General features: G+C 31.8%; 3 protein-coding genes, 1 long non-coding RNA gene and 1 pseudogene across 14 annotated transcripts; 1 reads left to right on the forward strand and 4 right to left on the reverse strand.

Annotated features, from left to right (window-relative positions):
- Positions 1-5,251: 5,251 nt before the first annotated feature.
- LOC125856578 (probable galacturonosyltransferase 4) lies at positions 5,252-11,649 on the reverse strand. 10 transcript variants are annotated; one of them, XM_049536158.1, is made up of 12 exons: positions 11,530-11,649; positions 11,208-11,264; positions 10,874-10,954; positions 10,456-10,628; positions 10,328-10,362; positions 10,179-10,220; positions 9,953-10,079; positions 9,586-9,821; positions 7,617-7,888; positions 7,092-7,449; positions 6,296-6,868; positions 5,252-5,806 (listed from the first exon to the last, which is right to left on the reverse strand). In XM_049536158.1, exons 4-12 carry the CDS (start codon positions 10,565-10,567, stop codon positions 5,519-5,521), a joined length of 2,043 nt encoding a protein of 680 aa, XP_049392115.1. In that variant the 5' UTR covers positions 10,568-10,628; positions 10,874-10,954; positions 11,208-11,264; positions 11,530-11,649; the 3' UTR covers positions 5,252-5,518. The 10 variants fall into 10 exon arrangements, with proteins under 10 accessions (XP_049392115.1, XP_049392113.1, XP_049392111.1 ...); XM_049536156.1 differs by having other exon boundaries at positions 10,874-10,957; XM_049536154.1 differs by having other exon boundaries at positions 11,208-11,267.
- A 14,437-nt stretch (positions 11,650-26,086) lies between these two features.
- On the reverse strand, positions 26,087-27,694 carry LOC125856583 (uncharacterized). The gene is made up of 3 exons (XR_007445535.1): positions 27,495-27,694; positions 26,899-26,970; positions 26,087-26,233 (listed from the first exon to the last, which is right to left on the reverse strand). It is a non-coding gene; the product is annotated as an uncharacterized LOC125856583 (long non-coding RNA).
- A 13,286-nt stretch (positions 27,695-40,980) lies between these two features.
- On the reverse strand, positions 40,981-47,296 carry LOC125856137 (putative late blight resistance protein homolog R1B-8). Its single transcript, XM_049535697.1, has 7 exons — positions 47,214-47,296; positions 46,307-46,756; positions 45,978-46,095; positions 44,349-45,797; positions 41,407-41,874; positions 41,147-41,249; positions 40,981-41,092 (listed from the first exon to the last, which is right to left on the reverse strand). Exons 2-7 carry the CDS (start codon positions 46,748-46,750, stop codon positions 40,981-40,983), a joined length of 2,694 nt encoding a protein of 897 aa, XP_049391654.1. The 5' UTR covers positions 46,751-46,756; positions 47,214-47,296.
- Positions 47,297-61,563: 14,267 nt separating this feature from the next.
- Positions 61,564-66,462, reverse strand: LOC125856573 (disease resistance protein RPP13-like). 2 transcript variants are annotated; one of them, XM_049536150.1, is made up of 3 exons: positions 65,872-66,462; positions 62,167-64,411; positions 61,564-61,993 (listed from the first exon to the last, which is right to left on the reverse strand). In XM_049536150.1, the coding sequence occupies exons 1-2, from the start codon at positions 66,352-66,354 to the stop codon at positions 62,168-62,170; spliced, it is 2,727 nt and encodes a 908-aa protein (XP_049392107.1). In that variant the 5' UTR covers positions 66,355-66,462; the 3' UTR covers positions 61,564-61,993; position 62,167. The 2 variants fall into 2 exon arrangements, with proteins under 2 accessions (XP_049392107.1, XP_049392106.1); XM_049536149.1 differs by having other exon boundaries at positions 61,564-61,998.
- Positions 66,463-68,033: 1,571 nt separating this feature from the next.
- On the forward strand, positions 68,034-68,955 carry LOC125856138 (protein FAR1-RELATED SEQUENCE 5-like; annotated as a pseudogene).
- Positions 68,956-72,089: the final 3,134 nt, after the last annotated feature.

Consider the following 72,089-nt stretch of genomic DNA (forward strand, 5'->3'; position numbering starts at 1 on the left):
TTTTCATAACTCACACTTCTTCATCTTCATAAATTATACTTTTAATTAGTACTAATAATATTCATAACTTTCAAACCTTTTATATTCATAACCTAAAAAAATCAATTTTACATTAAATTAAAATATTCAATGCCTTTCTTTCTTTGGAGAGAAATGACATTAAATTAAAATGTTTGCCTCAATATGCTTAAGATGCTAGAATTCTTAAAGTTCATTTTAACTTTATGTATTCTTTTGTTGGAATAGCTTTCTTTTTATTTTGTATGTAGTTTGTTGATGATTTTTAAGAATTTTGTTTTTTTTTTCCCTTTTTGTTAATCTTATTAGAACTTTTGTTATATAGTTGTATGTTGTTTAATATATTGATAGATTTTTAGGATTTTTTTAAATTTTTCTTTATGTTAATCTTATTTGAACTTTTATTGTATTAAGTAAAAAATATTCTAATTAATTCTACTAAAGATTCACTAATTGAATGCTAAGAGAAATTAATTAATGTGAGAAAAGTACTGAAAGAAAGACTTAATCGTACTCCATCCGTCTAATAATTATTGTCTATTATACTATTTTGGAATGTCCTACAATACTTGTACACTTTATGAAATCAATGGATAGTTTACCACTTATCATTATCTAAATTGCTAATTATTGTTGTATGATTTGTAATATCTTTTACGCAATTTTCAAATAATAAAGGTTATTTCTTCTATCTCAATTTATGTGGTACTAATAAAATTTTGAGATTCAATCAATTTTTTTTGACTTTAAAATATTTTTTTGTTAATTACTGTAAATTACTGTACTTTCTAAGCAATTTTCAAATAATATATATTTTTTCATTAGTCCAATTTATGTGTCACCGATAAAATTTGAAGAGTTAATCAAATCTTTTACATATTTTTATATCTTTTGAATATTTAAGTAAATAATTATTGTGATTTATAATATTTTATACAATTATTTAAAAAAAATTAAACAACAAACAAAACTAATTCATCATAGGAAACCAAAGCATCCTTCAATATATCAATAATGGGTTCCACTTTTTGTTTAAAAAAATATGCATATTGGGAGGATATTTTTGTCCAAAGTGGAAATAGAATAAGTATAAAGCATTAAAGTCTTTTAAAATTTTAAATTGCTAATTCTTATTGTATGATTTGTAATACTTTTACGCCATTTTCAAATAATAGAGGTCATTTCTTCTTTCTCAATTTATGTAGTACTAAAAATATTTTGAGATTCAATCAATTTTTTTTGTCTTTGAAATATTTCTAGTTGTTAATTACTGTAATTTATAGTACTTTCTAAGAAATTTTCAAATAATATATATTATTTCATTTGTCCCAATTTATGTGTCACCGGTAAAATTTGAAGAGTCAATAAGATCTTTTATATATTTTTATATCTTTTAAATATTTAAGTGATTAATTATCGTGATTCATAATATTTTATAGAATTATTTAGTATAGTAAAATAAATTTAAAAGAAACAAACAAAATGAATTCATCATAGGAAATTACCAAAGCATCCTTCAATACATCAATAATGGGTCCGACTTTTTGTTTTTAAGAAACTACACATTCGAAGGATATTTTTGTCCAAAGTGAAAATATTGTGTAAAAAATGTGTATTTATTGTGATTTTGAATGTTTTGTGGGGTAATAAGACGCACGCAAAGTTAAGGTGTTTTTTTGAAAATCTGGGACAACTTCAAGTATCACTTAATGTTTTTTCTCAAAATATAATTTACTTTCGTAAATTATGTGTCAGAGCAAAATCAGATTAACAAATTCAAAAGGAATGAGTAATAAATAGTTCATACAATGACATATTTATTATTTAAAAGAAGTACTCCTTTTGGTTGAAAGCTGATAAGATAGTTACAATGTAACTAAATACTATAAAAATCTTTGCATTGTGGCTTATTTTATATATATATATATATATATATATATATATAGGCCCAAATGAGGTAGGTAATTAATGGTGTTAAATTGTCCAATAATATAAATTTTAAAGGTACAACCATAAAAAAAGAATGTACAACACTATCTAAGTACATATCATCCAACACTTGTCATGTGCTAAGTAGTAGATATTCCCACAGTAATATATATAAAAGGAACCAGCTAGAAGGAAGGACTTTGGGTGATTTTTCAAAATCAAAAAAACAAAAGCTGGACTATTGAAAAGACCCAAAAAGATTGTTCACAATTTTGAATTTGAAGTTTTGAATTTTAAATTATTGTCTTATGAATTATTATCATGTTTCAATATGTTACCTAATCCAAGAAATTGTTTGTCCATATAAGTTCATCATCTTGAGGGTTCATTTCGTCGGTGGAATAAGAAATAACAATTCTAAAATAAAATACGAAATTTTATTACTTCACATTTGTTTACTAGTATTAGTTAGTCCGGGAACAAATTTTGAACTAAAATAATAAGATCAACTATTACGTATAGAAGGTGAGGATATTCCAACCAATAGTATATCTTTGTCTGTTCCATTCTAGTAATCAAACAATCCTAAGTATTCACATCAAATCAATATATATATATATATATATGATGTAAACTCAACATATATATAAGTACACAAAAAGAAAATGATTTGAATTTTTTTTGGGTCCATCTAATAATATTAAAGATTTTGCATGTGACAAAGATGGGGAACAAAGAGGCCCATGGTATACCACATTTTATAGTACTTTATTGGCATGTCTAGGGTGATTTCACTTTAACTTTAACTCACTTTTTTTACTAAAAAAAAATATAAATGTCCCAATTTATTAAATAATAATACAAAAAAAAAACATCTAAAAATCAGTCTTGTTATATTTCACTTTAAGCCATAAAGGAAGAAGAAGTTAAAGATAAAAGAAACAAAAAGAAATGAATAGAGTTCATTTGTCCTATTCCAACTAATTGAAAAGGTGTATTACCTTATATTATAATATATATAAAAGGAATTTGGACTATTGGGTGTTGGCATTATTTCTCATTCAAAGATGTTACTTTGTTAATAATTGAAACAAATTTCTTGAAAGAAGTGTTTGGTGTATTGACTATTGACTTTCTTGGAAGAAAATATTCACATCTAATAGTTTCATATTGGGATAAAACACTCGGTAACAAAAATAACTATATAATCAGGGATCAAAAAGACTCAATGCATCTCTTTTTAATATAAACTAAAAAAATGGAGGTGCATGATCTCACAAATTACTTTTAAATAAATTTAAAAAATTATATAAGAACTATTATATTTTATGATTGGCAAACAAATGTTAAGAGAGAATAGGACCGCTAATATGCCCAATATTCCTAAATCCTAACAGAAGTTGTGCATGCTAAAAAAAAATAATCTTAATGATTCATGGATCGAGACCGCGAAATAAACCTAGGTAAATTTCCTTTAATTTAGAGCCAAGTATATTAGGTAAGGTATATAAGGTAATTGGTTGATGATTATTTATTTGTATTTTTATAAATTATCAGTTATAACAACTTATCAAGGATAATTTCATAGATCTTTCTCTTGCCTTTGTAATTTTGAGTTATTATATTTACCAACCTTAAATTGATATTTTTGCAATGAAACTAGTTTTAAATGATAAAAAAAAAATTATAGTGATATTCCACAGTTTCACTTTTTAACTCAAGTATGATAAGTTTCGTAACATATGAGTGTGTTCAGTATAAATGAAAATATTTTTCAAAGAAAGAAGTGAATATTTTACTTTTTTTTTTATATTCAGTACATAAGCAAAATCAATTATCTTAATATTTGTATATTATCTAGACATATAATATGAGAAATGGGGTGGGGAGGTTAGAGGTGCAGGGGTGGCAAGTATGAGGTGTTCGGTATATAAGCAAAAACAATCATTCTAACAATATATGTATATTATCTAGACAAATATTATGAGAAAATGGGACAGGGAGGTAGAGGTGTACGGTATGAGAGTGAAGGTGAAAATGAAGTATATCGAAAGATAAACAGGACACAGTCAATGTAGAATGTCACTTATAAAACTTGTTTTTTTTTACTATTACTATGAAAGTCATTTTCCTCATTCTTAAGGAACTTATTTCCCAAGAAAATGTTCAAAATCTTGATCAAGCGAACATGAAAAAATTGAAAATGTTTTCCTCCATACCGAACACACCCATAAATATTGCATTTTGCAAAATAGAGAGGGTAGTTAATCCAACAAACAAGGTAAGATATACACAAAACCTTACCCCAGCAAGTAGAGAGGTTGTTTCTAATAGACCCCTCGACTGTTAATTCAACTCTTCAAATCACAAGCATATGATAATTGGGAGGGTTAAATCTAATTATTTGTTAGATTAATGAGAAATGTGACATTCCTACATTGAAAAAACAGAAGAATATAGTCCATTTCAAGCTGAAAATGACTTTCTGGTAATAAAAACAGGTAATAAAAATGAGAATGTGATATCCAATTGACAGCTTAAACGAGTTCAGAACCATAAAGATTGAACTCATCAAGTTTAAATCTTATATACGCCTTTGACTACAAGTAACAAAAATCAAATAGCAACTACAAATTTCGATCCTTTTGCCACAGTGCATACCTCGTTGCAATGGTTACGAAATAATAGAAGTATAAAACTAAACTAGACCAGTGTTTACTGCACTTCAAATGTATCCTGAATGCTGCATCTCTGGATACAACATAGATCATCTAGCAAGGTGACTTCTCATTTTTCCCTTTTCCGCGCATTTTATTAGTCTATACCTACCATAGCCCCCTCTTGGTTAGTGCATGCAGCAAGTGCAATAACCCGGTTCAGTTGGGGAAATAACTAAGGCACATGAATATATACATCTAAACTGTACTTGCTTGTTGCTACTACGTGACCAGAGACAGTCAGCACAAACTTTTCCTCACTCTCCATAATCACGAGGATCAAAGTAAAAATAAAATTAGTACAGCCACATGACTACCAACAGTTGTGAAGCATGAAATTGGAAATTAAGAAAGGGATGTGTATCATGAGAGTTGTATGAGTTTACAATAGTACCAACTACCAAGTATTAATGTTAAGTTATCTATAAAGCAAGTAATGTGAAAACAACATACTTGCAATGCTTTTTACCTGAATTCAAAAAGAACCACCATTGAAGACATTAGTGTGATAAACTGAGTAATGGAAGATCCATGGTCACCCTCGAGAGTGGCAGCCATTAGTATACAACAATCCAAAAAAGAACAGCAAAATTCAAAGGGAGAGCTATGGTTAATCATTTACAACAAATCTGGACTTATGTTGTCATCCAACAATGGATGTCAAGAATAAAGGTAATACAGAATGTTCACTCTAATACTCCACTCAACATATATGTATATATACCTGAATAACTCCCTGACTTAGAGAACAAGAACAAAATCATACACTTATTCAGGAAGAACGGACCTGTAAACTAAACAAATGCTTGCTCGCTGTATTTCAGGAATTAGGAGAAATATGTGCAGAGAACACTTCATGAACCACCCAATTTGTTGATATTACACTCTCGCAAAAATGCCTGATCATAGTCAACAAATTTTGACCAGTAGTCCCGGAACTTGGGTATGCTTATTTCAAGCCATGGTTTCAAGTTCCCATTGTAATGTATGACTGCTGCTCGTTGAATGTCCTTCTGGCTAACATTTGGATTGTAGCCAAGCCCAAGGACATGCCATGATCGGTCGAGGGCATATGTGCGCTTCCAAAAGGTTATCAAACCAGGTGGTAGGGTCCCCAACTTCCAAAGTTGTCTTTCATGATTCTGTGCAGATAAAATTTCATGACTTATTTGAACAACTTTATTATGCATGAAAGTTGATGGCGTATAGAGTATATGTTGACATTTTTAGGAACAAAACGAGATCGACATGACAAGCCATAGTCATCCAGAAAACTTAGTGAGGCTACAATATAATTATCGAGTTTAATTGGAGGAACATTGGAGCAAAAGGGCAGGACAAGACATATGGCGGTTCTTGTATACGGCCAAGTTGGTTGGTTGTCTATGGCAGGGATTTGGTTGGGGTGTAGACAAAGCTTAAATGTGAAAGTGACCTTTTACTGGAAAAAAGAGAAATTGCCCCAAGGGAGGAACTGATATGATACTTAACGAAATATTGACCATGTTGCTCCAGCCTCCAGGGTATCAATTTCATGACCAAGCAACGCATGTGAAATTATGTACACAAAATTACGGCTAAATGAACATGCTAATCCAGACATAAATAAGTGAAAAGAATTTATCTCATACCCGATTTTGCCATGAGTGGTACACCTCTGTGATGTTTTGCCGCCTCCACTCATTTAGATCAATGATGTTCATTCCAAATGCCCAACCACAAGCACGAGGATCGAAATTTTTAGAGATCAGAGGATTTGAGAAGTTGAGGTAGCGGTCAAACCGATGAAAGCTTTCTCCACAGGTTTCAACCACACCAATCACCTTACCCTTAAGATCAAGTGACCAAAGGCCGCCAAGATCCTTTTGCACAACAATATCATCATCCAAGAAGAGAACCTTATCCAGCTTTGGGAAGATCTCTGGCAAGTAAAAGCGTAAGTGATTCATGATTGAAAGGTACTTTGGATTCCTAAACTTCACATTTGGATCAGAATCAGCACGAGATCTGAAGTAATAATCTATCATGGACTGAGAATTCAATTGCTTCAGAACTGGACTGTAACTTGAATTTAGCCAGGTGAATTCCTCAACATTTTGAACATCTACTGTAGCATACTTTGGTGGATTAGCCAAAAACCACATTCTCATTGCAGCAAAATTAAGCCTGTCAGTCACTATATGGAAAACGTGCTTTGATGGATCCTGCCACCATATACAGAAAAAGTTATAAATGAAGGTTGAGATATTCCAAATTTATTGGATGTCACTAAAGAGACATAAAGGTTGAGATATTATAAACTTAAACATGCAGATGGGCATGTTTCTACGTAATCATATAGGAAAAGAGTTGGAAAGGATAAAGTGAATTTCTGAGCCAGATGCAACCTCAATATACAAGATGAGTTTCTGACAATAGCTCATTTACCTTTGCATGGGAAACAGTTGAGTTTACGACGACAGCAGCGGCTAATATGTTGTCTGAGAAGAGTGCATAGTGGTATAGCTTGGGATTTTCTAAATTCTCTTGATGTGGAAAATGCTGTTGGGAAGAATTTAACTTGAAATACTCTGTTGAAAGGCGTAAAGGAAGACAATGAAGACCCTTTGGAAGTGTCTTAGCAGTTAAGTGTGTTAAATACAATGTTTGCTTCTTGTGGACACGGAGCTGCTCTTCTGCTGAGTGAAGCATGGCACGAAGCTTCTTTACAATAGTAGCACAATCATCTTGAATTTGCTTCCCTTTGGCCAATGTTTGCTCCATTGCCTTCAACTTCTCATTGGCACTATATAAAGAAATCATATGTATTGGTAGATAAATCAATAACATGGATCAGGCTAGTAGACACTGTGCAATGAAATGGCAAAATCACTGGGGAAGGTAGGACTCAAGACCATTCCAAAGCCACTTTGACAGGAATAAGATGAACCATTGTTAAAAAATAAGACTTGCCTTCTTGACAGATCAGAATCCTTAGTGGCCTCACCAAGTGCTCGCAGTACTTCCTTTATCCGCAAGCGAAGTTCTCTAATGAAGTGGGGATTGCTTCGTGTTGCTGAGAGTGAAAGGTAGACCTTCGCCCTAATGAGCTGATCCTTGAGCTGGCGAACACGAGCATCAGGGGGGACAATTTGCGCATTCCGCTCTTCATCTTTGCCCCTTGCTGTCTCTCCAGATACAACTTTACCACTAGTTTGAACAGTGCGTTGATCATGTCTTGTTTCCTAGAAACCAATCCAAACATAAGCAAGTTCAATTCATGTAGAAGGTCAATATTTTATCTCTGGTTTCCTAGATAATTATTGCAGATCAACCAATATATGCAGTCCACCACAACCATACAATTTTTTACAAAATATAGCAAATTACCCCTTGTCACACAATCGCAAATTAAATTAGTAGGATCAGCTATATGAATCCGTGCATCTAATCTTCTCTATTTAACTCCATTGTATTCCACCACTAAATAATCTGTCTGGCAAATTACTGATTATCCAAATCTCATACTTATCCCATATGGACATATGATTCTCTAACCAGAATAAAAGCATCTCTCATTGAGCCTTCCCTTATAAAAGCTCATGCTTTAATTGTGCTTTGTACTAAAAGCCTTAGCAGATGTTCAGTGCTTTTCGCCTTTGACTACACCACGACAACCACCAAACTTAATGTAAGTATAATAACAACAACATTTAATCCATCTTAACATGTATTTTTATGCCATTCATCTTGTGCATATATTGGAAAAGATAGATATATTGGTCTTTAACAGCCCAACTTCACTCCTATACAATATTGTTGCTCTCACAACTGTTTGATACAACTTGTTTTTCACTTTCTTAAGAAGTTTTCTGGCGCATAACACTCCACGAGGATCCCCCTATTTTAGCCATCTTATTTTACTTCTTTTATACGGACTATCCAATTTTAATTCAATGTGTTGCATCTTAATCTATCAATATCTAAGCACAACATTCCCGTCTAATTTCACTGTCATTCGTCTAATGGAGTATAAACTTGCAAAATTTGAGCAACATAGATTTAGTCATAATTCTACTAATCCTAAGAGTGTTATGCTCTATCGTGCTTCTCTATAATTCCAACTTTTGGTTCCATTACTAGTTCCGGCAATTAACATAATATTATTGCAAATAACATGCACCACAGAACCACATTCTATATACTATCCTTTAACTCAATGATATCCAGGGTTAATATGCAAAGTTTCAAGATAGATCACGGGTGTAAATCCACGATGATGAGAAAATCATCTTTATATCCTCTCCCAGCATATCACATAGTACTGAAGAAGCAAAAGAAGATACGAAGAAATTCCCATGATACTGAAGCATTTATGAGCCCAAAAGTTGACATGTGAAAGACCAAGAACAAAAAAATATTCTATGACCACCCAAGAAAAGGGCCAGAGTACACCTTATAGATCGATCCTCAGATTAAGACAGTAAGAAAACGATTACAATATCACAATGTCAATATATGAATGTTTGTGTAAGGAAATGAGGATCAGGCCTAATTCAACCCCAAAAGCTATAAGGAGACAAAATTCACATCCACAACTACAACTGATGTGGAACAACTTAATACCCCCTGCACGTCCAGGCTTGTCAACTAGAGCATGGACAACATAATATGGTGCCCCATAATCAGGTAAACAAAAAGTGGGATGAGCCTGACACTCATACCGTGTAAAGAAATGGACCTTGGGCCTAACTCCAAATACTAGCTCATGAGGTGAGAAGTTACCAAAGAACATATAAAGACCAAATCCACATCCCTCAATTGAAGTAGGATAACTAAACAGTTAGAGACAAAGAACAACAAACACCACAAAACATCAAATAGCAGCAGACTGGAAATTGAAATGAGTCATGCAAAAGCAGAAAATATGCAAGGTAGTTACAGTTTTAGTGGAATCCAAGGTCTGGTTAGAATCTGTTGGACTCGTCTTTTTCTTTGAGCTGGTTTCCATTGCTATGCTTTCGTTTTTCCCCGCTGACACAAGTTTCGGTGAAGTTTTGTCTGTTTGTTGTGGTTCACGCAAGTTATCGGTAACCTGACTTATGTGACTTCCATTCATAGCCACTTCTACTCCATCATTGCTGCTTCCAGTGGCAGTTTGATGCTTCATTGATTCTGCTGAATAAAGATGACATGTTAGAGATAGACAGTTCAAAAACTATAGAAGCAACATGAAACTTGATCAAGTTGTTTTCATGCATTCCAGATCTCTAAGTTCGAAATATAGACAGACATAAATGAACAAAAACCTTCAGTTAGTTGTCTTGTTTTCCGAGCATCCTCGCTGCTTAAAGTGTCTGAGGCATTAGAAAGGGAATGGCTTGAATTTTCTGAATATACATCGCCCCGTGGTTCTTTGAGAGATGTGGATGACTCCTATCAGTATTTGTAGACATGGAAAGTTCAGCACAGTGACCAAATGTTGCTGAATCTAAGAGGAAACACAAATCCTCAGACTAGAATTACAATTGATACCTGAGGCATCACATTTAGAGGTCGGACGTCACCACCAAAAGTCTGCATCATGGAATCAGTAATTGTAAGCAAAATATTCATATTCATGCTTTAACAAACACATGAAAGACACTAAACAATGAAGTGGATAAAACACAAATCCCACTTACAAAGGTGGACAGATCTTCAATGAACTCAGTCCTTGCTGCAGAAATAATCATAGAATGCAATACATCAAACATTATCCTTGATGGGCTATTCCCATTTTAAGAAACAGAGAATAAATTAAGGAACTTACATGAAGAAGGAGAAGTAAAATAAGTCCCAAGAGTGTCAGTGTAAAGGACTAAAGGGGCAAAAACAGTCAGTAGCAACAAGAACAAAACCGGCTTCCTCAGTTTCATCTTCATCACTACACCCCCTTTAATTCCTTCCTTATCTCAGCTTATTAACAGCAAAACCTCAGATCACCTTCAGCACAAATGTCAATACCAAATCAGTACTCAACTGAACTAATGAAAAACGTAAAAAAAAATTGAAGACCCACTGGGGGAAATGAAGGAAAAACTCAATTCCACTAATAAATCCATAAATTACTATACAATGTACTGATTAAAGTACTGTACTACACCACTGAAAGTGAACCCAAATTGATGATTTTGCAGTAAAGAATAATAAAAAATAGAAGAAGTAAAGAGAAGAGGAAGTGAACATACCATGAACTCAGCCTCAAAAAGCCAGAACAGTCAGTAGCAAATTCCTTCCTTATCTCGGCTTATTAGAAGCTAAACTCAGATCTCCTTCAGCACAAATACAAATACCAAATCAATACTCAATTGAACCTAACCGTAAAAATACAAGAAACTGAACAACACCCACTTAGCAAAACGAAGAAAAACTCAATTTTCTCAACAAATCTATACATTGCTGTAGAATGTATTGCTTAAAATACTATACTAAACCACTGAAACTGAACCCAAATGGCGATTTTGCAACTAAGAATAACAAAAATAGAAACCCCAAATACAAAAATGGTCGAAGTGAACATACCAGAACAATGACTATCAAACTTCTTCTTTCTCAGCTTATTAGCAGCAAAACTCAGATCTCCTTCAACACAAATATCAATACCAAATCAAAACTCAATTGAACCTAACTGTAAAAATACAAGAAACTGAACAACACCCACTTGAGAAAACGAAGGAAAAACTCAATTTCCTTACAAAATCTATATATAAAAAAAAAACTGTAAAATGTATGGGTTGAAACACTATACTACGCCACTATAAGTGAACCCAAATGATGATTTTTCAGGTAAGAAGAAAGATACAGAAAATGGGTTCAAGCAAAGAGAAAATGAGATTGAACATACCATAAAATCAGCCTTGAAAAAAGCAAGAATTTGGCTATGGTGAATGCAAAAGAAAGAGAGAGATACAAGGAAGAGAAAGATAAGGGTGTCGGTAAGAGCACATGGGATCCGAATACAAATGAAAAATTGAAATACATTATTTTTTTATTATTAAAATTTTGAAAAAAAAATTACAAAAATATTTATTATGATATTTTTAATATAATAAAATTTACAAAATATAACTATAAAATGTTGTGACGTTGACATGGATTTATCTTGCTTTCTCCACGAGATTTTAGATTTGTTGGTGTTTGTCGTCGTTCTATTATTGTCGTTCTTGCTTTTGATATTCATCATAGCCTGTTGATTATCGCACTATATTGTTGTTTTTGTTCTTTTCTTGTCGGATTTGCAATGCTTCTTTTGATAATTGCTATGCTTTTTACATTATTTTCTTACTTTTTGTGTTTGGATTTGTTATATTTGAGTCGAAGATCATTTGAAAATAATTTTTCTATCTCAACAAGGTAGTGATAATGTTTGTATACACTCTATCCTTCTCAAACCACATTAATAAAATTTCATCGTTACATCATTGTTGTTGTTATTGTTGTAACTTCAATTATAATGAATATAATGCTAAAAATCTTAAGTATTGAACTCTATGATTTGAATATTAAATTCTTACTATTATGAGGTGAAAAAGGACAAATTAATTTAATCTATTCATCAATTATTGTGGTAAGATTAATGACAGGAAAGTCAAAATTATTTAGTTGAAGTAAGTTTATTAGTGGAACATAAGAATAATCATTTTTTTTTATAAAGATGTGACGCAAATAATTTAATCTATGTAATACTCCAAATAAATCATCAACTAAAAATATGGATGATTTAAAACAAATCTTTTTCTTTATTAAAGTTTTATATATCTAATTAAATAAATTTGTAGAAATAAATTGATAATAAAGAAAATAGTACTATTCTAAGAAACAAAAATGAAAATAAAATATTTTTTATAGGAAATAAATTAGTGATTTGTGTGGATGAATATGAGATGCCAAGTTGTCACTGACCCTACAAAATTATATTTATTACACAGTTGTCTTTGTTAATGTATTTGGTCCTTTCTTCATTTATTATTATAACAAATAGAAAATACTATGAAATCACGATCAAGCGAATAAAGTTACTCTTTTATTAATCAGAAGTTTCAGTTTTAAATTTTTGATATGATTTTTTTTTTTATAGAAAATGTTTTTCATGAATGAGAGTTACATGATATAAATTCAGATTAATCATATTCTAATACAAAGATCCAATATTCAATATGAAGTAAAAAATAAAATAAATATATGGAGTAGTTTTCAAAATAAATAAAAATAATTTTTTTATGAGATATTTTTATTAAAGTAATTTGAAATAATATAGGGGTGATTTTTATAAGATCTATTATTCAAGACTATATTAATTCATTTTCTCAAAAAATAATTCTTATTAGACGAATCTAACTTGTTTGGAATTAATGCCTAGTTATTTTCTATAAATCAGTTTAGCATTAATGCCTAGTTATTTTTCCATAAAGAAAAGTATATATAACTAGGTATACTCTTAAATTTTTTTCCATAAATTAGTTTAAAACTATAAATGCTAACATAATTTTGATTACCATATTATAACTATGTTCACCTCCACAATTTTTACTATTTAATAACTAAATTTAGAAATTTGAAACTCAAGAAACATCAATTAGAGACCGCTCAAAGGGAGGGCTAGCAAAGCTTTAACTTTAGGCGCGCGAACATTGAGGTCTTAATTATTTTAATTAATAATAAATATTATATGTGTTGTAAATCCATTAAATAGTGGATTGTCCATTTGATTTCTTAAAGAATTAATTGGATTTAAGTATGTATAATTCCAAGGTGATATGAACATTGGTGGATATTTATGTATCAACTTATTTGGCTTTTAACAAGGTGACCTTTGGGAGTGATATCTCAACACTATAAATAGAGATATCATTCACCATTTGGTAGACACACTTGAATAGAAGAAAAGTCTTCTCCTCCATCTACTTATCTTGTCTTCTTCTATTTATATTATATTATTATGAGCTTGTCTTTATAACACGTTATCAACACGAATATTCTCTAAAATTGTAGTACTTCGTAAAAGTGTTGTAGTTGCAACACTTGTGAGCAGGAACATGTTCTATTTATTTTTTCTTGTTACACATTTATATTTTTCAAAAGTTCCTCTTATACTAATAATTTATGTTAGTATATATGTGTTATATGAAGAGGTAGAACATATTGGTTTGTTTTACTTTAACAATTTTATACATTGGTTTATGATTATACTAACAATTCTTCTTTTCAGAAAAGAATTGAGGAATAAAGAAGTAAATCTTCATGTTGATTTTCTAAGTATTATTAATTATGAGGAACTAATTTGTTTCTATAATTCTTGATTTTTCTTTAAAGGCTCATGGCTGAGTTCTATTGGTTTTGACTTATATGACATTGATTGAAGGGTAAGACGATGGATTCAAGTCCCATCGCACCAAAGGAGTAAGACATCATGTTAAAGTCCGAATGCACATAATGAAAAATGTTTGAGGATAAGATGATAGATTCAAGTTTTATCGCACCAAGAGGGTAAGACATTAATTTGAGTTTTGATGCACCATGATGATAAGGTATTGGGTTCAATCTCATAGATTTATGATCTAAGACAACTTTATAAGGATAAGACGTTGGATGTAAGTTCTAATGCACCATAATGATGACTATGACAAACTAATTGTATTTTTTTTTTTATGAGAAGTCATGAATTTCACCCAATTGATTTGCTCCATTCTCTTATGTGAATGTGGTAGTTGTACATGACAGTGATTATTGTGGTTATACAAATGAATATGGGCATGAAAAAAAAGAAAAATTATAATAGTCATCATTGTGGTTAAATTAAGAACACTGTGAGTTCTCCAAATATTTCTTCAAAATGTGAAAGTAATTTTTATCATCAAGAGGTATAAAAAATCATTGGACACGAGATTGTTGTGCGACCTAATAATATGATAAATTTGTAAATCCTCCATCAAAAGAAAGGAAGATAAAAGTGGTGGTACACTTGACCTTTCAAAGTGATGTTGAGGTGTGTCGTGCAAAAAAGGATAAAATTTAAGGGCATGACAATGAGCTTACAATGCAAATTCTTGAAAGTGAATGTGGCAAGATATGAAGAAAAAATATGAATAAAAACATATTCATGTATGGTTGAAAATATGTCACAACTCACCTCTACGGGCGGTTTGAGAGAAATAAATAATTTTTTTTTGACAAGAATGGTCAATGATCGTGTACGTTTATACGTCATAAATATTATGGTATGTTTATTGTGAACTACCGAAAGAGAAAAAGAAAGAAATAATTCTTGCCTATAAAGGTTGTGGCCATAACCAAAATAATATTATCGTGTGGCAATACAAATTTGTCATTGGTTGTGTACCTATGGTACAACAAAAGTGAAGCAAGAAACATGTCTTGCTCGTAATAATTTTGACCATGACAATAATAATATAATTTTCTTCTTGAAGGAGATTCTCACCATATGGATGGTGTCATGGAATATGTGATAGTACACAAAAATTAATTACAAGCTCTAACGAGTTGTGTTATTGTCAGAGGAATAATTTGGGGTTGTAGTAAAGTCTCAAAAGAAACTTTTTAAGTTTAAGATAAATTGAAAAGAAATATTGAGACTATAATTATGAAAAGACTTAATTAATTACTACAATCGAAGCGGGTTATAAATATTTATGTAAAATGTTAACTATTTTTCTCTTGTTTGTTGCACACAAATGTGAACATGCTGATGAAATCACATGCAGAAGTAAATTGTAAGTGTACTGAAATAAAGATCAGTTGGCATGATCGGTTGGCCATTTCGATTAAAATTTGATGCAAAAATAATTGAGAATTCACATAGTTATATACTGAAGAAATCAAATATTCTTCAAGAATTCTCTTGTGTTGCTTGTTTTTTGATAATTTGATCATTGTATCATTGTACCAGCTAAGATTGAGATTGTACTCCTTGAGATTTTTGGAACATATAAAAAGGTGAATATGGGCCCATTCACCTGTCATGTGGACTGTTTGCAACTATATGAAGATGCATCTATGAGATGATCACATGTGCTTTGTTGTCAACTTACAAATTGATTTTTGTAAGGTTGTTGCTCGAATTGTTAAATTAAGAGCACAGTTTCAAATTATGAAATTATATTAATAATGCTGGTTGATTTAGCAGAAATTATATGCCTTCAATTATAGCTAAACCATGGGAGAACAAAACTCTCAAAAAAGATTTGGTATGAGATAAGTTTATTTAACATGTAGGAACATATGTAGGCATCAATCTAACAAGGTTTCCCCATCATAATTGGTTCAGGGTCAGGAACCAAATAATTTCCATCTAATGTTTGAATGTGCAGTATCTGATTTAATTGCTCCACCGCGCACAAAATGGATTTCCAAATGATGTGGAGATGAATGCTTGTAACGACCTAATTCCGTCATTATTGAAAAGCCTGTGGGGAAAGAATTGGGGCTAGAAAACTTTTTCGTAGTAACTTGAGATTTCCTAGCCTAGTTCAGATTTGGACGAAATCGGAGTCAATGAGGTCTAGGAAAATTTGGAACAAATGAGAGATCTATTAATGAATTTGATTACATGAGTGGATAACTAAGACATTAAGGAACCCGGACGACTTTATGAAATCAAATTTGGGCCAGTAGAACTCTCGAAAATGATCTTAATGTGAACGAGTAACATTCTGTCTCCATGTAGGCTGCCAGAGCAGGACAGATGCGACTCAAGTAAGAAATAAAACCCCAAAAACGTTATTTTATGCACTTTTCGACTTTAAGAGCTAGGAGACGACCCCAGACGAGTTCTTGATCGTTTTTCACCATTCTTGAGGCTAAAGGTAAGTTTTTCACTCCCTAAATCCATTTTTCGATCTGTAAAACGAAATAGAATAGGTGAATATTGATAGGGAAGGGTTTTGTTATACATTCTATGGTGGAAGAAACCCTAATCTGGGTATGAGGATCAAGGGTTTGACCTAGGATTGATATTATTGATTATAATTCGGGTAATTAGGCCTCATTTGTTGATCATTGCGTTAATTGTATGTTTTTAGACCACAGACAAGCGGGAAGAATCGGAAGATTCAAGTGTCTTAGGGGATTCAAGCTTGGATACGAGGTAGGTGAAGGTTGTGATTTCATGTTGGTGTGATATATGTTTGCGATTATTACATTATAATGCATGTATGTATGCGAATGTTGCGTTATTGATCACACTACTCGTATATAAGGTTGATTGAATAATTGTATGCCATAAAATCATAAATTGATTGTATGATTGTGATAATGTACATTGTGATTGTGATTGTGACTTGTTGAATGGATTGGGTGTTGCGTTCTGACACACTAACTTGGATCGGTTGCCACGTTCCAATATAAATATGGGATCGGTTGCCACGTTCCAGCATAAACATGAGATCGGTTACTACGTTTCGACATAAATATTGGATCGGGTACCACGTTCCGATATGCTAACAGTTTGGGTGTGGGTTCCATGAGAGGACCATTGAATTGGGTCCGTGAGAGGACCATTAAATTGTGTTATGTATCTACTTATGATGATTACATTCATATCTAATGATGATTGAGGTTGAAAGACTGTTTATTGCTCTAAATGATAACCAATGTGTATTATTGAGAATGTGTAATGCTACATTAATCCTGAAAAGATAACTAATATTGTATATGTTCGGTATATGCATGTTTTATAATGTTGTGGTTACTTGTATGTGTTTCACCTTTTGGGATAGCCGTATGATCCTACCAGTACAGTGTGGTTGTGTACTGATACTGCACTTGCTTATTCTTTGTTGAGTACGGGGCATCTTCAGGTGGCTATTGATAGACTTCAGCTAGGTGACTATTGAGCGTGACCGGATTCAAGGGTGAGCCAGTTCTTTTGGGCTGCCATGGATCTTTCTTGTTTAAGTCCACTCTTTTCGGACTCAGACTAATTGTTTAAGGTGTTGTTTAGTTCCTGGGTTATACCCCTTGTTCTTAAACTTGTCGTTAGTAGAGTTTCGGTACAATGACTTTCAGGTTCTAGGGGTTGAATTTCCACATTAGTAGTTGTTTGTTAAAACCTTGGAGTTTATGGAGACTCCATTTTTATAGTCATTTAAACTTCCTTCCGTATCTTTAAATGTGTAGTATTTGGTTAAGTTGTTAGATTTGGATTGTAGTAATGGTTCTCCCACCAGAGGGTTAGTGTGGGTGCCAATCACGAGTGTTTATGATGGTTGTTAGTGATGTGAGTGCGATTCACTAGCTATGCTCTCGTGTGTTTTCACTTTTGTGGGTGGATCCCTAGTGGTGGATCAGGGGTACCAAATCATGCGATGTTCTCTTGGTTGAGTGAGAAGATTTGGTTATTTTGAATGACATAATTGGTGTTTTCTTGGAGTTGTTAAAGTATTTTAGTGGTTCTACATGTACCACCTTGCTTATGAGAATTTATAGAAGAGCTACCATGCATATTTATGGTTGTCCGACAATCTAATATTTCATCTTGTCATCGAGGTCATGTATCGATTACGTGTGGTTAAATGTGGGGATCATTGGCTACAATTCTATTGTTCTTAAGGATAATCTACAGTCATAATTGCTAAATCTAGCATTTCGATAGTGTCGTTGGACGGTTTGTATGCTTGGACATATCCCTTAATGAGTATTTGATGTCAAAAGATCAAATTTTTATAACTTAAGTTTATGAAAGATGATGATAAGGACCATGCTTATTTGGGTATTATGAGTGTGTTGGTTGGTTCAGGTTCACTTCTAATTGTAGCGAGTATTGATTTAGAATTTTATCATGATTATGTGAGAAATGATTCGTCCTGATGCTTGTTTCAAAGTCCTTGATAACATGTGGTAGACGTGTGTACGATCAACTTTGGTGGTTATTGAGAATAACTTTTGTTGTTAGTTAAGTTTACATATAACAATGATTATCACTCGAGTATTGAGATGACTTCATTGAGGCATTGTAAGGAAGGATATGTAGGTATTCAATTTGGTTGGTTTGGGGACAGAGATTATATCATGAAGTGAGACTCAATATGTTAAACAAGACCTTCAGTATGAAGAATAACCGGTTGAAATTCTTGATCACAATGTCCGGGAGCTTAGGACATGCGAGACAAGTATCCTAGTAATTCGACGTTTCAGATACTACTTTACCTTTATTTTAGCCAGTCTTTCCTAGTTGAACACTCGGGGATGAGTGATGGGTAAATTGGTATCTATCGTAATGACCTGATTCCGTCGTTATTGAAAAGCCTATGGAAAAAGAATTAGCTCTAGAAAACTTTTTCGTAGTAACTTGAGATTTCCTAGCCTAGTCCAGATTTGGACAAAATTGGAATCAATGAGGTCTAGGGAAATCTGGAACAAATGAGAGATCTATTAATGAATTTAGATACATTAGTGGATAGCTAAGATATTAAGGAACCCGTACGACTTTACGGAATCAAATTTGGGCGAGTAGAACTCCCAAAAATGATCTTAGCGTGAACGGGTAACATTCTGTCTCCGTGTGGGCCGCCAGAGAGGGATTAGTGCCGCCAGAGCGGGACAGAGGCGACTTAAGTAAGAAATAAAACCCCAAAAACGTTATTTTCTGCACTTTCGACTTTGAGAGCTATGAGACGATCCTATACGAGTTCTTGATCGTTTTTCACCATTCTTGAGGCTAAAGGTAAGTTTTTCATTCCTCGAATCCATTTTTCGATCCATAGAACGTAATAGAATGGGTGAATATTGATAGAGAAGGATTTTGTTATAGATTCTATAGTAGAAGAAATCCTAATCTAGGTATGAGGATCAAGGGTTTGACCTATGATTGATATTATTGATTATAATCTGGGTAATTAGGCCTCGTTTGTTGATCATTGCGTTAATTGTATGTTTTTAGACCACGAACAAGTTGGAAGAATTCGGAAAGGGAAGATTCAAGTGCCTTAGGGGATTCAAGTTTGGATTCGAGATAGGTGATGGTTGTGATTTCATGTTGGTGTGATATATTTTTGCGATTACTACATTTTGATGCACGTATGTATGTGAATGTTGCGTTATTGATCATACTACTCGTAAATAAGGTTGATTGAATAATTGTATGCCATGAAATCCTGAATTGATTGTATGAGAATGTACATTGTAATTGTGATTGTGACTTGTTGAATGGATCGGGTGTTGCGTTCCGACACACTAACTTGGATCGATTGCCACGTTTCGGCATAAAAATGGGATCGGTTGCCACATTTCGGCATAAACATTGGATCGGGTACCACATTTTGGTATGCTAACAGTTTGGGTGTGGGTTCCATGAGAGGACCATTGAATTGTGTTGTGTATATACTTGTGATGATTACGTTCATATCTAATGGTGATTGAGGTTGAAAGACTGCTTATTGCTCTAAATGATAACCAATGTGTATTATTGAGAACGTGTAATGCTACATTAATCCTGAAAAGATGACTAATATTGTATATGTTCGGTATATGCTTATTTTATAATGTTGTAGTTACTTGCATGTGTTTCACCTTTTGGGATAGCCGTGTGATCCTACCAGTACACTGTGGTTGTATACTGATACTGCACTTTCTTGTTCTTTGTTGAGTACAAGACATCTTCAGATGACTATTGATAGACTTCAGCTAGGTGACTATTGAGCGTGATCGGATTCATGGGTGAGCCGGTTCTTTTGGGCTGCCATGGATCTTTCTTGTTTAAGTCCACTCTTTTCGAACTCAGACTAATTGTTTAAGGTGTTGTTTAGTTTCGGGGTTGTACCCCTTGTTCTTAGACTTGTCGTTAGTAGAGTTTTGGTACAATGACTTTCAGATTCTAGGGGTTGAATTTTCGCATTAGTTGATTAGTTGTCTGTTAAAACCTTGGAGTTTTTGGGGACTTCATTTTTATAGTCATTTAAACCTGTTTCCGTATGTTTAAATGCGTAGTATTTGGTTAAGTTGTTAGATTTATGTTCTTAGTAATGGTTCTCCCACTGGAGGGTTAGTGTGGGTGCCAATCACAATAATCTGAGTCGTGACAATGAGATTTTCTAACTTTAGGGGGACAGATGATTGATAGGTGAAAATTATGTGTGAGGTAAATTATGAATTGTCTAGATCCTCGTTAAAAGAAAATGTGAACTTGAAGTTCAAGTGATAATTCATTTGCATAATGTTGCAAATCAATTGCCAGATGAATTTACTGACCCTATGATATAATTCAGCTGCAAATGCTCCAATGAGATGTCCTTGAAGGAATAGTCTATGATACGCCTGAAGCGTAATAGACAATTGGTTCCAAATGTAAAATTTCTTGAAGAAGGAGAGGACCAAATAATCGATATGGTCATGATAATGAGGCAAGTGTTATAAAGGACCACCACGGCATAACACTTCATAAAATCTTGGAAAAGGTTCAGGTACCTAAAAAATGAAGAGATCTCGATAAATTATTGCATATTGAAATCAATATCAAATAACCATCGACGGTATATTTGATATGAAGTAGCGCTTCATGATATAGATCATGACAAGGATCTTGAATTCAAATTTGTCATATGATGTGGATAGATAAATGATTAGCCAAGTAAAATGCATAATTCAAGTATATTTTGTTTCACTTAGAAAGTGATGTTTTAGATTGATAGTCCATAAATCAAGGTATAATGTCAATGGGGTATAAATAAATTATTATGCGATAGTATATCCGTAAGATATCAAGTACGGCTTGTGCGCTCAGGCATACAGATTTGTCGCAAAAATCCTGACATTATTAGAGATGTTTTCTCCTATGGTGGATGCAATGAGATTTGTTTTGATCTTGCAATATATGCAAACTTGAATGCAATAATGAATAATTATCATGTCTAGCTAGACAATACTAAAGGTTGTATGAAAATCCTTGAAGCAATCAAGGTGTCTGAAACATACAAAGTTTGAAAGAAACTTTTTCAATAAAGCTTCAAAAATCCTTATATTGATTGAAATAATCAAGGAAGAAAATAGTACAAAGAGAATGACCCTAATTGAAATAATCATTTTATATGGATAAATCGCATTCATTGAGTACCACAATGACTATAAGATCACTTGACATAAATAAAGATTCACTTTGATCTCAAAAAAATGATGAAGAGCTTCTTGGTGATGAAACTCCATATCTTAGTGCAATCAGGGCACTAATGCATCTTGCTAACAATACTCGATCAGATATCTATTTTGCAGTAAATTTACTGGCAAGATTCTGCTCCTCCCCAACAAGAAGACGTTGAAATGACATCAAAGACATTTATTTGAAGTTATTCTACAAGATAATCAACTGCAAATGAAAGTGTCCACAAGATGATTGTTGCTATGAACAAGTTGAATGAGCAATTTACTTGCAACAACAAGGTCACGAATAGACTGATTTTCAAGAATGTATTCAGCTAAGCTCAAAGCCTCATTATATCCATGAAACCAGAAAATGAAATATCAGGATGAGTTCAATCATGCAACATCTTCGTGAATGTGATTTTATCACAAAGACACTATCGATATTTGAGAAGTTGGTAAATAAGATTGAATGACATCATCTCAAGAAATTAAGTGATGTTTTAATCAAGGGGAGTATAATACGCGTTGCACTTTTTTTTCCTTGACCGAGGTTTTGTCCCACTGAGTTTTTCTAGCAAGGTTTTTAATGAGGCAACTAATAATGTGTATCAAAAGCTATGTGTACTCTTTTTTATTCACTAGGATTTTTTTCACAGGATTTTTCCTAGTAAGGTTTTAACGAGGCACATTATCTATGGACATCCAAGGGGGAGTGTTATAAATCCATTAAATAGTGGATTATCCATTTGATTTCTTAAAGAATTAATTGGATTCATGTATGTATAATTCCAAGGTTATATGAGCCTTGGTGGATAACTATGTATCTACTTATTTGGCTTTTAACAAGGTGACCTTTGAGAGTGATATCTCAACACTACAAATAGAGATATCATTCACCATTTGGTAGATACACTTGAATAGAAAATTTTTCTCCTCCATCTTGTCTTCTTCTCTTTATATTATATTATTCTGAGCCTATATTGTAGCGACTTAAAGCTTTGGACCAATCCCATTTAAAATAAGCAACTAATTAATTTACCTAACACACTCGTTGACTGCTTAATTCCCAACTTTTACCCACCTCCTTAGTAAATTAATTATCAGATAAGTTTGAGAGAGGCGGTGGAAGAGGCTTAAAAAAAAAGGGCAGCGTGGGTTTCAGCTTAGAAGTTGACCGACTCAAACAGCTGGAGAAAAAAAAACAGAGCAAGAGAGACGAAGCAGAGGAAAGGAAAAAAATAGTAGCAGAGAATAGAACTCAACACTAGGTAAAGGATTTTATCTCTAAAATCCAAAACAAGCAGTATTGTAGAAGACCCCACGGTTGTTCTTCATTATTGACTTTGCAAGTTATTGAAATTGTGTGCCATAATCACTGGAAGGAGGGTGGAGCTGTTTCGACGGAAGTACTGTGAGTGATAATTCCTCTATAGTGGATTTCCAATTATAGCATGTTTTAAATTCATCTTGTTTTTCACTAAAGTGATTTATCTAGAAATTGATTTATTGTATGCGGACAAGCGATAATATGATCAATATGAATCCTTGTTACCATGAGTTTACATGTTGATGCTTTTGAAGTTATGTGAATTTTGATTTTACATACCATTGGATTTGAATTTGACACAAAGTATGTGAATCTATGTGAATTATAATGAAGTATATCGGGAAGCTAAAGTTCGTCGTTATCTAACGTCGGGATGGTTAGACCTGGTGCACCTTGTAAGAAAACTAATGTGGTACAACCACCCTCTAGAAGGGAACCTAGTTGTGGGGTGGTCAGATGCTATGGTAAATCCGTAGTGTCAGATAGTATACTCAATACTGGCATTGGATCCTCCCAGTAAATAATGAATGTGATTATTGCAATATCTTGAATGCAATTTTCATACATGAATAACTAATTTAGTTGAAGCAAGCTATGGCTACTGTTTTATAAATTGCGTAATGTTCTATTTATATGTTTTCCCCAGATAAAACGCTATGGTGCATGTTATTACTCACTCAGTCGGTGTGACTGACCCCGCTTGCTTTTTCTCTTTTTAGATAACTCAACTAAAGGTGACCCTTGACTCTGGCATAGTGATAGATAGCGCTGACACCGCATCCAGTAAGCCCCGCAGTTACTTTGCGTGGGCAATCCTTTTGTTTCGACTAATAAAGTATATTAGTGTTTCTAATCCTAAAGTCTTGCTCCTTGAGTCGGAACTTGTAAATTGGTTTTGGTTTGTGTTGGTGAAAAGACGACTTGGAACTTCTAAAGTTTTGTGGAAGTCATTGACTTTTGATTATGATAGTCTTTTAAACTTTATATGTTATTATGGGAGCAGGTTGGGTTGTTGTGTATTGAATACTGACAGGTTTAAAATTTATGGATTGCTTCCTATGTAGAGGAAACTCTTTCGAATTTTTAGCAAGAAAATGGTCTAGGCTTGCTCGGTATGCTTAGGCTTACTGAGCGCCGGTCATGGCTTGGTGGATTGGGTCGTGACAGAGTTAGTATCAGAGCCTTAGGTTTAGAGTATGATTGAAGGAACATCGGTTTATGCAAGAACTTAATCATGTATATGTGGTGCACCATATGCATGATCGAGAACCTGCAGAAATCGTGTATGCACGTCTTTCTCATTTTTTGTTAAATCTTGTAATGTTATAAAAGGTCTAGAGCCAACTAAGAATCTAATATTTTTTATATGATTACAGATGACAGATAGAGTTGTGCTCCCTCCAAACTTAGGTTGGGGTCGAAAAGGAGGTCGAGGAATACCGACTAGGCAAGCTCCCGGCCCCGTTGTTGAAGAAGAGGTGATACCACCACTACAATCTCAGAACGATACTACTGCCGACACGATTGCTACCATGTTGCAGCAGGCAATGGAAAGCTTGGTAGGGAAGATCCAAGCGCAACCTCGAGAGAATACACTTCCTGGAGCAAATAAGGGACATAATCAATGCAATGAGCCACTTCGCAGGTCAATTCGTGAGTTTCTTGAGTTGAAACCTCCTATGTTTATGGGAGCTAGTGAGGCCGAAGACCCCTTATTGTTCTTGGATGGAATTTGGAAAGCCTTAGATACACTTGAATGTTCTAGCACGAGGTCAGTAGAGTTGGCTGCCTATTGTTTGCAAGATATAGCTGGAGAATGGTTTAAATCTTTTAAGGCAGGGAGACCAATTAATTCACGTCCTTTGACGTGGAAAGAATTTTCTAATGCATTTACTGATCGATTCTTGCCCATGAGTATGAGGAATGCTTTGTCAATACATTTTGAGGGATTGAGACAAACCTCACAGATGTCAGTGAATGATTATGACATTCAATTCACTCGTTTGTCTTGACATATGTCATATAAGATGAACAATTCTATGCGGGCTAAAAGATTTATATGAGGTCTGATTGATCCATTGTTCAAACCACTTGCCTCACATTTGACAAAGGGAGACATAAAGTACTCACAACCAGTAGATGTTGCAAGAGAATTGGAGACTAGATGGAGGGACGAAAGAACAGTTAAAGTACAAAATAAAAGAACGAGGACCATGGGATTCTTTGAAGGGGATATGGATACAAAAAGAGGATTTGGATCTTAGAACCATCGAAGGGCTTCCCATACTGGTGGTGCATCCATCATCCAGTCATCCAACAATGCTTCCACCTCAAAACAAAGCCGTAAAAGTCCCATATCCTCTACTAGACAGACTAACCGCACTACAACTATATGCCCTAGTTGTCACAAGGCTCATTCAGGCCAATGTTGGAGAGAGATTGGTGCATGCCTTCGATGTGGACAGATGGGACATTACAAGAGGGCTCTGATACCAATAATTGTAATGACCCTTTCGAAAGGATACTACCACCTAAGCAAGAAAACTACTTAAATACTTGCGACATTTAAAAGAGATTTACTATGGCCATATTGATTGTAGTTTAGTAGGGGGATTAGGTTCATAAAGGGAAAAATTTTAGATAAGGATGTGCATCTTGTCCATTTAAACATTTATGTGATGTCAAAATTGATATGGCATGGAGTTTCAATTTATGACGGAAAAACCCTCCCAAAAATAATTTAAGCAAATAACCGATGGGCTTTTCATGCATATATTATCTTCACACTAAAGGATGAAATAACACGAATATTACCCACTTCGGAGTACCGAAATCAGCCCGTCATGCTTCACAAAAAATATTCAAAACAAATAGTAAATTTAGTATATTGCAATACTTGGGCTTACACACCCCAAAAGAACAAAACATATGGCCATACTTAATTTACAACCCATGGTGACATGATCAAATTCATCCTCGAAACTTCATGTAATTATACAACACAAAGATCATGTACAAGTCCAAAGGTTTATACAAAATATAGATGCCTAAATGCAAATGTGATCTTCCTTAAGGCTCTCAAAAATTCCATCTCCAATGGCCCGCTTCATGCATCCACTCGATCATTCCCCTACGATAGAAACAACTATCGCTAAGCATATAGCTTAGTGGTGCAAAACTATAATTTCGGAGCCATCCGATTCACAAAACAAACTTTCTCAAGTCATGGGCAACATAATTGAACATAATTAATAAATCAAGTAAACAATATATAAAGAGTATCAAGTTCGATATTTAAAGACCCAAATGTCAAGAACGTTCATAGCATCATTTTCCAAGAGATTCAACAACAAGGCTCGCCCAATATGTACCTCATGTCTTCACACCAAGCACAAACAAGTATCAAGAAGGGTCGACACCCTATATCAAGAAGGGTCAAGCCCGATAATCAAGAGAACCAAGAACCATATTAAAAATGGCTTTCTAATTCGTACTTAAAATGGACAACATCCATACTTAAGACGAACTAAAAATCCAAAGTCAAGATGGCAAATGATCCGAATCAAGAGGCATGCCAATAGTGACAAAGTCACAGCCACAAGAAGGACAAGGTCCCAACAAGAGTGCCAAGTGATCAAACAATCCGTACAAGTGGGCGAGTTACACAAGCATCTTTAACTTCTCAAAGGATACCAACACAACAATGCAAAGTGACAAGAGGTAGCCAAGGTACCAAGATCCAATTTCAAATATACTAGAGGTTAAAAGAGTGCAAGTACAAGTTTATACACAAACCTCGGTGCTTTAGCAAGGAAACAGTCCAACCAATGTATCAAGGTCCTCAACTTGTTCACGAGTATATACAACCTTTAAAATACAATTAAACAACTTCTTTAATCCCTAGAAGCTCAATAATATTGATGTAAAATAGGATCATCATCACAAGTAAAATTAGCCTGCACAACACAACAATGCTCCCAAGACAGTGATTCTGGCCAGCCTAGTAGCTCATGTCGCAACTTAGATTTGAAATGGAAAACAGCAAAACTAGACTTTATAACCTTCATGAAATATGTAGATACATCTCTTAGGGTTGCAAACAAACAAGAATCACCGAAAAATGTATTTTGTACAACAAGATATAGTCAAAACACTAACAGCTGTTCATACAGAATTTCAAATTCCAGAATCTGGACAAAACTTGTCCTATGTTGCGTCCCATATTTCGAATCCATAACAGCTGAATCAGAGTTTGACATAAACATAAGAGTTGTAGGTCTACGAATTATCTTTCCAAATCATATTTACTCACTGTAAACTAAGTTCTAGAACGAGAGATATGCATAAAACACCAAACACTACCCAGCTGAGAAACAGATTTCGTCACTTACCAAAAAGAAGTGTGTGTTCTTGAATTCCAGCCAAAAAGGGCCAAGTTTCTCTTGTGATTTTGAAGAACACTCTGTTTAGATATGTTTCTAAGGTTCTAAGGCTTGAGAAAAACGAAATTACTAAAGGAGGGGTGAAAATATATAGTCAACAAGTGATGTTTATCCCTTGGGCAGCTGTCCTTCAAAGGTGCTGCCCAAGAATTTGTGTGCTGCCCAAAATGTATACATATATATCTATATGTATATCCCTTAACTTCCTTTTAAAGTTATACATAATTCTAATTAGGATATTACCTAAACACCCCATCACAAATCCTTAAATTACGATAAGAATTTATGCTAAGCAAGTTGGCAATTATCACAACACTTTAAGTTCCCAAAATGAGACTAAAACATATTCTAGTAATTAAGCAACGGTAAATCGACATGAGACTCTTGGTTAGTATTTAGGGGTGTTACATACCTCCTATTAGAAAAATTGATTTTGACATTGATATAGTACCTGGAACACAACCCATATCAATACCTTCATATCGCATGGCACCGACAGGGTTAAAAGAATTGATAGAACAATTGCAAGATATGTTAAACAAAGGGTTCATTAGACCAAATACTTCTCCATGGGGTGCACCAATCTTGTTCGTGAAGAAGAAAGATGGATCCATGAGACTATTTATAGATTACCGACAGTTAAGTAAGGCCACAGTGCGCAACAAGTACCCGTTACCACGCATTGATGATCTGTTTGACCAGCTTCAGGGTGCAAAGAAATTCTCCAAGATTGATTTGAGATCCGGATATCATCAAATACGTATTAGAGGAAATGATATCTCTAAGACTGCCTTTCGAACCATGTATGGGCACTACAAATTTCTAGTGATGCCTTTTGGGTTAACGAATGGACCTGCAACATTTATGGACATGATGAATAGGGTGTTTAAGCCATATTTGGATAGATTCGTGATCGTGTTTATTGATGATATCCTTGTGTATTCAAGAACATATAAAGATCATGAACAACACTTGATGATGGTATTACAAGCGCTCCGGGAACACAAATTATATGTTAAGTTCTCTATGTGTGAATTTTGGTCGAGCCAAGTTGCCTTCCTAGGTCATGTAGTATCTGAAGAAGGGATCTTAGTTGACTCCAAGAAAGTGGAAGCAATAAAAAAGTGGCCAAGACCAACCACCGTGACAGAGATACGAAGCTTCTTGGGCCTCGTGGGATATTATAAGCGTTTCGTGTAGGATTTCTCCAAGATAGCGGCACCTTTGACAAAGCTAACACTAAAAATGTGAAATTCCAATGGTCTGAGGCATGCGAACAAAGTTTTCAAAAGCTCAAGGAAAGCTTGACAACCACCCAGTATTAGTACTTCCATCGGGAACCAGAGGATTTGCAGTTTATTGCGATGCCTCTCGAGTGGGACTTGGGTGTGTGCTTATGCAAAATGGACGGGTCATAGCTTATGCTTCAAGGCAATTGAAAAAGCACGAGCAAAATTATCCAACATATGACCTAGAGATGGCTGCAGTTGTCTTTGCTTTGAATATTTGGAGACATTATCTATATGGAGAGAAATGCGAGATATATATTGATCACAAGAGCCTTCAATATATCTTTCAACAAAAAGATCTGAACCTTCAACAACGAAGATGGGTGGAATTATTGAAAGACTATGAATGTGCAATTTTGTACCGTCCAGGAAAAGCCAATGTAGTCGCTGATGCGCTGAGCCGAAAGTCAATGGGGAGTTTGGCCCACCTTACCTTAACAAGGAGACCATTAGCAAGAGAAATTCACAAATTGAAAGAAAGTGGAGTAGCCTTCAGTTTAGGGCATGCATGTTCATTATTGGCATGTGTTCAAGTGAAGTCATCATTAATGGAGGATATAAAGGCAAAACAATACCTAGACATGCGGTTGTGCAAAATTAGAGATGAAGATGTCCTTAACAAGAATAAAGATTTTGTCGTGGATAGTCATGGGGTATTGCGACTTGGCAATCGTGTTTGTGTACCAGATGTTAACGATTTAAGACAAACGTTGCTTGAAGAAGCGCATGGCTCCAGGTACTCAGTTCATCCTAGATCCACAAAAATGTACCAAAATGTTCATTAGTTGTACTGGTGGGAGGGTATGAAGAAAGATATGGCGAATCATGTCACTCGATGTTTGACTTGCCAGCAAGTTAAAGCTGAACACCAAAGACCTGCAGGGTTGATGCAACAACTTGTGATACCAGAATGGAAATGGGAGCGAAATACCATGGATTTTATCACTGGATTGCCACGAACTCTTAAGGGTATGATTTTATATGGGTGATCGTGGATCGATTAACAAAATCAGCACACTTCCTACCGGTCAAAACTATATATAATGGCGCACGCTATGCATAAATTTATATTGATGAAATTGCTAGGCTTCACAAAGTTCCAATTTCTATTATATCGGATAGAGGATCCCAGTTCACCTCACACTTCTGGAAAGTATTCCAAGGGGCATTGGGAACACAAGTGGAATTGAGTACGGCATTCCACCCACAAACTGATGGTCAGTCAGAGAGAACCATACATTCTCTTGAAGATATGTTAAGATCTTGTATTCTTGATTTTGGTGGTAGTTGGGACAAATATCTACCGTTGACAAAGTTTGCTTACAATAATAGCTTCCAAGAAAGTATACAGATGGCACCTTACGAGGCGTTATATGGAAGGCGATGTCGATCTCCCATTGGGTGGTTTGAGGCTGGTGAGGCTAAGGTATTGGGTCCAGATCTGGTGAAGTCATCGATTGACAAGGTTCAATTAATTAGGCAAAGATTGCTAGCGGTCCAAAGTAGACAAAAGGCTTATGTAGAAAAAGACATCAAGAGTTATAGTTTTCAGTAGGGGATCATGTGTTCTTATGAGTATCACCAATGAAAGGTGTTTTAAGATTCGGGAAGAAAGGAAAATTGAGTCCAAGATATATTGGGCCATATGAGATACTTGCTAGAGTTGGTGTTGTCGCATATCGTTTAGCACTTCCACTTGAGTTATCTTTAGTACATTCAATCTTTTATGTATCAATGCTACGAAAGTACATACCAGACCCTTCACATGTGCTAAAAGCATCAAAATCCAGTTGGACGAGAACCTAACTTATGAAGAGGAACCAGTGTTTATAATGGACAAACAAGTAAGGAAGTTACGTTCGAAAGAGATGGCGACAGTGAAAGTAGCATGGAAATATCACTCCAGCGAGGAGGCAGCATGGGAAGACGAGAAGGTGATGCGGGCCAAGTATCCTCATTTATTCAGACCCGCAAGTATATATATATGTTTAAAAATTCGGGGATCGAATTTTCTTAAAGGGGAGAGATTGTAGCGACTTAAAGCTTTGGGCCAAGCCCATTTAAAATAAACAACTAATTAATTTACCTAACACACCCGTTGACTGCTTAATTCCCAAGTTTTACCCACCTCCTTTGTAAATTAATTATCAGATAAGTTTGAGAGATGCGGTGGAAGAGGCTTAAAAAAAAGGGCAGCGTGAGTTTCAACTTAGAAGTTGTCCGACTCAAACAGCTGGAGAAAACAAAAAAAAACAGAGTAAGAGAGACGAAGCAGAGAAAAGGAAAAAAATAATAGACGAGAATAGAACTCAACACTAGGTAAAGGATTTTATCTCTAAAATCCAAAACAAGCAGTATTGTAGAAGACCCCACGGTTTTTCTCCATTCTTGACTTTGCAAATTATTGAAATTGTGTGCCATAATCACTGGAAGGAGGGTGGAGCTATTTCGACGGAAGTACTGTAAGTGATAATTCCTCTATAGTGGATTTCCAACTATAGCATGTTTTAAATTCATCTTGTTTTTCACTAAAGTGATTTATCTAGAAATTGATTTATTGTATGCGGACAAGCGATAATATGATCAATATGAATCATTGTTACCATGAGTTTACATGTTGATGCTTTTGAAGTTATGTGAATTTCGAGTTTACATACCATTGGATTTGAATTTGACACAAAGTATGCGAATCTATGTGAATTATAATGAAGTATATCGGGAAGCTAACCTTGCCAGTTCGCCATTATCTAACGTCTGGATCGTTAGACCTGGTGCACCTTGTAGGTAAACTAATGTGGTACAACCACCCTCTAGAAGGGAATCTAGCTGACGGGGTGGTCAGACGGCTATGGTAAATCCGTAGTGTCAGAAAGTATACTCGATACTGGCATTGGATCCTCCCAGTAAATAATGAATTTCATTATTGCAATATCTTGAATACCTAATTTAGTTGAAGCAAGCTATGGCAACTGTTTTATAAATTGCATAATGTTCTATTTATATGTTTTCCCAGATAAAACGCTAGGGTGCGTGTTATTACTCACTCAGTCTGTGTGACTGACCCCGCTTCCTTTTTCTCTTTTCAGATAACTCAACTGAAGGTGACCCTTGACTCTGGCATAGTGATAGATAGCGCTGACACCGCATCCAGTAAGCCCCACAGTTGCTTCATGTGGGCCATCCTTTTGTTTCGACTAATAAAGTATATTAGTGTTTTTAATCCTAGAGTCTTGCTCCTTGAGTCAGACTTGTAAATTGGTTTTGGTTTTGATTTGTGTTGGTGAAAAGGTGACTTGGAACTTCTAAAGTTTTGTGGAAGTCACTGAATTTTGATTAACTTCTAAAGTTTTGTGGAAGTCACTGACTTTTGATTATGATAGTCTTTTAGACTTTATATGTTGTTATGGGTGTAGGTTGGGTTGTTGTGTATTGAATACTGACAGGTTTAAAATTTATGGATTGCTTCCTATATAGAGGAAACTCTGTCGAATTTTTAGCAAGAAAATGGTCTAGGCTTGCTCGGTAGGCTTAGGCTTACTGAGCGCCGGTCATGACTTATGTGGATTGGGTCATGACATATATTTTATAACAATATGTTTTATTTTCGATTGGATAATATTGAAGTGTGTACATTCAAATTTTTAATATTCTTTACAAAATATAACCAAACATAATTTTAACTCCAAATTTCATTTAATTTTATTTTATATGATCAAACATTCTCATCGTGGTTCATATATTATTATTGAATGCATGTATAGTTTTTTTTTTTGTGAGGGTGGGATCAAACTATATACTATTACTTCTTTGGAGTTGTGTTTTGTTGGCTTATTTACATGTTTATACTTTTATGTTTCGAACTCTCTGAATGAAAATTCTAAATTCGTCACTCGTGAAGAGTGTAGTATACATGTTTGTGGATAACTTGCTTCAACAATAAAATGCTGCAATCATATTTTAAAATACTTGGGGACAATAAAGTGCTTAATGAAGAAGAGATATCCACAATAAAATAAGAAAAAAAAAATCTAAATTCATTGATCATTTCATAATTTCATTAATATGCTTACTTTTCCGTCTACATGTTAACTGGTGTCTGGTAATTAGGATAGATTCACATTTTCAATATTCTACTGTCTTTCTTTACATCTTAAAATCATATTAGATTGTTTATATTAAATAAAATCAGACTATTTCATAGATTCGCATCATCAATTTTTTACTCTTCTTCTTTATTTTCTTCTCTGATTCCTTTTTTAAAATAATATTATACGTTAATTTAAATAAATAATTTTATATACGGCCATGTCTCACACATATTTATTTAGTCAAAAAAATCTTATCTATTATCTAAAAAATCATGAAAAGACGTTTTTATCATAATTATTGTGTTTTCTTTTATAAAATTATACGTAATATTAATTAGTATTAATTCATATCTTATATTTTTTTAGAATAGCGCCAAGTGCGGACAAGTACACTAGATGCTTAATGAAGAGGAGATATCCACAATAAAATAAGAAAAAAAATGATCATATTTACTTGTGTGCTATTTGAAATTAAGCTAAAAAAAATTAGTGTTTTGATATTCATATCGAAGAAAGCTTATTATAAAGATTGTGCTCCCAACATTTATTTTATTTTTAGGATTCAAATTTGAAACCTCTAATTAAGAGAGAAGGAATCTCAACTATCTCCAATGCCTTTAAAAATGAGGCATACGTTTTACACCCCAAATTCGAAGGGCCTATTATCTAGGAATAATAAAATTATTATAAGCCTTATTTAATAAAAAAAAATATACTATATTTTTTAAATTTATTTGTCTTTTTTAGTTTGTTTCGAAACATTAAAGAATGTTTCTTTTTTTTAATCAATTTTTAAATTTAACTTCCACATGATATGTTTAACACCACAAGATTAAAAAAATATTTGTATATATATAGTTTAAGACCATAGAAAAAAAATATTAAAAAGAAAAGGAGATTACTTTGAATCTCATATTTATATAAAAATAAAAAATAAAAAATTAGGCCTCCGAATTATTTTTTGCTTTAAGCCACTAATTAGCTTGTGTACCCTCTATCCTCCTCAAATCACACTAATGAAATTCCATCAGGTACGTCATTATTGTTGTTATTGTCGTAACTTCAATTATATTGAATATAATGCTAAGAATCTTAAATATTAAATTTTATACTTAAATCTTAAATTCTTACTATTATTGGGTGAAAAAAGACAAATTAATTAATTAATTATTATGGTAAGATTAATGATAGAAAAGTCGGAAACATTTAGTTGAAATAAGTTTATTAGTGAGCATATAAGAAGTATTTTTTTTTATAAAGATGTGACACAAGTAATTTAATCTATGTAATACTCAAAATAGATCATCAACCAAAAATATAGATGATTTTAAACGATTTTTTTTTTATCTTTAAAAAATATCTAATTAAATAAATTTATATATATAAATGGATAATAAAGAAATAGTACTTTGAGAAAACAAAAATGAAAATAAATATTTTTTAATAGGAAATAAATTAGTGATTCGTATGGATGTTTTATGAGATGTCAATATCACTAACCCCACAAAATTATATTTATTGCACGGTTCTTTGTTGATGCATTTGGTCATTTCTTCATTTATTATTATAAAAAATAGAAAGTATATGAAATTGTGGTGGAGCGAATAAATTTGCTCTTTTATTAATCAATAATTTCAGTTTTAAATTTTCAGTATGATTTTTTTTTTTTTATAGAAAGTGTTTTCATGAATGAGATTTACGTAGTATGAATTCAGATTAATTGAATTCTAATATAAGTATTCAATATCTAATATGAAAGAAAAAAAAATATAGAGTAGTTTTTAAAATAAATAAAAATATATTTTTATATTTTTTATGAGATATTTTTATTAAAGTAATATGAAATAATGTAGGGGTGATTTTTGTAAGGTTTATTATTCAAGACTATATTAATTCATTTTCTCAAAAATAATTCTTATACACGAATCTATTTTGTTTAGAATTAATGCCTAGTTTAAGACCATAGAAAAATATGAAATTTTTATTAAAAAGAAAGAAATAATTTTGAATCTCAGATATAAAAATAAAAATATATTTAAAAGTTAGACTTTCGATTTATTTTTGACTTTAGGTCACTAATTAGCTTGAGCTGCTCATCATAAAGTAACTTTTCCAATTCACTTGATGTTAATTATTTTTTAATCTAAGATTGCCCATGTCATCGGAGACAATCTTATTTTTACTTTGGATCCCAATACGACTTTTATCTTTAGATAATCTTAATTATAATTAAAAGTTAAAAGAAATAAATTTGGACATTTTTCTTGAATAATTTAAATCGTGGAGTCTGCTTGTTTGGCAATGGAATTTCATTAATGACACAAATACGATACCATTCTTTTTTATTATCACTATTATTTTATTAAGACCTTTTCTATCACAAATTTAAAATAAAAGATAGATAAAATATTCCTCATCACTTATTTAAAAGGATAGTTTTAGTATTTTACATAGATTTAACTTACACCTCATTTAAACTCCATCACCAAATAAGTACAGTCACATAGAATAATGAATTAATTTTTATTATTAAGAGTATTATTATAGTAATATTATTAATAGCCACAAAAATCAAATTTGTACACTTCTTAAACAATTTTATGTAACGAAAACTTTCGATTAAGGATCTAACTATCATATTACATTTTTTCCAAAGGTTTCATAATTGAAATTCAAGAACCCAAAATTTATCGGTGTGTTGATTTTTGTTTTGTAGGCTGATAGCTATCGGAGAAAAGACCTTATTTGAAGATAATGATGATGTATATATATTTCATGCTTCTAATCAACTCAAGTCGAAGAAATTTATTCAATGGTCATAGACTCGCCGCTAACTTTTGCTACCTCCAATTAATTAACTTCCATCATTGGGTTCAACAAGCTTTTGATCGTCGTTTATTTCAATTTTCAATTGCTGATGTTCAATTTCATTCACTTTCAATTGATCAACATCACAGGAAGATTGTGCAGTATCAGTGTTCGACAAATTGTCTATGAAATATTGATCAATTAGATCGGGATCGAAGGTGAAATCAAGATCAATGTCTTGTTTTTCCGGGGACAGGCTCATCCATGGCAGACTGATGTTCAGAAAGAAGACTATTGGATATCTTTTCCATTTTTATCTTTTTCATGAATGTGAGGCCGACTAATTTATAGCTAGGAAATTGAAACCCGATACCCGAAAATTCAATTTTTTATTTTTTCCAAGTGTTCTTTTTATAATGTTTATTTAAAAACCTTAGTTTATTTTATAATTATTATCATTACATATTTACATGTTTATATTTTTATTTTTCGAACTCCCCGAATGAAAATCCTCAATCCATCACGAGTGTAGTATACGTGTTTGTGGATAACTTGTTTCAACAATAAAATGCTGCAATCATATTCTAAAATACTTGGGGACAATAAACTGCTTAATGAAAGAAAATAAAATAAGAGAAAATAATAGGGAAAAAAGTCTAAAATATATCCGAACTTTGATCGAAATTGCTGTAACAATATCAAACTTTGGAAATGATCTTTTACTCCCTGCACTATTTAATAGTGTATTTTAAAAGTATATATGTGCCCACGTGAACACCATAAATATTGCATCATTTTAAATAGTAATGTGTCTACGCGGACACATATATACCTTTAAAATACACTATTAAATAGTGCAGATGTAAAAAGGTTTGGTATTGTAACAATAACTTCAACTAAAATTAATGTATTTTTCAGACGCTTTTCCCAAAATAATCATATCTAAATTCATTGATCATTTCTTAATTTCATTAATATGCTTACTTTTTCCGTCCACATGTTAACTGGTAATTAGGATAGATTCACATTTTCAATATTGTAATTTCTTTCTTTACATCTTAAAATCATATTAGATTGCTTATATTAAATGAAATCAGATTATTTCTTAGATTTGCACTATCAAATTTGAATATATTTTTTTCTCTTCTTCTTTATTTTTTTCCCCGATTCCTTATTTAAATTAATATTATACATTAATTTAAATAAATAATTCCATCTACAACCTTAATGTCTCACACATATTTATTTAATAAAAAAATATTTATCTATTATCTGAAAATCATGAAAAGACGTTTTTATCATAATTATTATGTTTTTTATAAAATTATACGTAATATTAATTAGTATTAATTCATATCTTATATTTTTTAGAGTAGCGACAAGTACACTAATGCTTCATCAAGCGGAGATATCCACAATATAATAAGAAAAAAAAAAGATCAAATTTACTTGCGTGCTATATGAAATTAAGCTAAAAAATATTTCGTGATTTGGTATTCATATTGAAGAAAGCTTATTATAAAGATTGTGCTCTCAACATTTATTTTATTTTTAGAACTCAAATTTAAAACCTTTAATTAATAGCGAATGAATCTCAACTATCTCTCCATTAAGGGCGGCTCAATGCCTTTAAAAATGATGCATACGTCTTAGGCCCTCAAATTTGAAGGGCCTAATTTTTTTAGTAATAATAAAATTATTATAAGCCTTGGTTAACAAAACAAATATACTATATTTTTAAATTTGTTTGTCTTTTTTAGAACTTACTTTAGTACTTAAACTATACAGACGTTTAAATACCCCCTTAACATCTTTGAAGTGATCTTTTTTTTCACGCGTTTTTAGGAGAGTACACTCTCTCTCTCTGCCACATCATCCCTTATGGGGTATTTAAATTACTTGAAAGATGTTAAATGGATATTTAAACGTCGGTGTAGTTTAAGTTGTGCTGCCAAGTTTAGGAATATTTTTTATGTGTTTTCTCATATATTTTTTTTGGATCAATTTTTAAATTTAACTTTCATATATCATATATGTTTAAGACCACAAGATTAAAAAATATTTAGTATAGATAATTTGAATCGTGGAGTCGCTTGTTTGGCAATGGAATTTCGTTAATGACAAGAACAAATACGATACCATTCTTTTTTATTATTACTTATTTAAAAGGATAGTTTTAGTGTTTTACATATATTTAACTTACACCTCATTTAAACTCCATCACTAAATAAATACAGTCACATAGAATAGTGAATGGATTTTTATTATTAAGAGTATTATTATATTAATAGCCACAAAAAAACACTAATTTGTACACTTCTTAAACAATTTAATGTAACGAAAACCTTCAGTTAAGGATCTAACTATTATATTACATTTTTTTCAAAGGTTTCATAATTCAAATTCAAGATCCCAGAACTTGTCGGTGTATTGGTTTTTATTTTGTTGTACATCATTTCATGGTGCTAGATTGCTACCGGAGATGATGTATATACATTTCATGCTTCTAATCCAACTCAAGTCGAAGAAATCTATTCAATGGTCATAGACTCGCCGCTACCTCCAATTAATTAACTCCCATCCTTGGGTTCAACAAGTTTTTGATCGTCGTTCACTTCAATTTTCAATTGTTGTTCTTCAATTTCATTCACTTTCAATTGATCATTGTCACAGGACGATAGTGTAGTATCAGTGAAAAATTGATCAATTAGATCGGGATCGAGGTTGAAATCGAGATCAATATCCAATTCTAATAACAACTTCTTCTGATTATCACAGAAAATTGATGTAGTAGTAGTAATAGTAGTAGTGTCGATGTGAATTTCATCGTCATAACAATTGTAGGAGGTGGTGGTTGTAGGGACGGCAAATGTACTATCCAAACATTCCTCAATTTCTTCTTTGAAGTTTACGTCTTTGTTTCCTTTAATCCATGGAAAGCCAAAAACTCCTGTTGTTTCTACACCTGGACCTGTACTTGTACCTGACTCATCGTCTTCATGACATTCCTCTGTTCGCATAAAATCCTTCGCATTATCCCATTTGTACCTATTTTGATCAAAATCATCATCCTCATTCATCATCCTCATCATCATGACCTGGTGTTTCTTCCTGTTGTAAATCGTATTCAACGTTTCTCTCCCTCTCTTTCTATTATTCTCCATTTTTTTCTACCAAAATGCAAATCCAAATACTCAAATAAAATGTTGAAGATTTTATACGTAAAAATGGAAAAGGAGAAGAAAGTTTTTTTAATAGTAAGTTATGATGATGAAGAAGTCACATACAAACGCTTTTTAATAAACAAAAATTGGATCCAAAACTCCATAAAATACGCAAGAAAAAAAGTTTAAATTTGTTGTCTGACATTTTCTCGTGACTAATAATTTTTTTAAAAAAACTTCTTCTTTCCTTAATAAATTGCTCTATTAACAGGTCCATACATATTTTGAGAGGATTTAATTTAATTTATTATTTTTTATATAAAAAAAGAGAAACAGAAAGTTAAAAACAGTTGAAATTTGAAACCGTAATTTATGCCACATTTGCAAAGGCCAAAAATGCATGCAATTTTTTTTCTGTTTTTTATTTGAAAGTTTGTTTGGATTCTCTTCTTCTTCCTCTTTGTCCTCCTTTATTTATTTATTTTTTAATTTTACGGGTTCGTGAATAGAATATCCCATATCGGTGAATAAGTGAAATTTGGGCTCCTTAGATAAATCTTGAACTAATTTTTAGGATGCGAGTTAAGTCAAAAAGCCTAATTCGACATGGTATAATCAGAATCAGACCCGATGTGACCCTTGATCCATGATTTTGTTAATACATATCATGTTTTAGCTATTCTAATTTGTAAATTTACCGTTAATCATTTGTCTTCTTCATTTCTCCGAGAGAGGTGGACCAAGAATTTGAAGTTTATGACTTTTTATATATTGATCTCATGTTAATTCTAGACTAGATTTTGTTCACAGTTCAAATATTTATAGATATTTAATTAGCTTTTATATACATATCTAGGTAAAGGCTATTATATTCACATAAAAGTACATAACCAACCCTCAAGATCCGACCTCTCATGTAGACGGAACACATGCATTATGATAAGGGCAGATTTAAGATTTAAACTTGATAAGTTTGATTTTTAACATTCCTACTATTCAATTTTAAAATCATTATATTTTTGACATTCCTATAAATTCAAACATGATAGATTTGATTTTTAAGGTTTTTAATATTAAATTCACTGTACTTTTTAAATTTTGTATTCAAATCTAATATTTGTTACCATTTTCCGAATTTATGTATAAGTTTATGTTTCATATTGAATCGAAAATACTGAATTCGGATAAATCTGATGCAATTGAAACTCAAGATGCATCTATTAGTCTTTGGAGCATATCAACTTAGCATTGAAACATTTTGTTTATAGAAAGAATCTTTTTGCTAATAAAACACCCCCTTTTGGATTATGCTAATAAAACTTCAATAAACAAGTTTTTTTTGTTTTTATTTCTTCTAGTTTGAGATTATCGTGAACTCATAAACTTTAAATTGTGGCTAATTCTATATACTACTATCTAATTCTCTTCTATTATATATATAAAGGCATAAGAGCAAATGCCTGTTTAACGCCTTTCTAAAGGTAAGCAATTAAGTTGGCTTTGAAAAGTCTACTAAGGACCGGGTTAAGAATAGATTATATCATTTTTCATCGTTAAATAATGTCACAGATCAATAATTTGAAAGATAAACCTACAAGAAAAGTAGAGCTACAGTGTAGAGCTACGATAAAGAGATAGAGTAAAGGATAAAATATGATTATTACATAATAAGTAAATACATAATGAGGAAAAAAAGTTATGATAATGATGCGATCTGCACACCGAATTGTTCGATACATAAAACGAGATTTTTCGCCATTATATAACACGGATTTAATGATACGATGCAATAAAACATTAAGTAATTAGCAAAACAAACAAGATATTTAAATAACACCAACAATAAAATACTATATGCAGCAACCATATCCAAACGACAAGTTGTATAAGTAAATATTATATTTAAACTAATACCACAATAAGATACAATAGGTAATTAGAACCAAATCCAAACAACAAGCTGTGTATATATAAAAATCAAAAGAAACATTGTATTTAAACTAATACCAATAGAATACGATACAATAAATAACAACCATATCCAAACAACAAGTTGTATAAGTAAGAATCAAAATAAATATTATATTTAAGCAAACACCACAATACGGTACAAGGAGGGAAGACAACTCCTTATGTGATTGATCAGCTGAAAATCCCCTGTTTCTTCTAGAGAAAACTCAACCATTCCTCCAACGACACTGTAAAGTGAAATGACGAAATTCAGTAGAGAGTATATGCAGACCTTCCACTACCTTGTGGAAGTAGAGAGGTTGTTTCTGAACAAACGTCGGCTCATCAAGTGTAGCAAATCATAGTAATGAAAAGGAAAAAATGACAGTGAAGAGAACATGACAACTAATAGAAAAACGGTACAGAGCATTCAGGAAAGGTACAATATATAACATCATCAAACTTCAACCAAACTGTAGAATTCAATAAGCATAGTTAAGTTTACTTTTTTTCCTGTTTGCAACACTAACCATATATTGTATGTTGACAGAGATATATTTACCTGAATCGAAGGCAGTAACTTTAAGTTTGTTCCTCCCCAAATCCTCGTGTTTTTCCTGGATCTTCTCAGCAAAAGCCACCAAGGAAGGTTCACATTTGTGTAACTCAATCAGCTCCAGTTTCTTGCTATCAACAAATGCTTGAGGAATCTCTTTTAAGAATATGCAATGTGTGATAATTACGCGCTCAAGGCTGGGGAAATGATCATGAGAGCCTGTGGTGGTTTCCCATTTTTCAAGGAAGAGATTATCAAGGAGCAAGAACCTCAACTTCAGGAACCCAATCTGGTCTGTTGTTTTCCACTCGCGGCCATGGAAGGCATACTTCTTCAGTTGGAGCACCTCAAGTTCGGGCAACTTGCTGATAATGGACATGTATTCCCACGGTAGAGTTGTGTAGCTAAGTTTCAACTTCTTGAGTTTTTGTGGAAAAGAATCTGGACTTGTAAGACTAAACACCCTGGTTTTATCTAACCATACAACATTTGCTCAGCTGCAATACTTAGTGACTCGAGATCTTGTAAATATTTAAGATTATCTATCCATTTAAGATCGGTAGGATATTCCTCCTTCCTTCCGCAAATGGCCAATTTTTTCACTTTCTTAATCCCTTCAAATATTTCCTTTGTACAACAAAAAGGACTCAAACCAGAAACACACTGTAAGTTTCCGAGAACCTTATCTCCAGGAGAAGATAGAGAAATGCATATTGCATAAAGATGCCTTAATTGTGACATTTGCCAAATATCTTTTGGCAAAGCTACTACACTATATGAAATATATCCAGATGAACCTTTACTAAAAATGAGAGTCTGTAGATTCCAAAGATTGGAAATTGGTAGTTCCACACATGTCGCACTAGTCCACACAGCCAAATACCTTAAACAAACAAGCTCTCCAGTAATTTTACTTGTGATCATATTGTCCTCCATGTCCAATACTCTTAATAGTTTGAAATGAAAAAGATTTTTGTTAAAATATTATATAAGACATGTAAAGAGAGCGTATTTTAATACCAGTATAAGCATACCGACTGGAGCAACTAATATTAAAGCCTGATTGAATTGACATCCAAGAGATTCTCGCTTTCAGCTTCCTTCAAGCACAAATATTGAAAAAGATCATGAATCCTACATGTCTTAACAACGTAGGTTAAGTACCAAACGCATATGGGAAAGACCAAAATGACCTCAGCTTAACAAACTGACGAGGTGCCTTAAAAGGGAGGTTTCACAAACCGTTTAAGGCTCCACGGGCCGTATAGCCGGCCGTGAAACTTCACCTGCCTGACATGGCTTCACTAAAATGGACATAACTTTTTACTCTAAACTCTAAATGAGGAAAACTTGGTGGCGTTGGAAAGAGGACTTAAAGACCTTTGTTTGATAGGTCATGGGCACTTAGTTCATTATATGCTGAGAGAATGGTTTTTGAAGTTAACCCAATTAAAATCAATCGGTAAGAAAGCTTTCAACTCAACTTTGTGCTAGAGGATTCTAGTGACCTTAATTCATATCCAAAATCATTCCCACACTAAAGAATTGACCTTAACACCTAAGAACATTAAGAATCTCTCGGTACGATCTTATTCACAAATGAAGAATGATTCGATTCTTAACTTAGAAATTTTCAGGGTGTTATACCGGGTTAAGAATAGATTATATCATTTTTCATCGTTAAATAATGTCACAAATCAACAATTTGAAAGATAAACCTACAAGAAAAGTAGAGCTACGATAAAGATATAGAGTAAAGGATAAATTATGATTATTACATAATAAGTAAATACATAATGAGGAAAAAAAAGTTATGATAATGACGCGATCACACCAAATTGTTCGGTACATAAAACGAGATTTTTTGCCATTATATAACATGGATTTAATGATACGATGCAATAAAACATTAAGTAATAAGCAAAACAAACAAGATATTTAAACTAACACCAACAATAAAATACTATACGTAGCAACCATATCCAAACGACAAGCTGTATAAGTAAATATTATATTTAAACTAATATCACAATAAGATACAATAGGTAATTACAACCAAATCCAAACAACAAGATGTGTATATATAAAATAAAAATCAAAAGAAACATTACATTTAAATTAACACCACAATACGATACAAGGGAAGACAATTCCTTATGTGATTCGATCAGCTGCAGTTTGGTATCCAAAACGGTACCTGTTGGCCAACTGTTTCATCATCATATTATGACGGGTTGTGTGATAATCATATTTTTCCTTCTCTGTCTCTGTAAAGTGAAATGACGAAACTCAGTAGAGAACATATGCAGACCTTACCTCTACTTTGTGGAAGTAGTAGGTTGTTTCTGAACAAGCCTCGGCTCGTCAAGTGTAATAATGAAAAAGGAAAAATTGATAGTGAAGAAAACATGACAACTAATAGAAAAACGGTACAGAGCATTCAGGAAAGGTACAATATATAACATCATCAAACTAACTATTGTATGTTGACAGATAGATATATTTACCTGAATCGAAGGCAGTAACTTTAAGTTTGTTCCTCCCCAAATTCTCGTGTTTTTCCTGGATTTTCTCAGCAAAAGCCACCAAGGAAGGATCACATTTGTGTAACTCAATCAGCTCCAGTGTCTTGCTATCAGCAAATCCTTGAGGAATCTCTTTTAAGTATTTGCAATCTGTGATAATTACGTGCTCAAGGCTGGGGAAATGATTATGAGAGCCCGTGGTGGTTTCCCATTTATAAAAGATGAGATTCTCAAAGAGCAAGAACCTCAACTTCGGGAACCCAATCTGGTCTGTTGCTTTCCACTCGGGGCCAAGTAAGGCACCACTCTTCAGTTTGAGCACCTCAAGTTCGGGTAACTTGCTGATAATGGACATGTATTCCCACGGTAGATATGTGAAGCTAAGTTTCAACTTCTTGAGTTTTTGTGGAAAAGAATCTGGACTTGTAAGACTAAAAAACACCCTTTTATACATACAATACGCCATTTCCTTATCTGCAATACTTAGTGACTCGAGATCTTGTAAATATTTAAGATTATCTATCCATTTAAGATCAGTAGGATATTCCTCCATCCTTCCGCGAATGGCCAATTTTTTCACTTTCTTAATCCCTTCAAATATTTCCTTTGTACAACAAGAAGGACTCAAACCAGAAACACTCTGTAAGTTTCCGAGAACCTTATCTCCAGGAGAAGATAGAGAAATGCCTACTGCATAAAGATGCCTTAATTGTGACATTTGCCAAATATCTTTTGGCAAAGCTACAACAATATGTGGAAAACATATGAGTGAACCTTTACTAAAAATGAGAGTCTGTAGATTCCAAAGATTGGAAATTGGTAGTTCCACACATGTCGCACTAGTCCACACAGCCAAATACTTTAAACAAACAAGCTCTCCAGTAATTTTACTTGTGATCAAACTGTCCTCCACGTCCAATACCCTTAGTGGTTTGAAATGAAAAAGAAATTTGTTAAAATTTCTATAATATATGTAAAGAGAGCGTATTTTAATAGGAGCATAAGTCTGCCAACTGGAGTAACAAAGATAAGGGTCTGATTGAATTGACATCCACCTGGGACCTTTACGGAAGTTTCTGTCTAAATGAGTGGTAAGGTCTGAACCAAGAACATACAAAAGATTCTCGCTTTCAGCTTCCTTCAAGCACAAATCATGAAAAAGATCATGAATCCTACATGTCTTAATTTGCCCATCCAAACTTCGCTTTTCAACAATAACAAGACTTTTCCCGATAAGATCATGTAAAACACGAGCAGCTACTTGTTCGAATTCCTCAACCCCCTTTAGATTTACGAGTCCTTCTGCAATCCATAATCTAATTAACTTCTTCACAGAAATGACATGGGCTTTTGGGAAAAGTCCGAAATGCAAAAAGCAAGCTTTTATAAGAGAAGGAAGATTATTGTAGCTCAAAGCAACAACTTTTAAGCATTGTTTGTAATCATCATCATTTACTAATGAGCTTACACTTTGAGCTACTTCCATCCACTCATCCAGTTTACTCTTGCTAGAGAGTATACCAGCAACTGCAGTAATCATTAGCGGTAATCCTTTGCAATTTGTTACAACTTCCTCTCCAACCTTCTCGAATTCATCATCTGACCCTCGGATAGTGTAATTTTTGCCAAATGCCCTACGGTAAAACAGATTCCGACTTTCATCTTGCGTCAGAGGACGCATCACCAAACTCTCTTTAGGATTGCTAGCAGCATACTCACCAACCTCCCTGTCTCGAGAAGTCAACAAAATTCGACTTTTGTTACCACAATCTGGAAACCAATGTGAAATTCTATCCCAAGCATCTTTGCTCCATATGTCATCCACAACAATCAAATACTTTTCTCCCTTCAAACCTTGTTGTACGCGCTCAGCTAGTTTTCCAATATCCATTGTATTATCATTCCCGTCTCCCATTCTAATAACATCACGAAGGAGGACTAGGAGCAACTTTCTTAAATCATAGTTGTTAGACACAGTAATCCAACCGCGAATCCGAAAGACCTTCTTGATAGAGTTATCAAATAATATAGTTTTGGCGAAAGTTGTCTTACCTATGCCCGGCATCCCCACAACAGAGACCACTTCCAGTTTATTTGATCCGGAGCCTCTGGTAAGTCTTGGAACCATCCTTTCTCTTTCTTTATTGTACCCTTCCATTATTAGTGATATCTCTTGATTGATATTAGGATATCTCTTGATTGATATTCCATATCTTAGTATCTCATTAGTGATTTAGTTTCTATTATAATTAGGTGAAGATCACAATCCTTTAGTAGTTGATTCTTTCCTTATTTGTAGTTTGCTCTCTTGTATAAATACACATACATATTAATAAAATTAAATACTTCTTCTCTCCAGCAGTAAAGTTTATATCCATAACGTTCTCACGGATTGAAGCATCTAATCGTGGAGAAGCGCTACTTTCAGCTTCTGGACAATTCATCTTCTGCTTGATGCTCAGCTCTTCGTTGACAGAATCAGTTACTTGTATAGCCTGTTGAGAGACCTTATCAAGATTTGTACGACAACATTCAAGGACCTGTTCATCATCATCCGGCTCAATAATAAGTTGTTTCATTAGTGATTCAACTTCATCTTCTGCATCAAGTGCAACATCTTTGATTCTTCTTTGCAAATCCTTGGTAATAATTGGTTCTCCGCCATCACATTTGCCAATTAGAGACTTTTGCAGAGTGCCAAACATCTTGTCGAGTGACTCCAATTGTTGCTTATGAATCTCTTCTAGGCCTACTAATAAGTTGGACCGTAAAAGCTTGTCTATGGTTCCCAACACAGAAGTTAGTGCAGCGTAAGTAGCGGCCATCTCTACCTATATACAGACAAGTTTCACAAATATTATCAATTGAAATTATATCACATTTCAGATATATTTGTTAGATTTCACATCAACATGCAATATGTATTACTGCTGAATGGTGATTTGAATATGGAAATCGTCCTCTTTACTCATTTATGTACAATTCATTACACCCAAGATTAAGTTTATAATAAGATCTAGTTTGACACAATGACTGAACAAGTTTCTCAATCACAATAGCACGTCTTAGAATTTCGAGATTCAAACTTGTAAACTTTGATCGTGCATAGAACACATATATGAAAAATGGGAAAATGGACATTACAAATTTGATAGTTTTTACAACTTGGAGGGTTTTCGTGTTTATAAAAAAAATGTAATTTAAAAAATTCAAATTAAACGTTCAAACAAAACTTCAACTTCAAATCAATTTGATATCAAACGACCCCTTAATAGATCGAGAACTTACGAGATTGTTGGGAAGGATTCGATTCACCTTCCAGATGGTAGATGCTTCTTCTTCTTTCCTTCTGTTAAAAAAATGAAAATGAAGCAATATTTGCAGAAAGTTGACTCTTAAAATGAGAGACAAGTCTATATATCAAATTCACTACATGTTAACAATATTTTAATATTTCATATGCTGAAGTTTCCTAGAACTTATCTGACTTAGCCCTTTGTAATTTAAACTAGTAAAGAAAGTCCGGGCGCTGCCCGGGCCCAACATTAATAAAGTTATATTGTTACTCTCTCCGTCCCATATTAGATGAGAATCTTACTAAAAAAAAAAATTTCATATTATTTGAGCACTTATTAAATTAGGATAGAATTAATTAATTCTTTTCCATTTTACCCCTACAATTAATACGACCATTCCTATATTGTATGTGTATTTTTTGTAACTCATTTCAATGTGCATTGATATAAACAAAGGGAAAAATGGTGAAGTCTTCCAATGTATTAATGATTTCTTAATCACCGTGTAAAGTTGGAAGTGTCCATCTAATATGGGACGGAGAGAGTATAGTTTATGTATTGTTATAAAATTAGTAAAGATTGTTATAATATATTTTGCTCATAAGTCAGCTAATATAAAAACTTATTTGTCATTTGTCTTTTTAATTTCAATTTCAAATAGCAAATAAATGTAGCGATAAGATTGAGGGTAGAAATGAAACTATCTTTCTAAATTTAAGTAAAAATAAACAGAGTAGAAGTAACATTAGAGTTATCGATAGGACGATTCATTCGGTTATTTTTAAAAAAATTATATCATTCAATTTTTCGGCTATTTTATAATGTATAACCAAAATTAAAATTTTAAAATCATCCCAATCCTAATTTATGTGACACAAGCAGTACACAAATTAGTCTTTTTTTTGTTGTCTTGTAGATATTTTAAGTTATTATTTATTGTAAATTATAGTACTTTTTATTAAAGTTTTTAATAACATATGTTAGTTTTTATGTTTGAGAGTTAAACCAACGTTTTTTTATATGTCTTTTAATTCTATATGTGTTTTGTCCTTTTCCATTTTCAAAAACTAATACTCTCTCCATTTCATTTTATATGTCATTTCTTTTTATAAATATATTGGTTATTCCCTCTTCTTATGTCATATATTATGAAATTTAAGAAGTTATTGAAATTTTTATATGATTCTAAATTTTTTTTAAATTGTTAGCTATTGTGATTTGTAGTACCTTTTTTTTACAGAATTTTGAAAATAATATTTATTACTCTCTTTGTTCTAATTTACGTGGCACATGCAAAATTTCAAATATTAACTATTTTTTATATGTCTCTTTACTATATTAAGTTGTTAATTATTGTATTTTATAGTACATTTTGAACTTAATTTTTAAAGAATATATGTTATTTTCCATGTCCCAATTTATGTGCCATTAATTGATAGATTTGTTGGAGTCGAGAGAAATTTTTTGTTAATTATTGTATTTTATAGTTTCTTTTTCGTCAATTTGAAACAATATATGTTCTTAATTGATAGATTTTTTGGAGCCGACAATTTTTTTTGTTAATTATTGTAATTTATAGTTTCTTTTTCGTGAATTTCAAACAATATATGTTTATCATATAATCCATTTTATGTGGTAGCAATAGAATTTAAAGAGTCAATTAAATTTTTTATATAACTTTTAAATATTTAAGCTATTAATTATTGTAATGTATAGTATTACTCATATTATTTTTGAATATAAATGTTACCTTTTTTATCCTAATTTATATGGCATTGATAGAATTGAAAGTGTCAAATAATTGTTAATTATTGTAATATGATATGTAGTACTTTTTATGTAGTTTTTACTATTTTTAAGCATACTAAGTATAGTATTACTTATATTATTTTTAAATATATTTAAATCTACTACCTATATATTTTTTTTTGAGTAGATAAGTGTGAATGTGAGGGTATTTTTAAATACCCAAAATACCCTCACTTTCACACTTATCTACTACTTATATTATACATTATATATATTATATAGTAATTTTGTTTTAGTAGATAAGTGTGAATGTGAGGGTATTTTGAAATACCCAAAATATCCTCACATTCACACTTATGTTCAACCCTCTCCTTTTTATTGGTGCCACGTGTCGAAAGAGGAGTGAATTTATTCACTCTTCTTATATAGTAATATATTATGAAATTTGAGAAGTTATTGAAATTTTTATCTGATTCTAAAAATATTTTAAATTGTTAGCTATTGTGATTTGTAGTACCTTTTTTTTACAGAATTTTGAAAATAATATTTATTACTCTCTTTGTTCTAATTTACGTGGCACATGCAAAATTTCAAATATTAACCATTTTTTATATGTCTCTTTACTATATTAAGTTGTTAATTATTGTATTTTATAGTACATTTTGAACTTAATTTTTAAAGAATATATGTTATTTTTCATGTCCCAATTTATGCGGCATTAATTGATAGATTTGTTGGAGTCGAGAGAATTTTTTTGTTAATTATTGTATTTTATAGTTTCTTTTTCATCAATTTGAAACAATATATGTTCTTAATTGATAGATTTTTTGGAGCCGACAATTTTTTTGTTAATTATTGTAATTTATAGTTTCTTTTTCGTCAATTTCAAACAATATATGTTTATCATATAATCCATTTTATGTGATACCAATAGAATTTAGAGAGTCAATTAAATATTTTATATAAATTTTAAATATTTAAGCTATTAATTATTATAATGTATAGTATTACTTATATTATTTTTGAATATAAATGTTACCTTTTTTATCCTAATTTATATGGCATCAATAGAATTGAAAGTGTCAAATAATTGTTAATTATTGTAATATGATATGTAGTACTTTTTATGTAGTTTTTACTATTTTTAAGCATACTAAGTATAGTATTACTTATATTATTTTTAAATATATTTAAATCTACTACTTATATATATATTTTTTAGTAGATAAGTGTGAATGTGAGGGTATTTTTAAATACCCAAAATACCCTCACTTTCACACTTATCTACTACTTATATATTATACATTATATTATATATATATATATATATGGCTCCTTTTATTTGGTGCCACGTGTCGAAAGAGGAGTGAATTTTATTCACTCTTCTTATATAGTAATATATAGTAATCTCTATATCCTATTGCATGTCATATTGTTTGATTTGGCACGGCTGTTTGTAATAAATTTTAAAGGTATAGAAAATAAATTACAATCATAAACAAAATATGAAGTATTTTTGTAATTTTTTAAATTAATAATTTTTAAAAAAATTATAATATCTTAAATTATGTATTTATATAATTTTTGTAATAAATTAGCCACGGAAAACAATCATTAAGCTATAGAGTATCAACAATTAGAAGATATATTTTACTAATCTAATGCCAACTTGTAGCATTAATAAATCAAGGGTATGTGGACAAAACTTTTAACAACTCATAATTTATCTCTTTTTGGCGGTTCACATTCAAAATCACCTAACGTTATAACAAATAAAAAATTGTAATCATTTAAGGAAAAATTGCTCCCCATATGTATTTATGGTTGTATTATATTTAGTAGTAATAATATAATATGAGTATTCATATTTAATTTACTATGTATAAATGACCGTTAAATGCTTTTGTAATTCCTGATATAGTGACTTTAACTCAATTTGTTCTAAATTTTTTTGCAGCAATTCGAAAAGAAAATACCATTAAATATGTTTTTTATTATAGCGGCATAACTTATCTCTGTTGTTTATGCTAAATCAATATATGATCGTATATAATGTATTATTATATACATTCTTACATATTCTTATTTCATTTAATCATTTAATTATTATATATTCTTAGTATTTTGTTTAATCACTTAATTATGATAAATTAATATGATCTAATCTGAATACTGACTGTGTATATATATTTAAATTTGGTAAGGATCCTCTTAAAAAATTAATAACGTCAATTATATGATTAATTAAACATGGGAGGTTACGTTGGATATCACTTTCATATATAACCACTCATCATTTTTAATTTCATATGAACTTTGAACCCTAATTTAACTGATATATTGATTATTAAGGGTTCATTTCATGTAAATATTTATTGAGTTTGGTCCATATAAATTTAGATTAAATTTTAAATTATTTTGATTAGATGACTAATGTTGACTGAAAAAAAAAAATAGACTAATGTTGACTGTACAAATTAAATCAAATAATTTTAGAGCATTTTTTATTGCAACACATATTAAGATATTCATTCATTACAGCTAATCATGATGTAATTTGGTTAGGTAAGGAATGATGTGATATGGTAACAGATATCTTTACCGTCATAAAAGTGACTCACATATAAATCTATCATTACAAAAAGAAACAGACTTCTAAAAATATTATAAATATCGTATCTCCCCCAAAAATGTAAATACGAAATACACAAAGATGATTTATTTTTAAAAAATCACAGATAATTTTAGATAAAATCTTAATTAAATGATTAACTATATTCAAACACATCTATATAATTTATTGAGAAATACGATTTATTATATAATTTATTTGACATTAAAAAACCAAATTAGTTTAACCAACCCCACTTAAAGTTTGTAATGTTAATAATATTTGCAGAAAGTTGACTCTTAAAATGAGAAACAAATCTATATATCAAATTCACAATATTTTAATATTTCACATGCTGAAGTTTCCTAAAACTTATTTGACTTTGCCCTTTGTAATTACTAATTACTAATATTATTATTACTTATAATTACTACATAGTAGAAGAGTCTACAAGCATGCATGTCTTCGTCAATATGCCTGCTCGTATGATCCATAAGGCGTAAGTTCTAAAATTTGAGGCGTAAGCCTCGAGCATAAAAACGTAAGTCCTGGGAATAAAAAATATAGGTCCAAACGTTTTTAATTTATTTTTTAAATCTTTTTTGCGTTAAATCATATTTTTTATTATTGATGTAATGATATTTCTCAAATAGTAATTATAATACTTTTTTTCTTCATTATTGATTGTTGATACTTGTCTCAAATAAAAATCATAATATAATTTCTATATATTATAGGTTATTTATAAAATCATTGAAAGGTTTACTTTTACTTATTTTATTAGTAATAAAACTATAAAATTGAATATAAACGAGACTATGCCCCGTAGATCCATAAGACTTACGCCCCGTGTCTCGAGGCTTACACCTTGCTTCGTACTGTATAAAACGCCCGCCTCACACCCCCACCTTTTAAAACACTGGGTGTACCTTTTCTTTATTAGACCAAAAAACCAATTAACATTTACATAATGACTCATATGTCCTATAAAAAATGGAAAAATTAGTAAAGTAGTCAAAATTCCTAACATAATTAGCTAAAACATCTACATTATAAAATAATTATTAAAAATGTCATTATGTCATTATTTTAGCAAATATAATGTATCCTAATATAATTAATTTACTATCCATTTATTTCTCAAATCAGTTACCTAGTTTGACTCTATTACCAATTAATTTACTATCCTTTTATTTCTCAAATTAGTTACCTAGTTTGACTCTACTACCAATTAATTTACTATCCTTTTATTTCTCAAATCAGTTACCTAGTTTGACTCTACTATCAATTAAAAGTAAAAAAAAAAAAGACCCCACATTTTAATATTCTCTCTCTAGGTTTTTACCCAAATCTCTCCACTCTCTCTATTGTTTCCACCGTTGTTGTCTCCTTCCTATACTTGTTTAAGAAATTTCTTTGACTTATACGATTTCAACATCTGGCAATTCTTCGTGAAAATTGGGGTATAATATCTGATTGCTCTCTCTTACGTCTTATCAGGAGTCAGACCTGCTCCACAACTTCTCTGCTTATTAGGCTCGGGTGGTTTTCCTGTCGGGTTCTAGGTCTCCACCGCCACTCTATGGATGGTTCCGAAAATACTCTTCTTGAATCCATGGTACTTGATGAATCAATTGTTGGATCGAAGTTCTTAATTGTCCTATCATTCTCAATTCTAAATAACCACAATACATTTTATTTACGTATTCATTATTTAGGTATTCATCCTAATTGCATATGTAAAACAAATTTTTTATTTTATTTTACTTATTTTGTATTTACAATATCACTTTGTATATCAAATAGTTTGTATTTAGATTTCATATCGTATTCGTCCTAATGGTATTGCCATCAAGTTTTGTATTTATACTTGATTTTGTATTCATTCTCAATTCTAAATAACCAAAATACAGTTTATTTATGTTATATATGAATTCATCCTAATTGCATCAGTAAAACAAATTTTGTATTTTATTTTTCTTATTTTGTATTTTCAATATCACTTTGTATACCAAATAGTTTGTATAAAGACTTAATTTTGTATTCATTATCAATTTCGAATAATCAAAATACAGTTTATTTATGTATTCATTAGATAAGTATTCATACTAATTGCATTAGTAAAATAGATTTTGTATTGTATTTGGCTCATATTGTATTTTTAATATCACTTTGTATACCAACTAGTTTGTATTTAGATTTGAATTCATATACGTCCTAATGATATACAATCAGGCTTTGAATTGTATAGTCTAACTTTTCAATTGAAATGAGTATTTATCGTGCTCAGTTTGTAAGAAGAAGTTCATCCGAAATTTCGAATACACAAAATCATATTTAAAGAAGTTCATCCGAATACACAAAATCATATCTAAAGAAGTTCATCCGAATACACAAAATCATATTTAAAGAAGTTCATCCGAATACATTTCAGATAAAATTATATTTAAAAAAGTTCAAACAAGTAAGGATCTAAAACTAAGGAAAATATTTTTACTTTTTTTGAAATTTTCTGCGATGATTCTCTCCATTCTGTTATTAAAAGTTTTTATTCTTTCAAATTAAATAAATACAATCAGCATTATAACAAATCAAATTATTGTCATTTTAAATAAATATTGAAAGTGTTGACAAGAGACCTTATTAGATGCTAAAATATTGTTGTTTTGAAAATTTTCCCAAAAACAATTACTACTGTTTTGTTGAACTATGTGGGCCCAACTCATGGGCTCACTTTTCTATGTCGGCTGCCTCATTCCTTTTTTAATTTAAACATTTGTATATGGGTTAGATGATAAACATATATTATTTGAAATTGACCTGAATATTTAAAAGTTATATAAAAAAATTTCGATTAACTCTTGACATTCTATTAGCACCACATAAAATGGGTTAGATGATCAACATATATTATTTGAAATTGACATAAAAAGTACTATAAATCACAATAATTAACAATTTTAAAAAAATTAAAATACATATAAAAAAATCTCTTGATTCCAAAATTTTATCAATGCCACATGTTGACACCCAATTTTGGACCTCCACAATATAAATTAATCATTTCGAGCTTCTTCAATTTCAAACGATTTAGAATAATTAGTTTTATAAAATTTCAAAATAATAATAATAATATAGTTTGCAAGTTATTTTAACTAGTTTGGTCACTTTTTATAATTTTTAGATAATATATATGTTTTTCATAATTATGTATATAATTAGTATATTTTATGATTATTCGAAAATCGCCTAAATTTTTTTTGTTTTAATTAAATATTTGGTTAATTAGTTTAGTTATATAATAATTTATATTTTTAAAATTAATTGGTTTATAATTAAGTTTATTATTTTATTTCGTTAAGATTAAAAGGCTCATTAATTAATTTATGATAATTCATTATGTTCAAGTTTTAACCGAATTTGGTCATTGTTTAATTACAATTTTCCGCCAACGTCTTAAATCCATCAAAAGAACAAGTTTTGGACCCTTTTGATGTATTTTCAGACAACCCAATCTCAGCAACCCACTTCTTCTCATAAAATTTCAGCCCAATATTCAACAATAGTCAGCCCACCGTTTAATTCTTTACAATTGCATACATTCCAGCAACCCAACTCAATGCAAATGACCCAACCCATTCCTTTTCACAGTAACAATACAACAATACAACGATCCAACATACAACAAACGCGTACAACCCACCCCAACCCGGTACGCGTTCTTCTTCTCCTTTCACGCGAGCAATGCGACGAACCCAAAACCAGTCGAGCAACCCAGAAATCCAGCAGTGACGTGTCGCCATCTCGTGCACCCGCTCGTCCTTGCTCGAAATCAAGCGCCCAGATCGTTGTTCCGTTGAGGAATTGTACAATTTCGTACAGAATCCCAGCTGTTGGAACCTTATCCTCTAGAGAGATTTTGAATTTCAAATCTCAAATTCTTATCCTTTCTGCCCGATTTCCCCCCCTAAATCTACCCCTATATAAACTCTCATCTTAATCATTGTAAGGGGTTTGGGGGGGGGGGGGGTGGATTTTAACTAAAGCATAGAGAATAGCTTAAGCAAATAGATATAAAATACATACAAAAAATACATCTGAAAAGGGGAGAGAAGAGTTAGTTCGGTCAGAGTCTCATTCTCCTATCTTGTTCATCATTTTCCCCTAAGTTGGTTCGAATTCGAGTTGCTGCCTAAGTCTCTCGTTTGCTGTTCATACCCAACTTTTGTGGTGGTGGAAGCTCTGCTGGAGTTCGTTGTCTCAGTTCACTGCCTGAAAAGAGGTAAATTCTTTCTTAGTTTTGTTTACTTCATAGTTCTTTTATGTTTTTCTATTCATGTGTTTTTAGCTTTCTTTTAGTTTTCATGAGTTAGACTTTGGTTTGATATTTGAGTAACTGATGATGTTTCTGTTGTTCATATTTTGTTATAAATACTCCAAGCTTCTTTGATGCTTCGTTCGTATTGCTCATCTGGTTAGTTCTAAAGATTATTGTGTATCTCAGTTCTAGTCCTTACACTTGTTCCTGTAAGTGTTAAGCATCCGATTTCATGTTTATGCATCTAAGAAATGTCATCTGTTTGGTTCGGTTTCTCTACTAAGAGCGATTGTTCCCAAAAATTATTTGTTTATTTTCTAACATTTTCTTCTTTAGGATGATAGTACACCCTTGCTCATGTTTTCGTCATCGTTAATAATCGTTCAAGTTTAATTTGCTAGCAACCTGTTTTTGTTATAGTTTTGAGTCGATTTCAGTAGCTGTGGCTTTTTTTATTTTTATTTTAAAATGAATTTCTAAATCCATGAATTCCTTAGTTTTGGTTTGAAAATATGCCTTTGTTTAGCTTAAAGTTAATCTTGTTCTTGGTTGATGCATATGCCCTTGTAATTTGGTATTTTCTTTGAGGCTCGTGGGCTGTTTAAAGTTCTCTTTTCATATTCGTTTGAGCTTCCGTCTTTTGTTATGCTCATTTTGGTTTAATTTGCTTCTCGTCTAAATTGGGTCACTACTTTGCCATAAGCATAAAGGGGCTTGTTTTAGTTTAAATTGGATTTCATGAGCTTATCAGATTCTTATTATCTTTAGTTCCTAGTTTCGTAATCGTTGTTGTATTCTTTGTTGTCCATAGCACTTGTTGCTCCACAAGGAGTATTGCTTTGATCTTAAAAATGGAAAGACTTGTCGGTTTGCCTCTTCATTGATTTTTAAGATGCTTTTCTAGTAGATTATTATTTCCATGCCTTTGCTTTCTCCATGTTTCACTCATGTGTTCCTTGATTAAGTTAGATTTTGTGGTTAGTTCTTCACTATTCTTCTCGCTGCATTACTTAGTTCCTTCTATTTTTTTTAGACGAGTGTTCAACCTGTTTTGGCGTGGAATTACTATCTTTTGTTTTTTTTTTGTAGCATCGGCAGTTGCTTTATGCGATAGAATTGAGAATAATTTATATTTTGTTTGCCAAAATTGATCTCTGTCCATGCGTGATTTAATTTAATATAAAATAGAGATTAAGGCTAATGCACCTCGAGTTAGTTCTCTTCCCGTTTTTTTATTTATTTATTTGAATTATGTCAATGCTAATTTATTTACTGGCTCCTCTGGTTTCTGTTTTCTTTAGAAATACGGGAAAATTGTCGGAGCTTTGTTAAAGTAATCTTTGCTTTATTCTTGGGGTTCGTGTTCAGCTGCTGGTTGCTTTCTTGGTGTTAGTCACAGCTTTTGCATATCTCCTATGTTAATGTAAATTAGTCCAGTTGCATACTTAAAACTAGATAGTTAATTACTTTCCCAGTTCTTGCACATAATGGAAACATGAATCAGTGTTCTTTGCTATCCAAACCATTTCTTTCCTAGAAGTTCATTTAGAATTACTCTTACATATTTTCGTTGTCATGTTTAACTTGTATAAGATGGTAACCTGAAATTTGAGCATAAAATGACTTGTTTCGAATTTTAGTTCACTGATTTTATTTATGTCTAGTTAGTTTCTTTCCATTTTATTCAACTGTTATCCCTATTTGTGTATTATAAAATGATGCCTTAGAGTTCTCCATTAAACTTTTCTTCAACTTATATGGGGATTGCTCAAGTTCTGCGTCCATTTTGAATTAAGAGTTCTTTTCTTTTATTTATTTATTAGTATGTCAAGAATTCTAGATGTCTGCCTTGTTTGATAGCAAAGCGTATTGTTATTTAGATATGGTTACTTGTATAAGATGTCTACTTATCCTTTTCTTTTCTTTCTTTTACATGAACACACTCTCGTTTGAGTCCAATTGGACTCCCCATCTCTTTGATATTCACCTCTTCGAGTCAACCTCCTTTAAGCCGACTGAAATGGAAGCTATTTTCATTGGGTTTGAGCCTGAAAGACAGCAGCAAAAGGCTGAAAATGAATGGCAGAAATGGGCCAAAAGTCCAAGTTTTGTATTTGTGTTGTAATTGGGCCAAAGGCCTATCTTTTTAGTATTATTCTGCTAGTTTTAGGACAGGTGTAAGGTGGGCCAAAGGCCAAAAGTTGAAATTAGGCCCAAGTACTGGCCCAGGCGGACAAAAAACCAGACTTTGGGCTCATATCTCTCTCCCTTTATTACTTGTGTTTTTAAACTTGTTTACTTATTATTTGCATATTTGTCTGTTTAATTAGTTTTAAGGTTGTCAAAGTTCAATTTCCCCAAGGATAGCCATTCCGAGTTATTTTTTCTAAAATCAAGTAAGCATTCACTTTTTACTTGACTTCAAAATATATTTGCAAAAGATATTTTACTTGAGTAGTATTTTAATATTTTCCTGTCCCCCTTAAGATGACTTTAAACTTTCAAAATTGTTTATTCTCTTAATTTCAATTAAGTTGCTTGTTTTAAAATCAATTAGCCAAATAGTTAATTACCCGATAACTGCGTGTTAGCGGGCATTTCGGGTGCATTTAAACCCTTCCCGAAATGTTAATAAGAATCCTGAACCCCCTTAAATATTTTTCAATTGATTTTCTGTTTTAATTTTTTGAAAAAATCGGTTTTCTTAATTTCCCTCAAAAAATTAAGTGGCGACTCTTAAAACTAGTTCAATAATATTTTTTAAATAAAACACCACATAATTTGGGCCATGGGAAATGACATGTATTATTTAAAAATTACGTTAAAAGGGTAATATAAATTACAATAATTAACAATTTAATGCATTTAAAAGACATAAAAAATGGCCAATTTTTGAAGTCCTATATATGTCACCTAAATTGAAACAAAGAGAGTAATATATATTATTTTTAAAATTAAGTAAAAAGTATAAATTATCATAATTAACAACTTAAAATATTTTTAAAATCATATAAAAATTTTGATAACTTCTCAAGTTCCATGATATCACATAAATTAAGATAAAAAATAACATATGTTGGGCCTTGTGCTTGCACGGATCCCATATCTAGTAATTTCATTTCTATTTCTATATATATATATATTTTGCCATATTTAGAAAAGCTCAAGTACAATTTGGTCATTGCCCCTTGCAATTAATGTTTAGAATTATGGTATTTGCTATCTTTTGCTCCTTAAAAGTCTTGTATGGCAGTGCTTTATAATTGTACCTGTTCTTCTTTAGACAAAAAAACCAGCTAACATCTCCATAATGACACATATATCCACCTTTATTTAATTTAAGTGGCCCCCACCAACTTTATCATCTGGGTTGGCCAATACTATTGTGTATTTCTTTATTCTAATTATCATGTCTCACCTTTTTAGTTGATTAACAATTATTTGACACTTTAAATTCTATCAATACCATATAAATTAGGATAAAAAGAGTAACATATAATATTTAAATATATTTTAAAATAATATAAGTAATACTATAAATTACGATAATTAACAGCTTAGATATTTAAAAGTTATATAAAAAGTTTGATTGACTCTCTAAATTCTATTGGTACCACATAAAATGGATTAGATGATAAACATATACTGTTTGAAATTGACGAATACAATAATTAACAAAAAAATTCACTTGACTCCAAAAAATCTATCAATTAATGCCACATAAATTGGGACATGGGAAGTAACATATATTATTTAAAAATTAAGTTAAAAATGTACTATAAAATACAATAATTAACAACTTAATATACTTAAGAGACATATAAAAAATGGTTAATTTTTGAAATCCTACATGTGCCACATAAATCGGAACAAAGAGAATAATAAATATTATTTTCAAAATTATGTAAAGTACTATAAATCACAATAACTAACAATTTAAAATATTTTTAAAATCATATAAAAATTTCAATAGCTTCTCCAATTTCATAATATCACATAAATTAAAAAATATATATATATTGGGTCCCGTGCTGGCGCGGGGTCCTGTATCTAGTATATATAAAAGAGCTAGTTTCAACATGACTGTTATTTGTCTTTAAATTGCAAGGGAAGGGTGGTTTGGTTATTTTTCTCTGGTAAGCTGAGCTAGAATATACGTGTCACATGTAGCTGTAGAATAAACAAATAAGGGCCAAAGTTATTTTCTTCATTTTTCCCCTTAATCAAAAGCACAATAAAATTGAAATTCAATTCAGGTATTTCAATTTTGTGTATCACACTGAGCATCATGTCGTTCACCTTCACTTTTTGATGAAGATATTGTTTTCAAAGAGGATTGCGAACAATTAATTATGGAATTAGTGAATAATTTTTTGATTTGGTGAATATAAGATATAAGATGATGTTATTAATTCTTTTATTTATTTATGTCTTTTCTTCTAATGGGTTAAATGTGTATGATCAGTACTTGAGTTATTTGTTCTTTGCAGTTAGTTATTTAGAGATCAGAAAAGGAAGATAGATGGACGGATCATAGTGCATGCATGAGAAAAAAATTAAGTGACCAGAACAGATGATCAACTTACATTTAATTGAGAATTTTTCATAGTTCAAAAGAATGAATGAGAATTTTTCATAGTTCAAGAATGGATCAACTTCAATGAAAAATTCTCATTCATTCAGTCGTTGTGTCAAATCAAGCAAGATTGCTAGGAAAAAAAGAAGAGACAGGATTGGATACTTCCTAGCTAAGAATTTAGCAGTCAACTTAATTATATAATTTACAATTTTGTTCGGCACATAAAAAGAGCAAAAACCACTTGGAAAATTTGTTTTTAGAATAGCTGCCTCTTGAACAGTTGAACGAGACATTCATAAATAACTTTCTTATTAATGTCGAAATGCTGTCTCTTCCGATTTCAATAGGAGTATACTGAATGGAGTAAAGATCATCATGCAGCTCTAGCTAGTGCTATCGGAATGATACTTTGTAACAATAAACCTACTGGCAACGAAATTTACAGCGTCCCTCATGTCCTTCCAGCGATACATATCAATTATACAGATGGTGTTCCAGTCTTTGACTACATTGCTTCTTCTAAATCTGTCTCTCTCTCTATATATATATCTTTCTTTTCCTTATATCCAGTGTTGATACTTGTAGTTCTAACTTGCGACGTTATTGTTACAGAGATCCACATGCATATATCACGGGTCCAGAGACAAAGTTCCGAAGAAAGCCGGCTCCATTTATGGCAGATTTCTCTTCTGTTGGCCCTAATACTATAACTAGTCCTCAGATTAATTTTCCTTATAGTTGATCAGTGTTCTCTAATTAGTTGAATTTTGTCTATATTTTTGGTAAGTATATTACTTCATCATATTTTACTAGCCTGATTCTTGATGTTTAGCTCCTTACAGATTATATATTTTAATAAGAAAATATTACAAGAGTGAACCTTCCATTTTATTGAATGAGAGGTAGGAGTGAATTCAGGTACAGGAATTCCGCTTAAAATAATTCAAGTATGTCTAGATTATGAGACATTTTGTGTAAAAGTATTCCCCAAAGAAAATTATGATTATATAAAGTTAATCCATTTTCTTCAACTTCACTGAAGCTTTTGTTTTGATTACAGAAATCAGGTCATGTTGACAGGGGGGGTACTGCAGCACTGAAAGTGAAGTGAAGAGTCCAAGTGAATTTAGATTAAAATAGCATCGGTGGCGCAAAAGCAACAAAACTTGAAAGCTGGAAAAGTTTTACAAGAAATAATTGCAGGAATAACAAGAAATGCTTTCGATGGCACAAATAATCTATTAGTAACAAAACCTGAAAGCTGGAAAAGTTTTACAAGAAATTAGAAACGCTCCCCAGGCAAGCGCATAAGGGAGTGTATTTATTCGACATCTCTTAATTAAACCACACAGAAACTTATTTTCAAGAATCACAATGCTTGAATAGATAAAAAGACAACAAGTTTGTTTCATTGGAACAAGTTTCTCAGAAAGATGAAACACTGAGTGATGCACGAGTATTCTATTTGCCATCATTCATCCCAGGTTAATTCCCAGTGAACTTCATGCCTTAATTCTATCCTACAAGGAAAATATGATAGATGAAGTGTTGGAAAGAGCTTTCTATGCTAAGCAATGTTAAGGGATTCATGGATTGCAGAAATTGTACAACGACTAGAAAGTAACTTATGAACAAACACAAATGTAAAGAATCATTTTTTCAAGACAAAATGATTGTATTCGACTGACCTTAATTTGTGGACGAGGGAGGGGGCAATATAATGAGATTGAATTTGATGCTGCTTTCCGGATCATGTCTCTGTAGCTTTTTGCTTTTGATTTCTATGGCAGAACTGACTGCATTGAATGTGCGCATCAGCCTCATCTCTTGAAGAGGTGAATCAGCCAGCTCGTGTGGCACAGCGTTGAGATCATAACAGGAAATAAGAACAAGGTGTGTAAGACTTTGGAACCGACAATTTGATGCATCCCAAGTTTCCCAGTTTTCTGCCCAGTCAATCCACAGGACTTGGAGATTGCTAAAACTTCCTTTCTTGGGTTTCCATTTATTCCCTATGAATGCATTCTCTTTCAATTTTAGTACCTTAAGGCATTTCAACTGCCCCAATATATCTGCCTCACTCCACTCAAAACCTGTATTTGACAAAGTTAACTTGATCAGTGTTTCTAGTATGCTGAAAAAGTGTGGAGGAAGGTGAAGCTCTTCACTCCAACCATTGTTCAACAATTTCAAATTTTCGATGCGTGTTAGCTCTTGGAAGCTGTCTAATCCACGTTCCTTGGTAGACTTTCCAAGAAGAACTGCCAATTGTCCTTCAATACCCAATTTTCTGAGATGAATAACCTTTGCAAGCACAGTTTTTTTGCAACTATCTGGTGTAACCTTAGAAAGAGTTTGTAGACAAGAAGTACGAATCTTGCTTGTTGGGGTAGGAGGGGGAGGCAATTTCACAGGAAGGTTGGAGTGCAGATGTCTCAATTGTAACAATTTCCATATGTCCTCTTTTATCTCAAGGGTGGAGCTTGAAGTATCTGTATGAAGTATAAGGGTTTGTAAATACCAAAAATTACCAAAGAGTGAAGGAAGGACCGTGAAGTTGCCTTTGATGGCAATATACCTCAAGTGAAATAGCCGATAAAACATCTCGGAGAATTCAAATATGAGGGATTGAATGTCCAACACCCTGATGAGTGGAAAGGCGTAGGGGATGAGTTGGATATCTAGATTAGACAAGTCAATTTTCTTTTGGATTGAGGAAAAACATAAGAGAGACCTAACATGCTGTACAATTCTATCTTTAGGGATAAAATTATACGGAATAGAGGATTGAATACATAGTCGACGAGAAGTATTTGGATCTTCTATAGAAGGAAAAACTTGAACACCAGGTTGGAGATATACTTGTTGAAAGAGACTTATCCTTTTAGCCTCAATAATGCAGAACTCATGCAACATGTCATGGAGACGACATGTTTTGATTTGACCGTTAGATCTCTTTTGCATCACCATCACTAAATTCCTACCGGCAAAGTCGCTCAAGTAAGTCTCTGCAACCTTCTCGATTTCACTGCCTTGAAGATCGGACTTTATTAGCCCCTCAGCAACCCATAAGCGAATAAGTTTCCAAGCAGGAATATCAAAGCCTTGAGGAAATACTCCAAAATACAAGAAGGCTGCCTTTTTCTGTTGTGGCAAATGATTGTAACTCGTTTCAACATATTTCAAGCAGCTTTTATCGTCGTCCTTGTTTATAAAGATCTTCCCCACATTTTCTTTGACTACTATCCATTCACTTTCGTCCATACAACCTTTCAAAGCTCCTGAAATCACCACTATGGCTAGTGGTACGCCACAACACTTATCTACAATCTCTTCTCCATATCCTCTTAAATTAATAGGACACTCCCTTGTTTTGCCAAAAACTCTCTGTTCCAACAACTTGAAACTATCCCCTTCTGACAATTTTTCCAGATTGTGAGGACGAGCGCTGACAGCTTCAGCCACACGTTGTTGGCGAGTTGTCAACATGATTCTGTCCCCTCGGGGCTGGGATTTGTTGTTTGGGAAAGCTTTCTTGACAAAATCTACAACTTGTGTGTCCCACACATCATCCAAGACAATGAGATATTTACCTCTTTCAACAAGAAAATCACGTATGATATGAGCTAATTGGTCCTCATCCTTGTCTTTAATTAGTTCTTTACTATTGCTTGGCGCGACTTCATTCACAATCTCAACAAGAATATCCTTTGGTTTCTTTGATGTCCCAACATAAATCCACATTCTCTTGTAAAAATGAAAATCAAGGGAAGAATCATTGTAAACTTTTCTTGACAGTGTGGTCTTTCCAAGTCCTGGCATTCCCACAATAGGTATAACATCAAGATCCTTGGATCCTTCACTGAGTCGCTTTATAACATCTTCTGCAGGCTTATCAAAACCAACCACTTCGATATCCTCCTCAGCAGGACCCTTTTGAAATCATCAAATTGTTACAAATTTGGGAGATCAAACTAGTTCAAGTAACAAAAAAGCCAGCTGAAATAAAAATAAAATCGCAATGCGAAATTTTATACTTTCGTACCATAATAAGGCATAATGTAGTTCCTATAAAACTTATGCCTTAAAAGGCATAACTTATTCCTACATAACTTTTATCGGACAAGGTAAAAATTCTCCAAACTTATGCTTTGCGTTATCTAAACTTATATCTTATGAAATTAGGTGATAATTAAGGGTACTTTGGCCCGCAAAATTGAAGACCATCCAAAGATGGAGGCAATCCATGCAAAAACTTAAAACTTAGAGGGAGGTTCCTAAAACTATCCCCTTTTTTTTGTGTTGATACATTTGGGGGTCGTTTGGCAGCTAGTTAAATTTATTCAAGTATTAGCAATGTACGAATTTATTACTTATGAGGGAATCTATGTACTATTTCATCTAAAAAAAGATAAATATTTTCTCCATGTTGAATTTTTTAAGTAGAATACTATTTAGTGCCCGTTTGGATTGACTTATTTTAGATATTTTTAAGCCAAAATAGCTTTTAAGAAGTTTTGAAGTGTTTGGGTAAAGTTAAAAAGTGCTTATAAAAACTTATTTTAAAGCCAAAATAACAACAATAAGCCAAAAATCATAAGTTAGAAATCATAACTTATGGCTTTTGGCTTATAAGTCATAAGCCAAAAGTCAATCCAAACAGGCCCACTCATGTGAATATAGGTAAATATGGGTAAACTAGTATTTTACCCAACCCATTTGTTACCCAATTCATTTTTACTCATATCAAATATGGGTGGGTTGAATTATTACCCATTTTATGTTGAACCATTTTCAATCCGCCCAAATTTGACCCAACCTATCCATTTGCCACCACTAGCCCATCCCAAAAAGAATGTCACTACTTATGTTCCTATTTATATGTTACCATTTTAGATTTCACGTTTCTTAAAAAATTAGATAAAACTGTCATTTAGTGTTCTTTTGAAGTCAAGTTTTAATAAATGAACTTTAATTAATTTATTTTGATTAATTAATTTGACCAATAAAGATAAATAAATTATTTAGTTTTTCTACATTGGTCAAATTCATATTTTCAAAAATAATAACTCTTATAAGAGTAAAATAAGAAGAATAATATTATTTATGCATTGATTTTGTAAGATGATAAGTATTAAGGAGCATCTATTTAAAATAAGGATAACATATAAACATGAACAGAGGGAGTACATTTTTATATTTAGTAATGGAAAATCTAAGTTTTAAAACTGTTTTTCTTAAATTTCTATGTCAACAATATATTTATGCAGTTAAAAAAATCACAAAAATTTTAATTGCTCACATAAAAATCCCAACCACCCAACTCTTGCATAATTTTAATTATATATATATATATATATATATATATATATAGGGACGGAGGAAGAAGATACCTGTGTCCCCGTACTTTTTCCAGGCTGTAAAGCAGTACTCTGTATATGGCTTTTCTGGAAAATTTGTTGACTCTCTTGGCGAATTTCGGTCACTTGTTCGAGAATTTCCTTGAATTCCGTTGCGCTTTTCCAATTGTTGATCCATTTGGGAATTGGAAAGATTTTACTGAACAAGTTTGCTTCGTCAATCTTCGCCTGAATTAGGAATTTATCGATCTCATCTTCAGCTATACATACTGTTCGTTGAATTTTCAGGAACAATTTATCCAAATCGATGTTGTTGTTGTTGCTTTTCAATTCTGCAGAATCTCCAGCTAGTAACTCATTTAGGGGTTTAATTTCATCCAGTAATCGCTGGAAATCTCCCTTTGCACCTCTTATCAGTTCCACATTTTCCGATAGTAGCTGCGATAGACTGTCCACCAGAAAATTTACCGCTTTTGTCGCCGCCGGACTCACCGCTGCAACTATTATAGATTCCATCGCTATCTGTCAACAAAGATGTTAATAGATCTAACGATTCCTGATCTATTAACAACAGATAGAAACAACAGATGATAGTGTAAGATCGAGTTGCTCGAATGGTGAACATCATCTACTTCAACACTAAAGGAAGTATTAAACACATGAAATTTTTTCATTTTTATGGATTCCGAAATATGTTTGATTATGATTTTTTATTTTTACCCTCTTTCTGAAGTTGAAATCTGAAAAATACACATCTTCCTATAAAACTGAGTTAGATTTCAAAAGTTTTAAGAATTTCAAAAATAATAAAAATGGATTTTTACATCAAATTACTCCGAAAAGCCAAAAATAACTTGAATTTGCATTCAGAAAAATTTCACAATGATTCATTAAAGATTATGAGTTCGAATAATTAGGAGAGAAAAAAATATTTTTTATAGAAAATAGCATACAGTAATAAAACAACAATAATAATTTTTTGTATAATCTTACAGATAAAATTCTGAAGAAGATTATATATATATATATATATATAGATTTTACCTTTATCTTGTAATAATAACTAAGAAATTGTTCTCGATAAATCTTCGTCAATTTGTGAACAGATGGGGAAGAAGCAAATAATAACAAACAGTAATATATATTGATGCTTAATTTAGCTAGTAATTAGTAAGAGACATGTATGTATATGCATATATAGATATGAATTTGATTTTACAAGTTTAGTTAAGGAATATTGGTTATTTTAAGTTGACTCCTATTATTTTAATCAAGTCATTTTTTATTTTTTATTAAAAAAAACTAACAACTTGAATTTAAGTTATACCGAGTAAATTTTATATTATCAGGTTATTTATATTTATTATAGTATATTTGAGTTTTAAGTTATATCATAATCAAGATAATATAATAAAATTTTACAAAGTCTGTATAATTGAAGTTTCAGTAATTAATTTGAATTTTCACAAGAATAAAATTGTATTTTGTAATGAGTAATTTAGAGAAGAAATCGTTTTTTTATATTGTATATTTGTATTCACATTTTAGGGGGGATGCGGTACTTACACTATTTTTAGAAGTATGTTGATAGAAAGACTCAATAGGTGTCTTTTTTGTAAATAACATAACATAGATAAATTGTGCCATTACAATAAAAAAGATATTTGTGTATGTCGGTGTAATAAATTTCTACATCATCAGGTAACTTTACTTTAATAAAATATTATAATTATAAAGAAGAAAAGAAAATAATATCAACCATTTACTAAAAAGAGAATAAGAAGAATATCAACAGTTGAGTCCTATTTGGATTCTAACCAAATGTAATTCCGTAATTAAATTATTTTTTCCCCAAAATTAATTACAATAATTAGGTTTCTCGTAAGTTTTTCCTTAAGATCATCGCTCTTGTAATTCTTCAAACATCATACTTTCTGAACCTGGTAAGAAATAATTTGTAGAACTTCAAATATTCTGAAACTTGACAAGCTTCTTCTACTCAACGGTATGTCGTGAAAACAAATTTCATATATTTTCTTGTTTATAAGCATAAAAAAACTCACGAGGAATTTGAAACAATGTGGATAGAAATAATGGAGATGTATAATTTAGGAGAAAATAGTTGGTTGCAGAGAATATATACAATTCGTGAAAAATGGATACCAGCATATGTGCGTACTACTTTTTGTGCAGGCATGTCAACAAGTCAAAGAAGTGAGAGTATGAACAATTTTTTTTAAAGATTATTTGAATTCTAATACTCCAATGAGTATATTTGTGGTGCAATATGATAAGGCAATTGATGCTAGATATGATAAAGTAAAGGAGAAGGACTACAAGACAAAATATTCAAGGCCTATCTTGAAAGCTTTGTATCCTATGGAGGATGAAGCAGCAAGGAATATACAAGAACAATATTTTAGATTTTTCAAGAAGAACTCATTCAATCTCAAAAATTAATCTCTGAAAAGATTGAGGTTAAGGACGGAAGAAACATCTATAAAGTGCATCAACTTCAAAGATAAAAGTCGGCATACATCGTTAGTTTGGATCTTGCATTGAAAAGAGCCGTTTGTTCGTGCCACAAATTTGAGTTAATGGGAATTCTATGTAGACATGTACTAATGGTATTTATAAAGAAACAAATTCACTCAATTCTGACATATTATTTATTAGATCGATGGAGTAGAAATGCAACCAAAGAAAGAGCTAATGATCCTCCAAAAGAAAAAAAAAAGATTTGAAATCTTCTACCTTATGGTTTAATAACATTATGATACATTCTGAACGAGCTACAAGCTCTGAAAACATTATCAATTTGCACATCAACGATTATTGCGATTGTGTGAAGAACTTGATGAACTTCCTTATGAATCAAAGGAAGATTATGTTGTATCAGGTGGTGAAGGTAGTGAAAAATATTGTGAAATAATATCATGTGAACAAAGTCAAGATACTACTCTGTTTGATCATCCAGTAGCGGCAACTAAAGGGCGTCCGAGATCTTTGAGAATGAAAGGTGCTCTAGAAGTTACTCAAAAGACCAAAAAAGTTACTTCTCAGAAGCAAAAAAGGCAAACGAAAAGTATGAAATTTAAGAGAAAGGAAACAAGGTAATTTTACTTTACACAATAAATATTATTTCTATTGCGAGTTATTGTTGTTATAACTTCTAAAATTTTATGTGCAGTTCAAATTATAATGTCGAAGTTGAGAAGAATGGTATAACAATATCTAACGAGGCTCATTCAATGATAAATTTTTGAAATAGCTTATGTCAGTTGGCTTACTTTTCATATTACCTTCTTCTTCAACTGACAAAATTCTTTCAAATTTTATTATTTAATTTGTCAGCAATTTCAACGATATCCATAATATTATCAAGGATTTATTGAGAACACAGATTGTGCTTATGCCACATCATTTATGGTAAAGAACTATTCATTTTTTATTCTATCATTTATATATTATGTACATGCTAGTGCGTTGATGAATTATAACTCTTCCTTTCAAGAGTTGATGAAAGTAACTTCAACTCCATTCCAACAACACCATCCTAGTTAGTGAGTAAGAAGATAAAGGATTTGGAGCTTTGAGAATACATGAAACAAGAAGAAGCAGTTATTTAGATTTTAGTTTATTAATTTTCTTTGAAATTTTTTAACTTTTGAATAGTACTTCCATTGTTTATTTTGACATGTATATGGGGTAAAGATAGTTTTAGTATTTGAACATAATAAAATTATATGCTTGTATTACATTTTGTCCTCTATTTTTGGGTCAAATAAATTATATTTCATATTACGTGTGAAAATAGATGCACTTAATATCATTCAAAAGTGAGCATGAAATGTAAGATTTCTCTACAAATCGACAAATTTTACTTTAAAAATAGTTGATGTTATAACATGTGCTGTCGAAAACCTTAATAAAATATAGTTGTGCAATAATACAATTATATACAGAGTTTTCTGGTGGTGCAGAAAACTTGTTTCTTCACGATATGCAGACTTATATGGTGCTCTAGATGTGGTTGAACTTTTTACCTCATCCTCTTCCCTAACCATCTGCTAATATCATCATGAGTCTATGAGTTTCCTCTTCATTGCTTAGTTTCAAAGATGTAAAACATGAGATATATGTCAAAGATCATAAATGTAATTAAAATCACTTATTTGGCAAATTTTTATTATAAATAGTACCGAAATGATATACATGAATCTGGACTTATAATTGAATACATACTTAGATTCTAACAAGTCCAACAAGTTTGTCATACATAGAATGAAACTTAATTTCATACAAATTGTGAATATACTATTTACATTTGAAAGTATAAAGCGTCTCTCTTTTTTCTTCGAAGCATCTTTCATTTCTTTTACCCCATATAGTATAGTATATGTGTTGCTTGAAGTGGACAAGAGGAGTTGTATATACATCGTTATCGATCATTATAAAGATCAGCAGGAGCTAGAGGGAGCATCTTTGGATGACTTGGTTTAGAAACAATGGGAAAGAAGAGGCTATCTTGGCGTGCATACAGAAGTAGAACGACTATAGCTTTACTGATCTTCATATTCCTGCTAGTCGTGTCAAAGCAAACAACATGACTGATCTAGCTCGTTTGGCTGATTAGTATGGTTCATGAGAGCTCGACTCACTGTGGAACATAACACAATTATTTCCAACACTGAGAACTAAAGGGGTTCACAAATGCAAGTATTTCTGCAAGGCTTTTCGAGGAGCTTGTTGGTGTTCTGACACCACTCTGGGATGATGAAAAAATATGCTTCATGAGCTTCGATAAATCATGTTCCATGAGCCGCCAACCAACCAAAATGCAAAATTCAATAGACTCTTTATGTGAGAATTTACAGAGAAAGAGAATCAGTAACTCATTCATAACAATAAAATTAACTCAGATCAATCTGTCCAAATTTTTTTTAGGTAAATTACGTCTCTTAAAGTTGGAAGTACTATAGAGAAATAGGATCAGTAACTTAGTTCTGTTTTCTCTTCCCATCTATGTGTTAGATCAGAATATTGATAAATTATGTCCACATATATGGTATGAAGAACACCATCATATATAGGAAGATTGAATGAATTACTCATAAACAATGAAATTCTATTAGAGTAAATTGATTGTGCAAACAAAATAAAACACATTAATCACATAATAATCCTAAAATTAAATTATTAATGAAGAGAGAATAGTTTCACTATCATAGATCTACAGTACTCACATAGCAAAATAGATATTGAATTTGACACTTTGATTCTGCAAATACACCTGCAAATGCTTTTTTTATACTAATCAATAAAATAATCATTAGTTAATTAGAGTGAAAATGATAAAATAAAAACAAAATCATAACCCTCCATGTGTACGAATAAACAAACAAATTAAATTGGAATATCAAGATATGCAGATCGGAAGTAAACATAAAGAGGAAGTAGGTCAAATGTGATATGCAGATTGAAAAAAAAAACATAAAGAGAAAGTAGGTAAAATGCGTGTAAGAAAGAGTAACTGCCGCTAAATATCAACTATTTTAGAGGGATGAAGACAGAGAATTTTAATTTCAAGGAGAGAGAGAAAAGGAAAATAATTTTAATTTTATATTTTTTAAAAAAGATTAGGGAGAAATTAAAATTACCCGATGATGTAGAAATTTATTACACTGATAATGCACAAAACTTAAACTCCATTAAAGTCATTGTATCTAAAATTACTAAAACATTTAGATGTCAGCTATGCAAAGTATATTAATTATAAATATTCATATTATATTATTATTGCTAAATATAATATAACAATAATTATGTTATCCTAATTTTTTATTTGTTAGGTATAACGTTATGTGATTTTGAATGTGAACAACCAAAAAGACATAAATTATATATGAGTTGTTAAAAGTCTTGTCCACATGCCCTTAATTTATTAATGCTACAAGTTGGCATTAGATTAGTAAAATATAGATTCTAATTGATGATTCTTTATAGCTTAATGATTGTTCTTCGAGGGTAATTTATTTGTGTTGTGTTAATTTGACGTAAAATTTAATTTTATGATATTAAATTTAAAATGTGTAAAATGTTTCAAAATATTTTTAAATTTTGTGATCTTTTAAACCTGTTGCGCCAAAAAATAGAATTATAAAGCTATTAAAAAAAGGACAATTTTTTTAATGTTAATAGATTTAACAATTTGTGAGATCTGGTGAAAGTAGAATGTACGTAGAATAGTT

This window comes from Solanum stenotomum, chromosome 2, assembly GCF_019186545.1.
Source record: "Solanum stenotomum isolate F172 chromosome 2, ASM1918654v1, whole genome shotgun sequence".
Taxonomy (NCBI): domain Eukaryota; kingdom Viridiplantae; phylum Streptophyta; class Magnoliopsida; order Solanales; family Solanaceae; genus Solanum; species Solanum stenotomum.

Coding starts and splice junctions, on each gene's coding strand:
- LOC125856578 (XM_049536157.1), bottom strand. CDS start 10,567: ATGAAGATGAAACTGAGGAAGCCGGTTTTGTTCTTGTTGCTACTGACT. Junction 10,363..10,455: donor TTTTACTTCTCCTTCTTCAT/GTAAGTTCCTTA, acceptor TTATTTCTGCAG/CAAGGACTGAGTTCATTGAA. Junction 10,080..10,178: donor CTCTAAATGTGATGCCTCAG/GTATCAATTGTA, acceptor AAATACTGATAG/GAGTCATCCACATCTCTCAA.
- LOC125856137 (XM_049535697.1), bottom strand. CDS start 46,750: ATGGCCGCTACTTACGCTGCACTAACTTCTGTGTTGGGAACCATAGAC. Junction 45,798..45,977: donor TGTGGGGATGCCGGGCATAG/GTAAGACAACTT, acceptor TTGGAAAACTAG/CTGAGCGCGTACAACAAGGT. Junction 41,875..44,348: donor GGTGTTTTTTAGTCTTACAA/GTCCAGATTCTT, acceptor TTGTATGGTTAG/ATAAAACCAGGGTGTTTAGT.
- LOC125856573 (XM_049536150.1), bottom strand. CDS start 66,354: ATGGAATCTATAATAGTTGCAGCGGTGAGTCCGGCGGCGACAAAAGCG. Junction 64,412..65,871: donor GAAAAAGTACGGGGACACAG/GTATCTTCTTCC, acceptor TGATTTCAAAAG/GGTCCTGCTGAGGAGGATAT.